The sequence below is a fragment of the Triticum dicoccoides genome, chromosome 2A (assembly GCF_002162155.2).
Source record: "Triticum dicoccoides isolate Atlit2015 ecotype Zavitan chromosome 2A, WEW_v2.0, whole genome shotgun sequence".
In the NCBI taxonomy this organism is placed as follows: domain Eukaryota; kingdom Viridiplantae; phylum Streptophyta; class Magnoliopsida; order Poales; family Poaceae; genus Triticum; species Triticum dicoccoides.
In genome coordinates, this window is record NC_041382.1 from 707,954,580 (window position 1) to 708,023,783 (window position 69,204).

Here is a 69,204-nt window from a genome sequence, read left to right on the forward strand (position 1 = left end):
AAGCAATCCCTACATTTAGTATGAGCTGTTTCAAGTTGACCAAAAAGGTTTGCAAGAGTTTACTTCTTGTATGGCCAAGTATTGGTGGGGTAGCTCACTGGGCAAAAGGTCCCTACATTGGATCTCATGGAAGAAATTGGCTACACCTAAACATGTTGGCGGCATGGTTTTCGAGATTTTGAACTTTTCAATCTTTCAATGCTTGGAAAACCCGGACACATTCAGATTTCCTGCAAGCCACTGCTTCCGCTAGCTCTTCGACGACATGGAAGGCTATCATAGCAGGACGCGCTGCACTGGACGTTGGGCTCATTAAGCGTGTGGGGGATGGTTCATCAATATCTATTTGGACTGACAAATGGATCCCAAACACTGCTACTTTTATGCCAATGTGCAGATTGGATAATGACCCATTGGAGAAGGTTTCAGACCTCATTAACCCATACAACGGTGGCTGGAACATTGATCTAGTTCGGAATAATTTCCTCTCTCCCGACACTGATGCTATATTGAATATACCCTTGAGGTCAACATGGGGGAGGACACTCTTGCTTGGGCCTTGGAAACATCGGGAAACTACTCTGTAAAATCATCATATCGCTCTCTAATGACTCGCAACGAGCATCTTGCTCCAGAGGAAGGGACGGTATTGGGAGCTCCATCTTCGCAAACACAGTTGCGGAATGCCCTTTGAAAACTGAAAGTTGTACCCAAAGTTCGGGTATATTGGTGGTGTGTTTTGAGAGGGATTCTACCGGACTCAGTGACCTTAAAAAAGCGCCATATCAAGGAGATTGGAAAATGTGAGGTGTGCCATGCAATGGACGAGGACATGATGCACGCTCTCATAAAATGTAATCATGCTAAGGCATTCTGGACTGCAGCAAAGGCCAGTTTTTCAGTCAAACTACCAGACTTGCATCCGGATACATGGTCAAAAGATATTCTTTTGGACAATTTTTTTGATGATTCAGATAGGTGCAAGATCATTTCTATCGTGCACGCTATATGGAATTCTAGAAATTGCTGGACTCGTGACAAAGAAGGCTATAATCATGCCCACACTTTGCGTGCGATTCAGGAGACTCTTTCCTTACTTGACTTTCCGCTGGACAATCGGAAGGGACTAGTGGGGCAGTGCTGGTGACCTCCAGATCCAGGCTGGATCAAGATCAACGTCGATGGTGCACTAGAACTTCAAGGAAGACAGGGGGTGCTGGCGGGGTTGCCCATTCACATCTTGTTTTCCTAGCTGCATGGAGCAAGCCTCTTGATGGAATTACAGACCCGATGATTGCTGAATTGTTGGCACTCCGAGAAGGCACTATCTTTGCACAACTCCGAGGCTACTCACATGTCGTATTGGAAATGGATAATTTCGAGATTGTGGATCTCTGGTCGTCGCGTGACAATTCTCGTTCAATTGCCATGCCTATCATTAGGGAACTAGGGGAGATTGCTCTTAGTTTTTCTTCTTTTTCGGTTATACATGTCAATTGGACTGCTAATGGCTCTGCTCATCTATGCGTGAGACGTGCTCGAGTGTTAGATGTTTTGGAGAGCTAGCTCGATGTGAGCCCAGATTTTCTTGTAAGCAGCCTGCGGGCTGAGTGTAACCTGTTGATTCTTTCGTAATAGAACTCCCATATTCTATGCAAAAAAGAGGTACACGGATCGAATCTCACGGAAAAAAGCAAATGGGCCGAATAGGGTTTGTCGTGTTAACCTACACGCTGAATAGGAAGGAAACACACATAATCTAATCCACGCACGTGTTTTTGGGCCAGCCAATGTGCGGGACAGGACGCCCTGATTATTTTAATTTCTAATTTTGTTGCCTTTTGTTTTTCCTTCTTTAAAATAATCTGGGAATTCAAAAAAGTTGCAATTTTTTATTAAAAAAATAAAATTTTGAAAAAAGATCAGGTGTTGAAAAAAATCGTGATTTTTCTAACAAAAATCACAAAGTCAATCAAATGTTCTAGATTAAAACAAATGTTCAGGAACTCATAAAATGTTCGCATATGTTTACAAAAAGTTTGCAAATCCAAGAAATGTTAATGATTTCAAAAAACCACGAATATAAACAAGTTTGTGAATTCCCAAAATGTACAAGACTCCTAAACATGTTCATGATTTTATTATTATTTTTGCAAATTAAAAAATGTTCACAAAATTAATTTATTCTTTAAAATTGTTTGCAAATTTTGAAATATATTACAAGGTTCTTTTTTTGAAAAAATGAACAAGAATGTTTTTCAAAAAAATTCTTTTTTGAAATTCAAAAAAAAAAACTTTTTTTGAAATGTTTGTGAATCACAAAAAAATGAACAAGAATGTTTTTCAAAATGTTCGCAAATAAAAAAATATTTATGAATTACGGGTCATTAAGGACTCGTGGTGTATTTAGGTCCATTTACAACCCGATGTGTCTTTTGGCGTCTTAACTTCCCATGGTATCTTTGGGCCATTTGCAGCCTGATGTGTCTGTCGGTTTATTAACAACATGTGGTTTCCTATGGCCCATTTATGGCCTGAGGTGTCTTTCGACCTGCTAATAGCCTGTGATGTCCTTGGTCTCATTTACGGCCCGATGTGTCTCTACCGTCTTGTTAACGACATGTGGTGTCCTTGGGCAATTTATAGCCCGATGTGTCTTTTGGCATGTTAACGACCCTTGCACGACTCGGCCTCGCCATGGCTAGCGCTCCTCATGACGTCCACACCTTTTGCCTGCCGTGAAGCGGAAGCGACTGGCGCAAAGAAAATTTACAGGCACATGATGTTTACTGTTTTATAACACGGAACTATATCTTGTATGATAAAAGAAAGGGACAAGCTATTTTAAGTTGTTTGGGAAAAATGTTTTATTCAAATTCAAAAAGGCCATAGGTATTTACATTATAAATAAAGTAATTCAGCTCGTTGATTCCCACCACTTAACCTTAGTTTATTCTATCTTCCCAGAGTTCCAGTTGTTGTTGTGTTCCTATTTCTCTATCAGCGATCCGCGTGCCACCACTAGCCTAACCGTCGACATGTCATCGCCCCGATCTTCCTTCTAAGCCCTCCTTCTTCGGCACCAACGAACCTTCCCTCTCCCCCGCACCCGCTACTATCAAGCTTTAGAGTTCCCTTCGCCAATGACGCCGCGGCTAGTGGTGTTGTCCCCTTCTGGGGTCATTCCCTACTCGCCTCGCCTTGTCTAAGACACCGCGGCCGGTCGCATCAGCTTCGTCTCCGGCTCGGTGCTCGGGATATTGAGTCACGCAGAAATCATTTTCAGCCAACCGAAATTTAGCATTTGCTTTAAAGAAACCAGCAAGGCAGGAACAATAAAGACTACAACGCAGAACATGAACGTTTGGTCTATGGGTGTATATATACAACCTATACGAAAAAATAGTAATTAAATAAAAATTCTGAAAATATTTTTGAATAAACTTCTTTTATAAAAGCAAAATTTTGGGTCAAGATAGTGTGAACAAAATAGTGTAAATAGTAACCTTTATTCTTGAAAAATTATATACTAGTGCAAAAGAAAGTCAGGTTGATTCTAATAAAAAAAATCTAAACTTTTCACATTTTTTTAATTATTACTTTCCCCCATATCAAGTGTATACACCCAGGAATCAAAAGGCATTTCCCCTACAACGCAATACTTCCTCCGTCTCAAAATGTCCATCTCTTTTAAGAAATAAAGAAATGAGAATTTAATAGTACTAGATTCATCTCAAAATATAAGACATTTTTTTAGCTAAACTAGAAAGAATCATCTATCAATGTACATTTGATTCTGGTCATCTAAGATAACAACAGGAAAGACATCAATCCTGCAACGGTATTTCCATGCCCCAAATTTGTCACGTCCCTGAGATGGAACAGCTCATGGAGCAGAAGCTACTGTGCTGCCCGGCGTCTCCCGTGAACAGCAACCCGACGTCCGGCAGCTCCATCTCCTGCCGATTGCCACCCGGAGGCCAAACAAACGCAGGCTTGTTCAACGGGGGCTCCGGCGCGGGCGCTCCGTCGATCAGCACCTGCACGGCCGCCCTCATGGACGGCCTCTCCCTCGGGTTCGGGTGGCAGCACGCCAGCGCCAGTCTCACCGCGCAGTCCACCTGCGCCTGCTCGAACTCGCCGCCGAGCAACCGGGCGGCGGCGTGCAGCGCCTTCCCCTCGCCGTACAGCCTCCACATCCAGTCCACGATGTGCATCGGCGTGGCGTGTCGCCCTCGCCCGCCTCTCCAGTACTCCTCCTCGCCACCGCCACGGTGGTCGCTGTCGTGGACGTACTGGTACTGCACGGCGTTGCTGGGGCTCCTCCCGCTGACCACCTCCATGACGAAGACCCCGAACGCGTACACGTCGGTGTCGAGGCTGGCGCGGCCGGTGAAGAAGCTCTCGTACGCCATGTAGCCGCGGGTGCCGGCCACCACCTGCGTGGAGTGGTGCGTGGCGCCGTCGTGCTGGATGACGCGTGCGAGGCCGAAGTCCCCCAGCCGCGCGTTGTACTCCTCGTCCAGCATCACGTTGCTGGCCTTGACGTCCCGGTGCAGGATCCGCCTGCTGCTCCCGTGGTGCAGGTAGTCCAGCGCCGATGCCACGCCGCGGATGATCTTGTACCGCCGCTCCCATGTGAGCTCCGGGGTGTCCGTGGACGCCGACATCGACGACGTCGACGACGCGGTCCTCTCTCTGGCGTAGAGGAGCTTGTCGAGGCTGCCCATGGGGAAGTACTCGTAGACGAGGAGCAGCTCGCTCTTCTTGTGGCACCAGCCGATGAGCTTCACGAGGTTCCGGTGCGACAGCTTGCTGATGGTGTTCACCTCCGCCACGAACTCCTTCTCGCCGCGGTTGGAGTTGACGTTCGTGGACACCCGCTTCACGGCCACCTCCATGCTCATCCTCCTCAGATACCCGAGGTAAACGGTGCCGGAGCCGCCTCGGCCGAGCTTACGGCCGTCGCTGAAGTCGCCGGTGGCGTTCCTGAGCTCCCTGAGCTTAAACCTGACGGGGCCATGGGCGTCGATCATCTTCTCGAGGTTGCGGTACGCCAGCCTCGTCTGCCGCGTCAGCCTTCTCCACACGAGCAACGCCATGAGCAGCACGCCGACGGTGAGCGGGACCAGCACGGCGAGAAATACCTTCTGGCGCCTCAACCGATACCCACCGTCACCTCCGGCGACCGCGTCGTCGACCGTGGTGAAGTTCCAGGACTTGACCTGGTTCAGCTGTGCGAACTCGCCGGTGGAAGCCGCGAAACCCACGGAGATGTTGTCCAGGAGATACCGCGACAGGTCGGTGTACCAGGCGTAGGTGAAGGCGAGCCCCCCTTGCACCACGAGGACGCTCATCATTTTGCCGTCGTACTCGAACGTGACATCGACGTCGGCCCCCCTGGAGAGGACGATGGAGAAGTTGCTGAGCGGCATCTGCCCGAGGGACCGCACGCTGTTGAGGTCGAGTCCGACGTGGTTACCGTCCAAGTCGGCGTCGAAGCTCCTCCGCGTGTCGAACTCGAGCGCGACGATCCGGTTCGCCGGCGCGCCGTCGGTCCGGTTGTTGGTCAGGCCGAGCCACCGCCCGCTGCTGTCGCTGGGCAGGGCCGGGTTGTTGGTGAGGATGAAGGCCATGCCTTCCCCGGTGCCGTTCCTGGGGACGATGTTGAGCACGAACTCCGTCTTGAACGAGGTGAGCGCCGTGCGGTCGCTGTTTTTCCAGAGCTTGAGGGTGTCTCTGGCGTACATGACCCTCCCCGACCGGTGGGTCATGTCGCCGGCGTTGGGCGTGATCTGCAGGGAGCGGTTGGAGACGGTGGCGCCCGGGGTGAAGCTGAAGTCGGCCTCGCTGGCCGCGTCGAAGCTCTGGTACGCGAACCGCAAGGCGCTGCAGGTGCTGCCGCCGCCGCCGCACAGGATGAAGAGGAGGATGGCCGCAAAGGCTAGCTGCAGGGTCATGCTGCGATCGGCCATGGCAAGTCGTCTCTGCAACATGGGATGGGATGGAAGACGAGGTGTGGTGGTGGCATATGTTGGGGTTGAGGAATTGCTTGCAGGGGAAATGTGGTAGCGTTGTCAGCCATGGCTGTCCATGAGGGAGGGAGGATGTATGCCGTACACAAGGACAGTGACAATGCTGCCCAGCCCAACGGTGTGAACCAGAGAAGTCCGGGGATTCGACGACGGGCGCCAAATGAGACTTTGACTTGCGAATTGCGATGATGGAGCGGAGCGGAGCTGCACGCATGCTCGATTATGGAGCATCATCTTGTTAAGCAAGCAAGTACAGTGGAAGCTTGACGGAAATTTAAGAGTAGTAGGCGTCATCTTGTTAAGCAAGTAGTAGAAGCAGAAGAACCTTGACGGAAATTAACAACGTCGACGTTCCAAGTTTCGACAGAAAAATGGTCTAGCCGATTCAGGCATCACTGCATTCTCGTCAGAGAAATATAGTAATAGTAATAGGGTTGTTATGAATGTGGCATGACTTCAGCCTGGCAAGGAAGGAACTCCTGTCACTCTCCGTGAAGTGATCAAGTCAAACATTTGCTAGCTGCCCCATCAGTCATCACCCACGAGCGCTTGGCCGCGTCCGTTTCCTCGTCGTCCCGATGAGTGATTTCAACGGTGTAACGTAAACGGAATTCAGAGGTAAATTGGGGGATCGGCAAGCTGCAACATAACTACAAGCTGGCCTCCAGTGCAGTACGAGCGGTACTAAGTACTAACCGCGAAGCTTCGTAAGTCGATCGTAACCAACCACGCGTGCGTGTATGCACGTATTCCCTCTGTAAACTAATATAAGAGCGTTTAGATCACTAAAATAGTAATCTAAGCACTCTTACATTAGTTTACGGAGGGAGTATCAATTATACTGGCAGGTACCCTGGTATTTTCCCAGGTACTCTATTGTTGAATAAATTTGCATGTTTTTCTCAACAAAAAATATAAAAATTATAAGACATCACCAGCTGCATCTGAAAGCTGGCAAATACAGTACCAGCACCAGATATCATCTGCTGACAACTGATTATTAGTATTTGGTTGCTGTTGGAGATTTGGTCAGTGATCTTATCTACAAGTAGTGGTGTCAAAAACGCTCTTATATTATGGGATGGAGGGAGTAGTTGTTTAGTGCCTACAAGGTCGAACTCTCCTTGCTTAAAATATGTGTATCTGTACTGTATCGAATTCTGAGTGCAAAACTGGTGTACGAAATTGCATTACATCATCACATGCCACTCATCAGTCGTCACTAGTAGCATACCAGCAAGCGTCCCAACAACAGTATGGCAACAATGACCAAGTGAGCTGAGAACAGCATCAGTTGAAACATCAAACATAAAGAGGCTGTTTGGTTCCCGGCCATCGGTTGCCACGCCAAACGTGTGGCGAGTCCCAACCTCCTGGGCGTGTGTTTGGTTTTGTACTGACGTTTGGCTTGCCACAATCTATACGGGCTTCTGCAGCAGATTTTTTTGCCTAAGGTGCGGCGCTCGTTTTGTTCGCCACAGTTTCTGCGGCGCGCCACGGGTGTGGCCAACGCCTAACCTTAGTCATGGCAAATTAAGTCCCAAACCAAACAGGCCCAAAATTGCTTTGCCTTCCTGGTTCATCCTGCCATGCCTGCCTGATCTAACAGTTTAACAAGGCATTCAGCATGTGACATCCTCCAACTCCAATTATCATATACCAAACCATGGCATCTTCTAGCATGTACAGGATCGCGCATATAAAGATCAGCCGCATTCCTATGTTATGGTTCATACAAAAAACTACGAGAGAAGTATTACCATAGCCCAACCCTACCATCGTAGGTACCAACTAGACCGATAGGTGGTTCTTGATGTACCTATTAACCCAGATCGTTTTGTGAGGCACACTAAGCTTGTCGAATGCCCTGGCAACGTGAGCATTCTCGCACAAATAAGCATAGTAGTGGGCAAGATGCTCCTGTTCAAACCCCGGGAGGCCCTTCATGTTAGCCCAAAGGTCGTCGGGGACATCAGTGTCTCTCCTACTGCACTTCTCTATTGCTTCTGCTAGGCGATCGAGAACACGGGTCATCGTACATAGCAGCCTGTCATCGTTTTTTACCTTGGCTTTCTTTGGTGGGGGTGGGGGAGGTAAGCTGTCAGACGAATCACCACTGTTCCCTTCATCGGTGCTTGTAAAAGACATTGCGGCCTCTTCAACACCCTTAGGAATAAGGGCATTCACCCCATTCAAGTTTTCATTTTCCATTCCATTCTCAGGCACGCCCCTAGCAAGAGACTCGTTGCTACTCCTAGCTGGCCTGGATGATGCCATGCCTTTGACAAAGATTGTCGCCATCTCACGATAGTTCTTAATTGGAGTGTTCAAGAAATCAGCATCATGATGGTGGTCCTGCCAAGTAATACACAGGAAATTGTTTAAAAAGTATATGCAGCAATGTCGTCACAGCCGGTAAACAACATAAGCTTCAGTCTTACCTTAACGTGAGCCGTGTAATGCTCATGATTAAGCACAATGGTGCAAGTATTTGCATCCCAAAGAGCGCCACTTAAACTCTTGAGTATGTTAACCTTTTTCCATATTTTCTTCCATTTCCTAAGATGGTTAGAAATCTGTGCAGCATTTACTTGAACCCTGAAATGCTCACTCAAAGCTTGAGCACAACTTTTAAGATGAACTTGCTTGAAAACATGAGAGGGTCTAGTTCCACCAGCCACTAGGTTAGTCAAGAACTGAAGCACAAAGGATGACATGGCATTTGTCCAAACAAGTTGCCCACCACCACCATTAGTACCCCCCATGTTATCCGCATGCTGTTCCGAGTTCATTCCCTACAAATTAACAACACGATCTGATTAAGAAAACAAGAATTTAGTAATAAACAATAATTTGCCAACCATATCATACAAATTATACAAAAGCAAAATTATACTATATGATAAAACAACATTTTACATATAGGCATTACAAACTAATGGTCATAGTGGTTTTGAGAGTCAACCGATATTTTGGCAAGGGATTGTTGAAATTTGAGCATGTCTCTATGATCATGTACTTCCTCCCTAATCCCTATGCAACCTATAGGAAAAATGTCCAGTGGAAAAGGAAACAGTATGTTGGGGAGGTGATGTTCTGCAAACATGTAAAATTTCAAGTCAAGTTCACTTGAAAGGTATGAGCAAATTCAGCAATGAATGGTTGCAAACTGTAAACATCACTATTCATGCTGAATCTGTTTTTACATGCCTCCCAAATGATTGTGAGTTCGAACTTGACATTTTACATGTGTAGAACATCATGCTCCCAACATTTTACATGTGTACAGAACTATTATATTTATACATGGTTTCTATGGAGTTTTCATCATGACTTGGTTTCCACTTTCCCCGCTACCTACACATGTGAGGTGCCCAGGTACTTCCCAGTAGAATAAAAACAGTGGCTCTTTCCTTCCTTTGTGAAAGAACACAATTGTGATGCAACTATGGCATTGTCCACTTGAGTAGTGAAGGGGAAGAATGGGATTGCATCATCAAGAATTCAAATTGACACTCAACATTTGATATCGGCGGCTATAGGAGGTTAATATCCTTTTTACAAAGCTACCCCAAACAGTCAATGCCAAGGACCTCTGGCTCTAGCTAGGTAAGTGGTGTCCCTTATAAGGGATCTACCAAATAAAAATGAGAAGCCGACTGAAGCAATTGCTAGCATGCATTCTATTTATTTTGTTGTGACAGTGGGATGCAACTCCTTGTGTGGTGAAAGCACTTTGAAGAAAACTTACATGTGATATACCCACGTCTGGTTGCATAGCTGGAGCATCGCGTTGTTGTGATAAATCCAAGTGAGACATCTGGGATAAATAAGGAGATGCTATTTTGTTGAGAAAGTATAATCATAATACAGGTTTAATTTAGTAGCAAACTGCAGCATTCAAATTTCACATAGAAAAATCAATACATCAAGGCAAGCATTATCTTCAGAGAATAAGAGTAGGTCTATGCTGTATGTATCATGATGAAGTAAGCATGACAAAGAACTCTTGTCACTGTCCATCAGGTGATCAAGTTGAATATTTGCAAGTTCCCCAATCATCAACATTTTTTCACATCATCTGTGTTTTTTGTATTTCTCTAAATGATTGACTTCTACATATAATTTGGAGATAAATTGGTGATCAGGGTCCAGATGCTAACTGCGAGACCATAGGTATCCAGCTGTAACAATTGATACTAGCTGCGAAAGTTTGTAACTACCACATTTCAGTTAGGACTACTCCATTTGTTGAATAACCTTTTAGAATTTAACCAAATATAGCTGAAACTATACAAGTACAATCAATATTATTTGGGCATGTCATCACCTTGGCCTTCTTTGGTGGTGGTAAACTGCCAGAGGGATCACCAAAGTTTCCTTCATCAGTGTTAGTAAAAGATTGTGTGGCCTCTTCACAGGTTTTGACATTCTCGATCACAACTATAGCAAGAGGGTCACTCGCTTCATTAGTTTTTCTGTTTTCCATTTCATTCTCAGTCACATTTGTAGCAAGAGGGTCACTCTCCCCATTGGTATCTTCATTTTCAAATTCATCATCAGCCACGTCTGTGGAAAGAAGCTCATTGCTACTCCTGCTAGCATATACACCTGAAACCATACCGTTACCACAGATTGTAGCCATCTCATGATAGTACTCGATCGGAGTGTTCAACAAGTCGGCATCACTATGGTGGTCCTGCCAAGTAATACACAAAATATTAGACAAACAGAAGCAACAATGACACCACCATGTGGGAACAACATACGGTGCAATCCTACCTTAACGTGACTGGCGTAATGCTCCTGATCAAGCACAATGGTGCATGTATGCTCATCCCAAAGAGCACCACTTAAGCTCTTGAGCTTGTTAACCCTTCCCCATATTCTTTTCCACTTCCGAAGGTGGTTAGAAATCTGAGCGGCAGTTACTTGAAGCTTGAAACGCTCGTTCAAAGCCTTTGCACAGCTTTTATGATGAACTTGCCTGAAACTGTTGGAGGCTCTAGTTCCACTAGTCACCAGGTTAGCCATGAACTTAAGCACAAAGGACGACATGGCAGTTGTCCAAACAGCCTGCTTGCCACTACCGTTGTTACGCGGCATGTCATCGGCATGTTGTCCCAAGTTCATTCCCTACCATAACAATTACAGATCTGATTAATAAAGCAAGAATCTGCAACAAATTAAATCCATGCATAGCACGAATGTGAGAAATGTACGGCAAAAGGCAAGACATGCAATACATCAAGCACTTGAAATTCCTGGCTGCAAAACTGCAATTTCCATCAATGAGACCTTGCACAGATTGTTCACATAAGACTACCATTGCAGCAATTTCTAAATGACATAAAAAAGACTGCAAGACTAACTGCACATTAACTGAATAATGAAACTAAGGAATAGCAATTTCCAAAATTATGCAGAAAAAATCAGTAAACAATGGCTTTGGTTGCTCAACCGTCAGGAACGTCACGGCGAAATCGATTGGATTCGATTGCAATCGGATCAAATCGAATCCAATCCTAGTACTCACTAAGCACAAACCCTGAACTACATCTACGAGCAAAGGGGAAACAATGAAACATACCGGAGCGGTGGCCGTTGGAGTGTAGGCCGGCTGAAGAGCGAACCCTGGCGGGAACGCAGGGGCGCCCGAAGAGGATGACTCGGCTACCACCAGGGGCATCCCCGATGCGCCGGCGCTCCTACTGAAAAGGGGACCGTCGTTCATATAAGACTACCATTGCAGCAATTTCTAAATGACATTAAAAAAGAAGACTGCAAGACTAACCACACATTCACTGAATAATGAAACTTCGGAACAGCAATTTCCAAAATTACGCAGAAAAAAAATCAGTAAACAATGGTTTTGATTGTTCAGGCGTCAGGAACGTCACGGCGAAATTAACTGTCTGCCTGCACCTGTTGCAGCAACATGTCTAAACCGCCTGCGTACACAACGCAGTATTTGTCTTTTGCCGTATTTGGGAGCGAATGAAAATGTGTGGATGGGGAACCCTGAAGCTACAACGAAGAAATATTGACTAAATACCGTTTGCACCCACAAATATGCATATAAGCGCCCATGTAATGTACTGTATATACATCAACAAATAGAGATACAATCGCGTGATTTGGTGTCCCATACCTAGGGCTGCCGGACCCCGGTCGCCGCCGGGCACCTCGCCGCGCTGATAAGGGGATACGGGGCGGGGAAGCTTGGAGGGGGGCGAGCAGCTCCGGGGCGCGTCGCCTACCGGCCGGCGGAGGGAGGTGGGTGGGGGAACGACGGGACGGGATGGGACGGGTCGCGCTCGATCCAATCCCGAATCGTTTGGTTCATCTCTCTCCAGCCGTATGCATTGCTCGGTCCAGCATCAGCATATTCCTCCGACGGATAGGACAAGACAACCCTGGGCCTCTGGGTGATCTCGGCTGTCCATTCTTTTATGGACGGTCACGATGCGTCTTCTCCGATGCTTCGGCTCCATACAGGGCCGGCCCAGGCCCGCTGCGAGTGACCTTCTGCGATTTCCATTTGCTTCCTCCGTCTTCTCCATCCCCCCTCCCCTGCTGCCGACCATCCCTGAGCACTCCCAGGCCATTAGCCAGCTAGCTACCCCCTCCATGCGAGGGCGGCAATGGCGCCCGCCTCCGCCTCCTTCGCCGTCTCCCTCTCCGCCCCCGTCCGCTTAATTCCGCCCAGATGCTTCCGCGGTAGGCCGAGGTGGTCCCGCCCAATCAGGGCTTCGAGCGACACGAAGGGCGCCCCGAACGGGGAGCGGAGGATCGGGGCTCTGGAGAGGAGGGTGGGGGATTTGAGGGCGCTTGTCGCCTCGGTGCCTCCTGCTGTTGTCTCGGTAACACGGCCCGTCTCTTTATTTCTGCACATTTGGACTGTGAGGGTTGGCCACTGTCAGTTCTGAACCGTGGTTGCTTGTTAGATTTAGCACTTGTTGTGCATAAAATGTAGTTAGCCTAGTAAGCAAAATGTGGCAGATGTAAAGAAGATAGGTTTGCGTAGGTGACATTTAGTTCACTGCTCATGAGCAATCCCCAATGCGTCAGGGATTCAGGGGAACTGGTTAAGCTTTGACCCCCAGGAGTCACATGGCTTTTGACATTTTATGCATTTTGGGCAGCTTGAGATATTCTATATGGCCTTTTTCTTTTTCTTTACAGCATAATAAGACCTAAATTATCTCTTCGCCAGTACCCAATACTTTACCATGTTATAGTCATGTGATCATGTCGTATGCTGTTCCATCTTTACATAACAAATACTCTCTTGTTTATCTTTTCATGCAGATCAGGAAAAACATTGGACTAAATTCCATTGCCGGTTTCGGTTTCGGCATTGCATTTTTGGCTGCTCTCGCAAGACAGGTCATCATAAGAACTCAACAGCAAGATAGTAGTGGTTCTGTTTCTGATCTAGTAAGGCGCGGGCATCTAAAATCTGGGCAACGTGGGATGTATGTCTTGCTATCTTGTCAAACTTCAGTTTGGATTCCCTTCTGCACTATCCGCCATAGTTTTTCATATGACGATTTGGGCTTTAGAGGTTTACTCATATGTGTATTTAGGAAGACAGTACAGAAACCTATTTTCCTTGGAATATGTGGTTTGACTACATCTTTTATTGCTCTAAATTATAATGAATTCATACTCAAATCCACTTTTGATGTTATGCTTTGGAATTGGTTGTTTTTCTAAGAACATTTTATTGTATTCTGAATCATGTTTACAAAACATTCAGAACTAATATAACTTGTTCATGTGAAACTATAGGGGGTGAATTCTTCTCTGAGGAAGAACTGTCATCTTTTTCATGTGTCTAGTAACTAGCTTTATGCCATTGTAAATCCATGTCTCACTCTTGTTGGCTGCTATGGAAATTGTAGTATTACTTTATGTGACTAGTGGTAGTGATCATGGTCAATAAAACTTTAGGGATAGACAAAAATTGTTATGCTGGTTTCCAAGCCTACTTTTAAGTTTTAACCCATCTTTTTCTTTTCTTTTTTTGTGAAAACTCTTCTACTGTAATTGTCTAGTATTCTCTTGAAATCGTGCAATAATTTTGACTAAGGCAACTCCTGCAGTGCAAAGCCACGTGTGTACAATGATCCTTTCAATAATTCATTAGTCAAGATCGATGAAGATACTTCTACTGCTCAGATGTTTGGCAAGGAGTACCGCATGGCTCCTGTCCGGCTTACAAATGAACAACAGGCAATGCATCAGAAAAGGAGATCACATGCATATCAGTGGAAAAGGCCCACTGTGTTTCTTAAAGAAGGTGATCCCCTGCCACCAGATGTCGATCCAGAGACAGTTAGATGGATTCCAGTAAACCACCCATTTGCTGCTGGTTCGGTTGAAGTAGATGAGGAGACTGCCAAAAGGAATGTTTACCAAAAGGATGGCGTCCCGTCCCGTGTAAAAGCCGAACATGAAGCTTTGCGGGCAAGGCTAGAGGCTTCAAATGATGTGAGTGTTTGCAATTAACTTGGTATCTTAACTTGCCCGATGCCACAATCCAGAAAAAAGTATGCTACTATTTCAAATTAATATATTGTTTGCAGATCTCTCTGCAGGCAGGATAAATGAGTTGTTTTAGAAGTTTGAAGCTCAATCTGATAACTGAACTAGCAATAGTTTGATTTGTTTTACCATGCTGTCTGGAAAAACTCTCCCTGATCTCTACCATGTTTCGCAGGTAACACCATTCTCTAACGGTCCAAGGGGTATGCAACATAGTGCAAGATCATCGAAGTTATCAGACGAGCCATCTGGGAATCTGCAACAGTCTAAACCTGACATGGTGAATGACCAAAATGGCCAACCAATGTTAGAGCCTGAGCCTGAGCCCAAGAGCTCTGACAACGGTTCACTATCAAAAAGCTTGGAAGGACAGTAACGGTGTGAATTGTATAAACCCTTCGGCACTTCGTTTTGTTATGTAGTGTTGTCAGGTTTTAGCTGTAGATAGAGGAGTTTTGGAACAACAGATTTACGTACTGAACACATGATATGGAGCAGTGTTATTGTTATGTGCTGTTGTATATCTGATATTTTTTTTGCCCGAAGATCTCCAGATGCACGATCTCATTTTCAGCCTCTTAGAACCATGTGATAATTTGGTAGGATGCTCTCATTTATCACTCATATTTTTGCGCAATTCAACAGTAACGTAACATTCGATAAGCTACATATACAACAGCTAGTTGATTCAAGAATCAAGAGAGATAAAATTCTTAATGATACAGCACAAACCCTATAACGGTAGAAAGTATGAATAACTCTACAGAAGGTAAATGACTAAATATCTGGAAGGACTATGAGTACAAAATTTGTGTTGGTGGGAAATGGCATCAGGATTTTATTAAAAAAATGCCTAGGTGGCATGATGCCGATCTCCCTATACAAATAGGCTTGCCATAACCTGTAATCCTGTGTGAAGATAAGAAATTTGGCTTAGACAGCATGGAAGCCCTCGTCGTCACTATCACCAAACATGGTTGCCATTTTCATGGCTATCTTGGCAGCCATCTCCCTCCTTTGGAAGTCAGGAACGAGCCTTAGGTTGGAGCGCATGTTGCCAATCTCTGACATTAGTCGCTCCAGATCATCTACGCCATAATGATCATCCTCAAACAGTGCATTGACCTCTGGGGTGTCAGTTCGCTGGTCCTCAGAAGTATCTGCTCCAGTGTTATCCACATGATTACTACTATCTTCAGTTGCGTGACTCTGAGTTACAGGATTTGCTTCAGCAGGTTCTGTAGATCTGTCATTTGGAAGAGGGTTGGGCGCCGAAGAACTAGCATTGCCGTTCACAACTTGCTGTGTGTTGTCCTGCATAGATTTAGCTTCATCCAATCCTTCCAAGCTTCTTGATGTACTCGATTCACCGATGAATTCCCATTGCTCATCAGATGCATGGGATAGGACCTCGTAGTCAAATTCATAAGTCAATTCATCATCTGTAGATTCTGTCAGTAGAAAACAGAATACTTAAGGCCAAATACAGGGTTCTAAATTCAATAATGGAACTGTGGAGGGCAAGATATTCTAATTATCAAAATCGCTCCAGCTTTGCACATCATATGGTTGTTTGTTAGAGCAAGCATGACTCATCACAAAACCATGGCGCTAATTTAACAATTTATAGTTAAACGTGTAATTATATTGTTTTCTTATATAACTCACCATCTTTTTCGACCAAGGATGGAGTAGTAATTTTATTTCCAGATTTCAGAATCATTCCAGGCCACATGTGTGCAGAAAGGGCTCCAAAGAGTCGCTCTAGGCCTTGGCTATCACCATCCACTGATAGGCCTGTTGGTAATTATAAACAGACGACAGTTCAGAATTGAAAGAGCATCCAAAAGATCTATTTAAATACAAGCAATATTCAACTTTGGATAGAAATTAGGTTCCTTTTATTAGACTCCATCAAACAATTATAATAAAATTTCATAATTCACACACAATAAAAACAGCCACCGATGCCATGCATGTGGATCAACCATTTAACTTGTTAGCCTTTTGGTGTATGGCATTTAATACTAAGCGGTAATACGGTATAAAACAATGTGTACTTGAATTGCCTTCTCAATTTTGCAGGTTCAGACATAAATTACCATGAAAAATACCAAATGCAATTTGATCAACAGACCAATACCAACATAAAATGTGACTTTTAATTAATTGGGTGCTACTGATCTCCAAGATACTACAGCGCTGAAAAATAAATGGGAATCTGCATAGGCCAAATTTGGTCTGGCTTGAGTTTAAGCTTACAAAGGCTTAAATCTTCCCAAATCACGGTTCTGCTACATGCATTTTTCAGAGAAGTTTAAGCTTCATGACCTTTTCTACTAAGAAGCTCAATGTCCAGAGCTTCACTAAGAAGGCAAGCTTATGATGCCACTAACAAAACTTAGGCCCTCCAAGAAGGATCATAATCACCACAGAAAATTGTCAACAAAAGCACAGTGCTAAGTGAATCATACACAATAGAGATGGTAAATAAATGTACGATGGTGAAAAGCAGGTTGATGGCACCCCAAAGTGTGATCCAAAATAGTATGTAGAAGTATGTTAAGTATCAGAAAAAACACACATGAGTAAGAAGTCATAAGAGAGCCAATTGACTTGAAGATGAGCACTATCATTATATACTAAGTGCGCACCTAATTAGCTGATCTTCAGTTTAAAACACATGGTAGGGTGAGATGATGGTAAAAGGTAAAAATACTGTGGTTTTGTCGAACAATTGCAGCCCACAGGACAACTTAGTTACTTACATTTGTCAAAGTCAGCATTGGAAGCACAAGCTTCAATATACTCAATATTCTGCTCAATGCACCACTGCAAAGTGGAGTCTCTGATCTCTATTTGTGGTTCTTCCTCTGATAACAAACCACAACCTTCATTTTCATTTATCCCAAAATCCAAATATTCAGGGTGTGGATCACTACTTGACTCGCCAATCTTTTGCATGCGCCTCCTGTATTCCACATGCGCACCATGGCCAGGCACAAGATCTGCTTTATTTCCTATGCACAGCAGAACTTCAAACCTCTGAACATCAATATTGCCAACCCAGTTTCGGAGGGTAAGTACGGACGATTCCTGCATAATTGCTGAGACGATTAGCCTACTGCAGAATTGAGGATCAAACAATTGAACACCAGTAGTTACAAGGTTCAAAAGAGCTAAATAAAGGAATTTGGAGTGAGAACGGAACTAGAAATAACAGCAGGAATCAAAAAATGTGTGACGGGTTCACTGTTCTGACATCATTCATATCGAAGACCATAACAAGAGCAGCCAATTGGTCCAGATGAGGTAGTGAGCCGACAGAAAACCCTTCCTCAAGATGTGCAGTCCAAATGGAAAGATCAGCAGAGTAGTACTTCGTGTCAATTTTCCACCTGGATACCAATCAATAGCAACAGAGGTTCTGTCAGATACCAGCTTAACTGAAAACTAGGTCCACTAATTCTGCAAGTACACTCCATCACTCATACACAACAGAGTGATTCAACGTGTAGGCATTCAAACACATACCCCTGACAGAGCACACCTGACGACAAATCGGATGTGTCCGGCACTTCCGTCCCAATCAACCCTGCAGTTCATGATGATATGGAAATGATAAGAGCATAAGTGGTGGATGTGCCAAAGCATATAAACCTAAATCTCCACAAAGGAATTTTGTCAAGCCAGTGATGAAACTGAAAATGGAACTAAATTATCAGCTAGAACACACTTGATTCTCGGATCCTCCCCTTCCCCGTCAACTCCACATTAACTATTTCTCGCACTGGAATCGGTAATCACCAACAGACCACGAAATCTTCTCACTAGCAGCAGGATGTAATCAGGAAACGGCGGATTCGAACCCTAAACGCGTATCCCAATCAGGACATGTACAGATGTGAGATGGGGGGAGTGCGAGAGGGGGCGGGATCTCACAGGAGAGGATGGTTCGCTTGCCCACGCCGGGGGCGCCGACGAGCAGGACGCCGGGCCGCGCCTCCAGGGATCCGTCTCCCCCCTCCTCCATGGCCTCGCCCCCAAACCCTGTACCCTAGCGCTGCTCCTCCTCGCCGGGCGTGGGATCGAGCTGGGGCGCGCCTCGCGAGCAAGGACAGAGTCAGAGAGACGCAGACGACGGAGCAGAGCTACAGAAGGCGGGTGTGCAGGCAATGCGAGGAACACTTTACGCTTTCACATTTGGAAAACGGTATCTGCGCCAGTACCTTTTTGGTCCACACTCAGGAAAGGTCCACACATCTCGGTCCCACTTGTCATACTCCGCTTCACGTCCACCTCACCTCCGCCGCGGCCTGTGTTTGAATGGTGGCGACGCCATGGGCGCCACCGCCGTCTCCTCCTCCTCCACTCCCCGCTCCAGCCGCCGCCTCCCACATGGCCGTCACGCAGGCGTTCGCGGACGCGCTGCGCTCGTGCGGGGCCCGCGGCGCGCTCTCCGGCGCGCGCGCTCTGCACGGCCGCCTCGTCAGCGTGGGCCTCGCGTCCGCCGTCTTCCTCCAGAACACGCTCCTCCACGCCTACCTCTCCTGCGGAGCCCTCCCGGACGCCCGAAGCCTGCTGCGCGGCGAGATCACGGAGCCCAACGTCATCACCCACAACATAATGATGAATGGGTACGCGAAGCTGGGCAGCCTGAGCGACGCGGTGGAGCTGTTCGGCAGAATGCCCAGGAGGGATGTCACCTCGTGGAACACCCTCATGTCTGGCTACTTCCAGGGAGAACAGTTCTTGGATGCTCTGGAGACCTTCATGTCCATGCGCCGAATCGCGGACTCCTTGCCGAACGCCTTCACTTTCGGGTGCACCATGAAGTCCTGCGGCGCTCTCGGGTGGCATGAAGTGGCGCCGCAGCTGCTTGGGTTGTTAACCAAGTTTGGTTTCGAGGATGACCCTGACGTTGCGACTGCCATTGTTGACATGTTCGTGAGATGCGGGGCTGTGGATTTTGCTTCGAAGCAGTTCAGTCAGATTGAAAGGCCAACTGTTTTTTGCCGGAACAGTATGCTAGCGGGTTATGCCAAGTCATACGGTGTTGATCACGCTCTTGAGCTTTTCGAGAGCATGCCTGAACGAGATGTTGTTTCATGGAACATGATGGTGTCCGCATTGTCTCAGAGTGGGCGAGCCAGAGAAGCCCTCTGTATGGCTGTAGACATGCACAATAGAGGTGTGCGTCTTGACTCAACAACATACACTAGTTCTCTGACTGCATGTGCTAAATTGTCTTCATTGGGATGGGGTAAGCAACTCCATGCTCAGGTGATTCGGAGCCTACCACACATTGACCCATATGTTGCCAGTGCTATGGTTGAACTATATGCAAAATGTGGCTGTTTTGAGGAAGCAAAGAGAGTGTTCAGTTCCTTACGTGATCGGAACACTGTGGCATGGACAGTTCTTATTGGGGGATTCTTGCAGTATGGTTGCTTCAGTGAATCTCTTGAACTGTTCAATCAGATGAGAGCTGAGCTGATGACAGTTGATCAGTTTGCACTGGCAACTATAATAAGTGGCTGCTCCAACAGGATGGATATGTGTCTTGCGAGGCAGCTGCATTCTCTTTCTCTGAAAAGTGGGCACACTCGAGCTGTTGTCATCTCTAATTCCCTTATCTCTATGTATGCAAAGTGTGGCAATCTCCAGAATGCTGAATCTATATTCACTTCGATGGCCGAAAGGGACATTGTATCATGGACTGGCATGCTTACTGCATATTCTCAAGTGGGGAACATAGGGAAAGCTCGTGAGTTCTTTGATGGCATGTCCACAAGGAATGTAATTACATGGAATGCAATGTTGGGGGCATACATACAACATGGAGCTGAGGAAGATGGCCTCAAGATGTATAGTGCTATGCTAACTGAGAAGGATGTCATACCTGACTGGGTTACTTATGTTACATTGTTCAGAGGATGTGCGGATATGGGTGCAAATAAACTTGGAGATCAAATCATTGGTCATACTGTAAAGGTTGGTCTCATCTTAGACACCTCAGTCGTGAATGCGGTTATCACGATGTACTCCAAATGCGGAAGGATAACAGAAGCTCGAAAAATATTTGAGTTTCTAAGTCGGAAGGATTTGGTTTCCTGGAATGCCATGATCACCGGTTATTCACAGCACGGCATGGGGAAGCAAGCTATAGAGATATTTGATGATATGCTGAAGAAAGGGGCAAAACCTGACTACATAAGCTATGTTGCAGTTCTGTCAAGCTGCAGCCATTCTGGACTCGTGCAGGAGGGAAAGTTTTATTTCGATATGTTGAAGAGAGACCACAACGTATCTCCAGGGTTGGAGCATTTCTCGTGCATGGTGGACCTTCTAGCCCGTGCAGGGAATTTGATCGAAGCCAAGAATCTCATTGACGAGATGCCCATGAAACCAACCGCTGAGGTTTGGGGGGCTCTTCTTAGCGCCTGCAAGACACATGGCAACAATGACCTCGCAGAATTGGCAGCTAAGCACTTGTTCGACCTGGACTCGCCTGATTCTGGAGGCTACATGCTTCTGGCAAAGATCTATGCTGATGCTGGCAAATCAGATGATTCCGCACAAGTCAGGAAGCTAATGCGAGACAAAGGGATAAAGAAAAATCCCGGCTACAGCTGGATGGAAGTTAAGAACAAAGTTCACGTCTTCAAAGCAGAAGACGTGAGCCACCCTCAGGTGATCGCGATTCGGGAGAAGCTGGATGAACTCATGGAGAAGATCGCGCACCTCGGATACGTGAGGACCGAGTCCCTGCGGTCTGAGATTCATCACAGCGAGAAGCTGGCCGTGGCTTTTGGGATCATGAACCTGCCTGATTGGATGCCCATCCACATCATGAAGAACCTACGCATTTGCGGTGACTGCCACACGGTGATCAAGTTGATATCGATGGTGACCGGTCGGGAGTTTGTGATTCGAGACGCCGTTCGATTTCACCACTTCAAAGGTGGTTCCTGCTCTTGCGGGGATTACTGGTGACCACAGAAACCCCCTGTAGTTCTTTTGCTCTGTAGCCCGTCAGATTCATTGAGACAACAGAGGAGTAAAATGTCTACTCTTTGATTATTATGCGTGTTATATCTGCCCACTATTTGTCTGAGGTTTAGGTTCGCCAGTTGGTTTCCTTGAACCTTGAAAGCGCCGATGAAAAACCCATGTGATAGCTATATGCAAAGAATGCAGTGGGGATGCCAGGGACAGCGAGCATACACTAGAAAACAGAGGCTTGGTCATGTCATATTGACAATAAGCATGTCTAGTTCACACGGTAGCATGGCGAGTGATATGTAGAGAGAAAAGGAAATAACATCACATCCAGGACTGTTCATCAAACTGGACATGCTTCATTGGGACAAGCCATTTTAAGAGTTAACAATTCCAGGCAGATATAGTAGGAGGTAATTCACTGAACATTTTGCAGGGATTAAGCGGCAGCAACGTGTGAGATCATTTCAACCCAGCTTAGCATGCGTTCCGTCGAATCAATTGACGAGCTAAATCAGAATCCCCAGAAACACACATCCACACAGGCATTTTACAAGATTCGAAAATTGCAGGAAGTCTTTGTAGAGCATGAAGACAGGAAGAAGCTAAAGCCACAAGCTGTATGTACATCGTGGAAGTCTAGATTGCACCAGGTGCGTCTCTCATGCTGATATTCAGGCTGTTTCTCATTGTTCTTCGCCCCACCCCCATGTTGCCCTTGGTCATCATGGCAACAAATTCTCCATAGTCGATGCGCCCATCCTGACAAAAGAGAGCAAAATCAGGACAATACTAACTTATTTTTGTTACTAACAGAACCATAAGCATTAATTAATTAATAAAGCAGCAAATGAGCTATGTTGGTTGATGAAGACAGCCTCTCTGAACCAAACTATCTTTTCGAGCAGCACTATATAGGGCACAAATCTATGTCCACTGGAATTTCAAAAATTTAATCCGTAAGCCTTGCTTGAACTTGAATAGTGCATAGCTTCAAGTGGAATTTATTGGACAAGTATTTGGCCTAATATGTTTCCCACACCCAAAAAGTATTTGATCCTAATTGCAAGTATCTAGTGGTTAAGACCTAAGTGGTTGAGAGACCATGTTCCTCTTCGAAAGACTGGAAACCTCGGTATAAATTATTTTGTTGTCTTGGCTAGACTACTGAACAAGCTCTATTGCATCCCATTACTAGCATTGATTGTACATACATATCCAAGCTAGGAAGACAGTAATGGACCAAGATATACCATATCTAGAGAATAATAAATATATAGAATTAAGACCACACTTACATTGTCCTGGTCAGCTTCTTTAATGACATCATCAAGAAAAGCATCTGGCATGTTGTGCTCTTGGCAAGCTTGCTGCAGTTCATCCACTGTGATGTAACCACTTCCATCTTTGTCAAAATATGAAAAGGCTGCCACCAGATGCTCCTCACGCTCCAGTTTATTCAGATGCAATGTTGCAGCGATGAACTCTATATAGTCAATGGTCCCACTGTTGTCCACGTCCGCCTAATGAATCAATGGTACAAAAGAGACATGTAAGTTCCTTTGTTTACCATGATATAACTTGTCTTTGAAATGATTTCAAATCCTGGGGCATAAAGCCAAGCTGAACTTATCAGCCATCAGAGTAAATTTCTGTGGACTTGCTACACTAGTTGATTAAGAAATAGCTTCCACAGATACGCATCTGCTGCCTGCTGGTGCTTAAGCACAAATTCTCAGAGACATGAAATGCCAGGTGCTTTAAAAAATAATTAAAATTTGATATAGCATTTACTCTCAGAAATCCAGTTTTGCATATCAGAAGTACAGTTATGTGCCCCTGTTTGGAACATAACAGACAAAAGGACTAATATATAGGTAAAATGATGTCTACTGCATGCTTCCTAATTATATATGCCCTAAAGAAAGCCACCAAGAAAAAGATGCAACTGTAAGAATAACAGCTTGTGCATTAAGCAGCCTAGTTCCAAATTTCCTCATAATCATGTAATATATGAACTGGCCGGAGGCAGCACAAGTTTCCAAGAGACTTTAAAAGCTTCTACTTCACAAGGATTTAAGCTTAGGGGACTTAAGGTACTAGGTCATTTAAGACTAAGAAATCCAAGCCAGTATTATGTTTTGGCTAACTCACCGCATCCATAAGATCACGAATCTCCGTATCCTTCAATGTGGAGCCATATTTTCTCAAGCCTTCTTTGAGCTCATCATATGTAATTGCACCACTGTTATCAGCGTCCATAGTCTGGAACATCTCCTTCAAGCCTGCAATTTCCTCCTCTGAGAGGCTCTCAGCTATTACCTGGTAGAATGATCACGAGATGTCAGTTAATGCACAATTCACTAAGTGTGCTTCATCACACGAAGACATTTTTCAGAACTCAATACAGTTTGTTTTGATAGCTCCCTCGTGTCATACAAAGGAAGAATGGAACATATCATCAAGCATATTGCTCATATTAGTACTCCCTCCATAAAGAAATATAAGAGCGTTTATAGTGATCTAAACGCTCTTATATTTCTTTACAGAGGGAGTACAAGATAATGTGAATCCAGTCAAGTAAGCACTTTGATCAGTAGGTGACAGGCTGACAGCCCAATAAAAATCATAGATAGCCCAAACAGAACCAATGGAACAGCCAAAGTACTATTTCGCGTAGAAGATCGTTCAACAACTGGCAAAGAATGAATGTGTAAAGCAATTTTGACAGAGCGAACAAGAATCTTTTGAAGAGACGAACCCCCAAAATTGCCTCCTTGCAAGCTCATAGATCCGAACAGGCAATTAAGAACTTGAGCTTAAAAAGAATTGAACTCACCCGCAAAGCCATCTTCTTCAACTTATTCATCGCAGAGAATTGCTTAATGCGAGATAAGACAGCTGTGTCAAGAGGACGATCAGGAGCAACTCCCTGATCACGAATCCATGGATGGCCTGAATGCAACGGTTGCAAGTATGTCAAATGAAAACGTATTGAGGAGTATAGAAGGAGAGAAACCAGGAGTATAAGGTAGTGAAAGAAACTAACATAGAACTTCGTGTGCTGTCAAGCGTTCAGCTGGGCGAGGATTGAGCATTCTTGTTATCAGATCTTTTGCACTGTCAGATATCACAGGCCAGGGTTCAGAATCAAAATCGATGACACCTTTCAGTACAGCATCAAATATTCCTTGCTGTGTCTCTGCATTATATACGTTCATAAAACAGGTAAGCCTACAATCGTCAGACGGCAAGCTTCCAAGTTAATTGAAGGGTTAAACATATCGCACCTGCCCAAAATGGGGGTACACCACTCAGCAGAATGTAGAGAATTACACCAGCGGTCCATACATCAGCTTCTGGTCCATATTTTTTGCACAGCACTTCTGGGGCTACATAATATGGGCTTCCAACAACATCGGTGAAAATTTGGCCTGGAAAGAACAGAGAAAGAATGAGAAAGGGAGGCATGAGTGTTGAGTGCATCACAAAGTTTACAATATGCCATTTAGATTCTAGAATAGTCTGCTACAGAATATTCTTTCCCCAAATATACCATTTCCCATCAGTTTCAGACTTCCACTGCCATTCAACTATGATGTGAGGGCCTCTTTGATTTACAGGATTTTGAAAATGTATGAATAGGAAAAGTATAGGATTGCAGTGGCATGTCAACTTGAATCCTATAGGATTAGCAAAGAGTGTTTGATGCCACATGAAAAACAAAGGAATTGTAAAAAGAGGTTGGAGTGGATGTTAGATTTCCTATGAAATGTAGTACAAAAGATTCCATAGGATAAATTCCTATGGGATCCAATCCTATGAATCAAAGGGCCGACATAGGAAAAATTCCTAAGGATTTCAATCCTCCAAAAATCCTAAATAATTCCTTTGAATCAAAGGAGCCTCCCAGTGAACTTGTATTTTATAGAAAGACTAATGTGAAATCACATCAAGGGAATGTTGTCCAGTGTCATCACGTAAAGGGTCTCATGACTAATCACCATTAATACTTCATTAATCCTTCATATTTCAGTGACATGATTCCAGATAAGGTTCTGCCCTGTAAGCATCTAGTAGGAGTACTATCCAAATCCAATCGCAAGCCAAGCCACAGTTAATTATGCGGGCATTAGTTTCGTTCCTACTGTAGTAGGAGTACCAAACTAATTAATTAAAGCACATCGTAGTCGTTGACCGACTAGAGCAGAAAGGGATTAATGTAGCTCACCAGGCTTGAAGAAGACGGAGAGGCCGAAATCGATGGCCTTAAGCGAGAGGTCGTCGTCCTTGTTGGCGAGCAGGAAGTTCTCGGGCTTTAGGTCCCGGTGCATGACCCCGAGCGAGTGGCAGGCCTCGACGACCCCGACGATGATCCTGGTGAGCTCGGCGGCCTTGCGCTCGCTGTAGTGGCCGCGCTGTATGATGCGGTCGAAGAGCTCGCCCCCGGCGCAGAGCTCCATGACGATGTGCACGTAGAGCTGGTCCTCGTAGGCGCCCTTGATGGCGACGACGTTGCGGTGGCCGGAGAGGTGGTGCATGATCTGGATCTCGCGGCGCACGTCGTCGATGTCCTCCTTGGTGATGAGCTTGCGCTTGGAGATGGACTTGCAGGCGTAGTCGGCCCCCGTGGCCAGCTCGGTGCAGAGGTAGGTGGTGCCGAACTGGCCCTGCCCGAGCTTCCGGCCCAGCGCGTAGAGGTCGCGCAGGTTGGGCGTGGGGTGGCCGAGGACCGAGCCGAGGTCGGCCGGCGCGCCCGCCCCGCCGCGCCTCATGGCCGCGGCGGGCTGCGCGGGGGCCGCGTGGCCGTCCGTCTTGGCGGCGGCTGTGGCGGTCGGCTGGGAGCCTGGCTGCTTCTTGGGCGAGTCGGCGGCGGCGGTGTGGTCGTAGTCGCGGTCGGGGTCGTGGCGCTGGGAGGCGGGGTGCTTGAAGCTGTGCAGGTACTTGGATCTAAGGGAACCGCCGCATGCGTTGCCCATCAAAGGACGGGGAGAGGCCGCGCCTGGCGCATCAAAGGCAGCTCCGGCCCACGCCTCGGTTGGTTGGTGGTTGCCGCCTCGCCCCGCCTCGCTCTCACGGAGCCGTCAGCGGAAGCAAAGCAGCGGCGAAACCGACCTGCTCTGATCTGGCTGGCTGGGTGGAGGAGGAAGGCGAGAGGAGAGGAGAGGGGAGGGAGCTGGGTGGGGTTCGTTGGGGAGGATGGATTTATCGAGGAGGTGGGAAAGGCAGAGGCTGCTTCATGGCGGCTTCTTCTCCTCTCGTCTCCACCCGGCGGTCACGTTTGGTCCGGGGAAAGCTAGCGGGCGGGTGCCAACAGCTAGTACCGCGCACTGTTTGGATTGCCTGCCCGGAGCGTGTGGATTGATTGGCCTGCGTATTGGACGGACGTACGCACGCTGGCGCCGCGACCTGCACCGCGGGTCAGCCTCACCGCCGCCCGTGCGATCGCGGGGAATGTTCGTAAAAGAAGATCACCGTCTCGGAAAAACTAGTGCTGTTTTTTCAGCTTTTTTGTTGGAAGAATGGCGTTTATTTTTACTACTAGCTGTTCTTTGAAAAAGGAGAGCCGTTGGTTTCGAGGATACGCCGGTTTATTTAGTTGGCACAGTGTGCTTGCGTTGGCGTGCGTGGTCTTGGATTTTTGCGGCTGGTGGTGGGGAGGGATTGGGGAAGGTGACGCGAAGGAGGAGGTCGGCACCCCGCCCCCGCCTCGGTTCTTGCGAAGAGGACAGGTGCGCTGAACTACACTCATGGCAGCTGCGGGTGGTCAGGTGATGGTGGGGGCGGTTGGGATGGTGACCCGCCGCGCGTAGCCGTAGACCGCGCGGAAAGGGCCGAGCCGCCCCGACCCCGAGGCAACGTGCGCGCGCGCCGGCGGGTAGGTGCCGTGCGGCCGTCCGTGGGCCGTGGCCGCGGGCTGCGCCGATGCTTCTCTCCCCCCGCCGGCCACGTCAACTGGCCTAATCATTCTGCGTATCGCTTACGTGCGGGCCCGAGGGTGGCGCGGCCCCACGTGTCCGTGACGGTGGCTTGGCGTGCGCCTCCTGACGTCAGAGCTGCTTGCCCAACAGCTAGATAAAGTTGCTTGCCTCACTGTCCGTCCTGTCCTTCGGGGAAAGCAACTTGAGCACAGAAAGAAGAAAGACGGATGCAGGCATATACTCCCTTCATTCCACGATGTAGTGTTTCCTCTATCCTCGTGCTTCAACTTTGACCGTAAATTTAACTACAAAGACCGATTGCAGCGGAAGCAAAAATTATATCAGTGAATTCGTATTCAAAAGAAGTTTTCAATTATATAATTTTTTCTCCCGCCACAGTTGGTCTCGTTGGCTAAATTTATGGTCAAAGTTGGACCTCGGGAAGCGCGGGTGCACTATATTTTGGAATGGAGGGAGTACTGATGACACTATCGCATAGAGATGTTCAATTTTCTTTAACATATAAGTATATACTCCTACTAGATATAGAGATGTTCATTTTACATACGTAGATAAACAAAAAAAGAAGAGGCATGGAGGCACGCAAGGAAGAAACGGATGAAACACGAGGGGATTTCTGTTCCGTGTGCACGGATGTGACCTCCAGCTCCAGGCGAGTCTGAGAGGAAGCGCCTGAGTGTTCGTGCAAGACACGGGAGAGTGTGGTGTGCAGATAACCCGTGCATGGTTTATCCGCTCAAGGGATCAGATCTAGCATCAAAGCAAAGAGTTCAACTTATAAAATGGGCGCATGAACATGTGAATTTGCTGGCTTTGACTTGTGGAATCTTTGACTGGCAGCACTAGGTACGCGTACACATTTCACGGGCTGAATGTAGCGAGTGTATTTTCAGTGTTTCATCCGTGTGTGCGCGTAGCCGGTCTATGTTTTTCTCTCTCTCTCCGAGAAAACCAACGGTAGCTCTACCTATTTTCTTTTTAAAAGAAAAAACTTGGGCGGCCTTTATTTAAAAATAATCATATCTGTTACAAGGAAGGGGATTAAGAAATCAGGGGATGTTCGCACAACACCCCGTTTCCTTCTGTAACCCGCTCGGGCAAGATAATGCTCGGTAGCATTACTTTCTCGAGCACAATGCATAATCGTCGTCATGTCCAAAGAACTCATCAACTTACGGCAATTATTTGTTACCACCGCCCCGGATGCATGGTATTCCAAAGGATCTAGAATACTTTGGACAATCTTCAAGGGATCACTCTCTGAAAATATGCCCAACTCATCGGCGAGCCGCAAACCTTCCAATAGTGTGTACGCCCCCATAGAAGCAACATCCATGCCGTGTTGTTTATATGAACAAGGTGTTATTTCTACTGGATCAACTAGGAGTAGATTAGTGGGATATTGACTCTATTCGGGTTTGTACCTTTTCCTTACGGCCATCGCTGGTTCATCGGTGAAGGTCTGCACACGGGCAGCGACGGTCGGTGTAGAGGGCGACTCCGAGGTAGTCGTGGCATCGGTGGGCTTCCCACCGCTTCAGTGCCTCCCTCTCAATCGGACTAGGGTTAGAAGTGGGAACAGTGGCGGCGGCGAACCTCGTACCTTGTGCCGTAGTCCCCACCTCCTCTATATGGCACTGCGCGACAAGGGCCCACCAGCCTTACTTGGGCTGGACGCCCCCGATCAAGACATGGGTAAGGGTCCAATGGGCCGTCCAATGGGACGTTGGGCCCATTTGGGAAGAGATCAATCTAACACAAGGTGCTGCAATGAAAGCCCATGTACTATTCCGTAGCTCCGGCACCATCATCAACATGATAGCTAGAATCTACATTCACTTTTTGACCCACCTTGATTTTCTCATTGGTGCTTTCACCTTAGTAGCAAGTGCATTCGCTACGATACCTCGTATGTTCATAGGTGACCACACTAAGGAACCACAGTTTTCTTCATGAGTGATTTTCCAGCGATCCCACCATAAGTACCATGTGACCATATCTGTCTCAATTCCATTTGCAATTGGGATTTTGACCTTGCCCGAAAGATCTACTAACCGCTCATGTGTCGTAGCCGCGTCGATGGTGGCTCTCAAACCTAGCTCATCCCATGCTGCTTTTGCTCTATCACAAGAGAACAACATATGTCGAAGATCCTCAAGATCAACACGACACACTAGACCTCAAAGTTAACAAGTTTGACGAGTAGCTCTTTAAACTCGGTTGTACAACACAACATGTCTTTTTATCTTAAGTGGCAATATTTGGTGGCACGTCAACCCCTCTATTTAATCTAATCAACCCAACCCAGTTCATAGGAGGCATCAACTAATGCATCTCCTCATGTGGTCATCATCTCCTTTCATAAAATTCACACCAGTTATTGGCCACAAACCTTGTAGCTAATACAAAAGTGGGTAGTTCCTACTAACGAGCACCTCGCGAGCTTAACAAGCATGAGCTTAACGAGCACGAACTGAACAAAGCCAAACAACGCCTTAGGCATGGTTTACAATCGCATGTCACCTGCCCACTATGTGACCAGGACAATGAGACAGTTGATCACCTTGCGTCGGGGTGCGTGTTCTCTATAGAGGTGTGGCACTATGGCCTCGCTCGCTGCGTATTGATCAACACATGCCAGAAGCCGACGACGCCAATGTGGAGTGGTGGCCGGCTACTCGTGCGATCGTCCCCAAGGCCAAGAGGAAGGGATTCGACTCCATGGTCCTTCTCACCGTGTGGGTGCTCTGGAAGGAGCGCAATGGTTGCGTTTTTCAGCAATCAGCGGTGGTTTTTCGTGAGCTTTGCAGGCGGATAGGGGCCGGGGTTGAGCTTTGGAAGCTCTCTGGTGCAAAAGGGTTGTCGGACATTTGGAGATAGGACCTATCTATGTGCAGGGCGTTGCATGTTTCACCGGTGTGTTTGGGTTGCTCACCTTTGTGCTTCCGTGGAAGCTCTATAACCGCGGAAAGCCGTCAGAACCTTTGTTATTTTCTTCGCTCTTCTAATATACATCGACCCGCAAAGCTTTTGCATGTTCGGAAAAAAGAACAAAAAAAACAAGCCAAACAACTCGTTAAGAGCTTAACAAGGCTTTTGCTTGTTAAGCTTAACAAACTTAACGGGCACGAGCTTAACGTGCCAAACAACTCGTTAATTCACCCCTGGTTACCGAGCATCCCATCATCTATGGCTATGTTTGGTAGCAAAGTACTAGAAAAACCGAAGTATTAAAAACCAAAGTATTTTAGTCAGTAGGTACAAGATACTACAGTTTTCACATAGCAAAGTATCTTGAAGTATTGAGAATAATGTGACCCGTTTGGCAAATGCTTATATGCACCAACGTCAATTAGCTAGCTAGCATATGAAGCAGTTGCAATGCGCGCCTTGCTAGCTAGCTGGACGCACTGAACGGGCATGCATGACAACCAGCCGCATGCACTGAACTACCATGCACAAAACTAGCTTACAGGAAAAGAAGACACTTGAACACGACACAGAGCTGCCGGCGGCTAAACGTGGGCTCGCTCTCCAAGTTCAAGGGTGCCTCATTCCTCTCAACTGGCACTGTGCAGTAGGAGGGGTACGAAGCGGCCACAGAGGCAAGTGCCAGCGGTCAGCGAGAAGAGACGAAGGACAAAGATCAGCATACTCACGCTCTTCTCTCATTTGGGCCTCCTTTGGTTTGCAGAAATTTATAGGAATTTCAGAGGATAGGATTTTTATAGGATTTTTTCCTTTAGAGCCCTTTGGTTCATATGAATGAATTCCTATTTCTACATAGGATTGATTCCTATCATTCATATTTCATAGGAAAATAAAAATGAGCCTTTGACGTCTCTTGGTTTGTCCTCGGCGGAGACAATATCCACAGGCGACATGGCGGCTGCAGCTTAGAGGGAGGAAGAAGATAACTACGCGGCTTTTCCTACTTTCTTGCGCATGCTCTGTTTTTAAAAAAGAGGTCAAGGGTTCTTTTTTTTTAAACAGAGAAAATACTGCTGTTTTAATACCACAGTTTTTAGTCATAGCCAAACAGCTCATAGTAATTAATACTGTGGTATTTTGAAAAACTGCAGTATTCTTTAAATACTTCAAAAATACTTTGTTATCAAACAGGGCCTACATCTTCGCGGTCGACATTAATATCCTCCACGGTCCTATTCACGGGACCAACAAAAGCAACAACAGTAGTGTCGATGACAAAAGCACATCCTTTATCATCCACGTCATCACTAAGATAATCGGTGAACCACTAGCCGGCCAGCAAGCCGTCGGCAAACGATCGTGCCGTCACCACCAAGGTTTGTATCATTTGCGGACACGAATCAAACCAAATCTGAATCCTGCCAGCACCTCCACCGGTCACACCACGCCTGTCCGCCCCCTTTCCTTTTCCCAGACGTAAAACTTTTTATCCACGGAAATAGAACTGTTCCCCGCTCGTGCAAGTTGCAGGATATTCATTCATTCATTCACTTTCTGCAAAGCAGATGCAGGACCAATAGACAGCGCCTTTGCCTTTTTCTCTGTGCGAACCTATATATGTAGGCCCGGCGCCCCCTTTTCCATTTTTTCCCGTCCCCTATTGCTTTCGGTAACTTTTCTCCTTCCATGATGGAGTATCCTCCTCCTCGACAACGAAAGGCGCCTCTCTAGATCGATCGACTTAGGCCAACTTCACCGCGCAACTCTATCTTATTCGGTTCCGTCTGTTTGGGGTAAAACAGACAAATGAGGCGGCCCAGCGCGCGGGAGCAAACGGATTTTTGTTCGTTTTGTGTCCACTTTTGACCCATCCGTGGCCCAAGTTTGCGTCGCTTTTGGGGTGAAATGGACACCACACGGACGCGCGGGTCGTCTGCGCGTGTTCTCTCCTGGCCCGCCCGTCGCTGGCACAGGGTGGGTCTTTTTCTATCCGCCCCCTCCCTCCCTTCGGCCGCACCCCCTCCACTCTTCCCACTCTTTCCCTCGCTGCCGCCGTCGTCGCTGCCATTGCAGCCGTGCAGTTGGGACGCGAGCTCGCCCAACCCCTTCCCCTCGGCGCCGCCGAGCTACCCAACCACGGCCACCTGGTTTGCGCACTCGCCGGCCGGATTTGGGGCGGATCCGGTCGGTCTTGAGCTCGGTCGGCTGTGGGAGGCCGGGCCGCGCCATGGACTGGCTGGGCACCTCGCCGGAAGGCCCTGGCAGGGCTGCAAGGCCACATGCAGGCAGTGGCTCCTCCTCTAGCCGATCGGATCTGTACCGTCGGTGGTCCGCCGACAAATACACGAATGGCGGTTGGCCGGGCTCGGTGCTTGCCCAAAAGCTCGTCGGCGCACTGTTGCCACTCATTAAGTGCGACCACTGCCCAAGGATGGTCGTGCACCGTGTGTCTACAACGCCGGAACATCCTGGATGGGTGTTCATCAAGTGCTTAAACGATGGGGTATGCACTTTTTTTAGCTTCGGTTTGTGCTCTAGATTTGACTAGTTGCGCTAACTTCAATTTTTGTTGTGTAGAATGGATGCAAGTTTGGTTATTGGGAAGAAGAGTACATCGATATATTGATAGAGCGAAATTTAGTACATGTTTGTGCACTTTCAGATAGCATAGAGGCTGTAAATGAGACAAGGGCACTTGTTGCTAGATTAGAGACTAGACACGAGACTACGTGTGAGGAAGCAACATCTACTTCTGGCTTGAAGAAGAAAGGAGGATGGCAGATCGAGCCTCCTCCACCGATCAACAATGAGTGCATCGAGAAAGCCCTAACCCAACTCAAGGAGGCAGTTATGGAAGTTGGCTATCTTCTAAAATGTATTTTTGTTGTTCTTATTTTTTTTGGCCTTACTTTACTAGTCAAAATGTGATGATGTATTGTCTTGTACCAAAAATGAATGATAAAAAAAGTTAAGGACTTGCAAAGAAAAATGCACGCGGAAAGGATGCGGCCGGGATGCGGCCGCGTGCTAGGCGCACAGCCACCGTATTCCAGGACACGTCCGAACACGACCCGAATTCCTACCTAAACGGATAGAATCCGAACAAAACAGACGTCTATTTGGGGTCGCGCGGTGGAGTTGGCCTTAAGCAGAAGATGCTTGGCAGATCCCCCGGATACCTTGTTTGCGTGCGAAGGCCCCGGCATGGATGGACATGCTTAATGGGCAAGATATTCCAGTGCCGGAAGGTAGGGGTCGATATAAAATTTCTTTGAGAGGGTGGATATAATTGGGGGTACTGGCATGATCTGCGGCTGCGGGATGATGCTCGATCTCACTGTTGCCGATCGCCGTGACGGACAACGACGGCGCGCCGAACCGCTCGAATGATGATAGCACATCACCGGTCGGTCGCTCGTTAATAAACCCTGCTGATGCCGGGGCGGCCGGCCTTACGCGGGCGTTCGTTACAACGTACGATGATGCTCGCCGCAATCATGGTCGGGGGCGACGCGCACATGGAACGGGTAGATACGCGCCGCGGCAGCTAACCGCCGGAACGAACGAGCGAATGATGGATGGATATGGTGTTTGGGAACCGCGTGCGGGGAAAGATATGCATCTTCTTGCGTTGCCCTGTCCTGCACGCTGCTCCTGCTATGTGTGCCACTGCTAGCTACACTGCCACGCTGCGTGACTGACGCGCTCTGGTCACATGCGCCCCGGCTTTGGAGAGATGGCGAGATGTTCGTTCCGATGGGTGAATCTGAATAGACCGTTGCTGTAGCAGCCAGCGAGGGCTCGTGTGGTTTCTACAGTGCAAGGAGTCTCCAGGCAAAGATTCCAATCGGTCAGCCGCTGGCGAGCGAAGCAGACGCACCTTCATGTGAACGGCCGAGTCATTCGTGAAAGACTAGATCTTGTAGAAAAGAAAAGTGAGCCAAGGACAATAGGCCAAGATTGCGATTGCAGACTTTAATATTTGTGATAAGCCTCACTCAGGATTGTCTTTGCGATGCCTGCAAGTCTGCTCTTCAAGGAGAAGCAGTTCAACGACTAGTTCTAACGCCATGTGAGTCGCCGCGATAAGGCCAAAACCCTACTATTACCTGTTAAGTGCACGGGAAAGTTGAAGACCAAAGTCGATTACGCTGGCGTACACGCGAAGGGCAGACAGTGACGATAAGCATCTATCTAAACCCATCTTAGCCCCGCAGGTGACAGGTCTGTGACTCCCTCCCACCAGAGCAAAACTCTTTTTTATCGACCGAATGTTGCTGTGTGTTCCAATTCGTAGATCCAAAAATGGCCAACCCTAATCCACCGCCCAAATTTTCCAAGTGGAAATAACCAATTCAAAGACCGATGACATCTCATTTTATATACAAGCAGCACATGTGGCGACCTGGAAAAAGCACAAATGTGTCCCTGTCCAAAGCATCAACTTGCGTATTATTTACAGCCGGCCCATTTCTGCGACGAGTAATTCGAAACGGTGGGAGACGGAGAGACAAGAAATCACCCTGTACAGTTGGATCTTATCTTTAAGCCCTCGTCGCTGTCGACGACAAAACTGCTACTAAAAGAGTTGAGAACAATTTCATTTCCAGCAGGCATGCGTGCAGATCCGTGTGCGCCCTGGCCTGAAACAGTCAAAGAACAGCAGCGCCTCCCGCGCATACTTTTCTCCGCTGAATCTTCCGCGCGGAGAGCACGAGAGGCCCCGCCGGCCGGCGACTCGCGTGCGGGCCCGAGGTCGTCGTCGTCACTCGTGGAGCTCGGCGTACAGCTGACCGGCCGTCCGGGTCAGCTCCGCGAGGTCGGCCAGGTGACCGCGCAGCCCGTCCGCCAGCAGCATCAGCAGCACCCTGCAGTCTGCACGTAGCTCAGTCAATGGAGGAGCTCAGCTCCAACGTCGTGTCGTCGGCGACGTGAACGGGGGCTTAAATGCTTAATGATTTGATAGCTTCGTGCGGTTTTCGTGCTCAATGATTTGATAGTTCCGTCTGGTTTTCGTGGTGGATATGAGGCGCTGATAATAAGTGATAAGTAATTAGTTACCTGGGATTTTGCTGAAGTTGTGCAGCGTGACGGCGGCGAGGACCCTGTGCCGGGGTTGCAGGTGGGTGGCGCCGCCGGCCAGGCACCGCTTCAGCCGTGGGACCAGAGCCGAGAACGCGGCGAGCTGCATGTCCGTGTGCGTGTCCCGGAGCGGCGTGGACGCCAGGGAGCGGCTCAGCCACCCCGCCGTGGTCAGGCACGCGGCCACCAGGCCGGCGTCGGGAGAGCTCATGCACCCGGAGAGCGCCGCCAGGAACGGCCGCCTCCCGCTGCCGAGGAGCGCCGTCGTCACGTGCTCCAGCCACGCCTCATTTTCTGCCGCTTCCGTCTCCTGTTCACGGCAAGAGAACACCAGTGTGTTCAGTCGAGTGAGTTCATACTTGAGAAACCGTTGAACCATGCATCGTCACGTCACGTTACCTGCACTGTGGCATCGGAAGTGACGGCTGTGGCGGCAGGCGTGTCGTCGGCGAAGCCGGCCTGCTCCAGCATCCGGTCCTCGGCGAGGAGGTCGCCTGAGAAGGAGAAATTCCCTCCCAGCATCAGCAGAGCTTTACGGGTGTTGGGCACCACGTTTTCGTCGATCAGGCAGCGTCTCAGAGACTCCGTGAGGATCCGGGCAGCCTCTTCTCTGTATACGCTGCTGTTTCTTCTGTCGGGCTCGTCCTGACACATAATTTACAGACTGAGTTTCAGAATACTACGTATATGTTTTTTGTCATACTTCTTGACTAGAGTTCTTGAGCAGACTGAAAACATGCTTTTGCAGATATTCAAACTATCTCGTTGATCCACGACAATGACAAGAAAAGTGTGCAGCAACAAAATGTGTAGGGCTGATGGAGCATACCACTGACAGTGTGCGATCGAAGTATAGCAGCAGAACAGCAACGAGAGCTCGCTCTTCGACCGGCGAGCTTCGAAGATGCTGGAGTAGCACGTCCATCGTCTCGGTGACCGACCCCGTGCACAATCCGCGTATGAACAATTCCACCATTTCCCTTGTGCAACAATTACTGACTCGTTTCATCAGACAAAATGTTGGAAACATACAGAACCATGTACGTATGTATTTTCATGTCGGTCACAACGAACTATACCTTCTCAGCCGGAGCAGCTCAACCATCAGCCGCACGGCAGCGCTCCTGGCAGAGACCACCTCGCTCCGCAGAAGCCGAACAACGCTCTCCCCATGAACCCGCACAGCCACGTAGCTCCTGACGCTGCCCTCCGCCCGGACGCACAGCAGCAGGTGCTCGGCGGCGCGCGCCCTCTGCTCCTCCTCCTTCCCGTCGCGAAGCCTGTGGAGGTGGAAGTCGACGCCGCCGATCGCCATGAGGTGCCTGGCCCTCTCCGTCTGCTCCGACACGCTGAGCCCCGCGTCGAGCACCCGGTCGACGACGGCCACGTTCAGCTTCTCCTCCGGCGCCCCGCCGTCGGCGACCCGCAGGCTCCGGCAGTGCTCCGCCTTCCAGGCGTCGATCAGGCGCGTGAGCACGCGGTTCGTGTCCGGGACCGACAGGGCCTCCAGCTCCTGCCCCGTGACGGGGCACGTCCGCAGGCCTCGGTCGAACCAGTGCACTATGGCGTGCCGCTCGAACGTCTGGCCCGTCTCGATTGTTACGGGCCGGTTGAAGATCTGCCGCGTCAGTGGGCAGAGGAAGTCGCTCGGGGCGGTGGAGAAAATGGAGGCCTGGACTTGGCCGCCGTCCGCGCCACTGATCTCAAGCGGCCCTTCGCTGGGGAATTCACAAACATGGATCAGTACGTGTTCTTCTACTGGTAAGGATTGGAAGATTGGGGAGAGATGGGTTCGGAGTACCAGAACTCGAGTGTGAGGAGGTCAATGGCTGACATGTCGCGAGCCGGCAGGTAGCTCGTCGACTCCTCTACTCCTTTGCCCCGTTCATCTTCGATCTGAAAGATAGTCGAGTGTGAATTCTGTCACGAATCTTGGTATGTATACGTAATTTGCAGTGATAAAATTGCTTCTTACCCGTGGTTCAAATGCCTCGTTGGCGAGCATATTAGGAGGCACGGGCTCGCTTGATTCTCCCCGTGGCGTCGGACTGCAGCTCCTTACCTCGCCGTCGTCACACTCGTGGAACACGCTCCCTGAGCTGTCGGCGTCCGCGGCCTTGCCTTCCTCCTGCACCACCCGCTCAGGTTGCCGCGGCGTCTCCTCGATCACAAACATGGCAGGACTCGGGGTGCCGGAGCTGTACGCGACGTCCGAGCCGATGTCGTACGTCGTCGACGTCGAGAACCTCGTCGCGCTGGCAGGGGCAGTGCTCGGCGCGGTGGCGGGAGGAGCCGTGCTCGGAGGCGCGGGAACGGACGGGAGCGCCATCGCCTCGGTGCGCCCCAGCAGCCAGTCCCTGTAGTAGCACGCGAGCGCGCGCGTGCCCTCGTCCAGCGCTTCGACGAAGAGCTTCTCCACGACGTCCTTCACCCTCGCGTCCGGCTTCGATCTCGCCGCCGCAGACTCCCGGTCGCGCCATGCCTTGAGGTGCGAGAGGCCCGGGCGGAAGAGCCTGTCCCACAGCGCGGGGAGGAGGACCGTCCGTGCCTCGCGCGGCGCCAGGCAGAAGGCCTCCAGGGCGTGCACGGCGGAGGAGTGGTCCTTCTTCTGCAGCTTGGAGACGACGCACATGTAGAGGTGCGCGCACGCGGCGAGGCGCTCGTGGGGCACCCCCGACGCGGTCACCGAGAGCGCCTCGTCCGCGTCGAGGGACGCCAGGGAGTGCAGCCTGAGGGAGGCGCGCTTCAGCTCGCGCGGGTCGAGCAGGGCCTCCCCCACCGCGGCGGCCCTCTCCACGGTCTGCACGGTCACGCGGAGGTCCAGCACGGCGCGGTGGTCGGACTCGCCGACGCACGACGTGCAGCCGCTCCGCAGAAACGCGCGGAAGGCCTCGTCCTTGGCGAACTGCTTCACCGTGCCCGCGGCCAGGGAGATGAGCGCGCTGAGGGCGGACTCGTCGAGGGCCGGTATCGCGCCGGGGCCGCTGCCGCCGTCCTTGACTTTGTAGCTCGTCGCGGTCCTCAGCGACGCCGACGACTTCCGTCGCGGGGTCTGCTCCTCGCCGGCGCCGTCGCCGTTGGCGTCGAGGTTGAGGCGGCCGCGGGCCTGCTGGACGTCGGACTGGGACCGCGCGGGCTTGGTGGGGCGCCGGTGCTGGAGGGGCATGCTCGTGGTCCGCGGCGCGGCCGAGGGGTTGTTGTCCGGCTGCTTGCGGTTTTTCTTGAAGCCATCGACGCTGAGCAGGTCGCGCAGCAAGGACGACGGCGGCGCCATCGGTGCCCCGGTGGCGCAGGCAGTGAACGGCGATTACGGAAGAGGGGCCGGGTCTCTGCTAGCAGTGCAGCTGCACCGGTGGTTGTTGCTCAGTTGTTGGCATGGGCCACGGCGATTGCCCGCCGTTGGTACGTGGACGAATTCGCCGAGGTGACAACAACGGGAACAGGTCGCGCCGCACGGCGTGCGTCCAAATGGTTGGTTTTGGCCGGCAGCGCCTCGCTCCGGCTCTCAGGCCGGCCGGGTTTCGCATTGTTCTCAGTCTCAGGGCCATACCCTTATTAGCTAGGCGCTTTTGTATGCACCTTGACCCTATCAACGGTTGCAACCAAGACGAGGTCTGATTGATTCTTGGATGAGTTTGCTGGTTTGGACGATCGATCTTGAGAGCTCAGATGAAGCCAGGACCGGGCCGACCTTCTTTAATTGCAAGTGGTTTGTTAGTTTTATCTGCCTGCTATCACATGAGTGTCACTCTCGTGACTGGCACCAAGCAACCGATGAGCTATCCCCGACCTTTCAATTACCGAATATTGCAATTGCAATGCATCGCATTATCACATCTTGCTTATTGCGATGCTATGTTTGTTGCAAACTTAATTCCTCAAAATGCATATCGGATAGCGGTTTCGGTGTGGAGTATTAGTACTAGACGCAGTTGGATTAACGGTCTTACTTATCACACACGTAATGCTTATATTATACCATAAACAATCATAGTTATAAATATAATTATTGCAAATTTAATCGCTGCCCAACTATAATTTGTTTATCATGTCACTTGCTTGTTTTGAGAGAGTGTCACTAGTGAACCTATATGGCCCCCTCGGTGCACCCTTCATTACCGAATTCTTCTACAGAATTGCTCTTGTTATCTTTTTACATTGCTATCAATTATCTTTATCACTTGCGTTTAATCTTGTGACTAGCAACACGAGGGCTTGACAACCCTCCGTGTTGGGGACAACTTGTTTTTGTGCCTTGTGTGCAGGTGGTGCTTACTTTGTTCATCATGTTTTTTCGAATCTTAGGATATCGTTAAGTGTAACGATAGTCCTAAAACAACTTTGTGAATATGACGTTGGTAGAACGATCATATTGAATGGACCCAAACTTATTTGTTAGACTTTAAGATACAATCGTCATAAGTTAATTGTTATAACATGGAAAGTTAACATGTGATTTAGTTTCTTAGACCAAGAGACTATCATAGTCACTTTTTACCGTATGATGAACTTTGGGGTTGCTCAAACGTCATCTGTAACACCATGATTATAACGACAACTTACATGTTCATTGAAAAGTTTGACAAGGGGCTAGATAGCTCAAGAGTGGGTTTTGCTCCTCCGACGATGGAGAGATATTCTTAGGGCCCTCTCGGTGTGACGGCATCCATCATTGTCTGGCCAGATACAGGTGACTAGGTCACGAGGATGCCGGAACATGTCAACGAGAAAGAAGAACAAAACCGGCAACGAGGAGACCGGTATAGTGAGTATGCGTATGACTCAAGAGGATACCGATATATCTCACCTTGGATTTTGTAAAGTGTCACGAAGCTAAGGGAATAGCACATGATAACCAAATGTTCACTCTAATGTCATTCATGTACTCATAGGGACCGATATGGATGCCCACGGTTCCGCTATCGATTATTGAACGAAAGGGGTTTTGTTCGTGTCTATGTTTTACCGAACCTATATGGTCACAAGCTTAAGGAAATCCTGATTTGCTGAGTACTAGTAGGACATGAGTAATGAGGAAAATTTATGAAATTATTTCATTAATGTTCGAAATAGTTTCGAGAGGAACCGGAAGCGTTTCGGGGTTACTAGAAGGGTTTCGGGGTTTACCAGGTAATACCGATAAATAATATATAGGTGAAAATGTTTCCGAAGATGTTAAATTCATAATAGTTAGGAGACTTTTATATTTAATGAAATATCAACGGGTCTAAAAAGGCCAAGTGATGGAAATAATATTGGGCCACTTGGGCCCCATAGGGGAGGCGCCCCCTTGCTTCTTGGAGAAACCAATGGGAGGCCGAATTGGAGGGGAACTTCCCCTCCTTGGCCGACCAAAGGGGGAAGGATTCTTTACCCCCCTGTGGTGCCCCTCCCCTCTCCTCCAACCTATATATACTTGAGGAGTTGGCCCTTTGGATACACAAGTTTTTGGAGGCTCCTCTAGTTCTCTAGTTCTAGTTCTAGTTGATCTAATTAGAGGTAGATCTAGATCCTCTAATCCTCATAATTAGAAGCCCAATGTGGTTCTAATCTTATCCCTCTAATTCCCTGGCGACGATTAGCTCTGGACGACAAAGCATTGCCGGATCGCGAAGACCGTACACTTGCAAATTGTGCAGAGGTTGTGCTTTTGGTCTTCTGTTCGAGGGATTGTTCATCGACGGTTCGAGGGACTTCAAGTACGACCTACTCCGACTCGTCTTCTTCCCCTGCAACTCAGAGTTGGTAACGATCTGATCCAAACCGTTATTGCATCTTCATAGTGTACGTGGTTGATCGTAGGGCGATTTTTTTGTTTTCTACTATGTTTCCCAACAGGAAGCCCTAGCAGCATTCCGCCTAAACGTTTACAATTAAGGGGTTAGTAGGGAAGTCTACAGTCAACGTCTGAGGATGTTCGCCAAACTCTCTGACCTAATGAAAAACTATTGCACCACGGAGGACGCTTGCTTAGCCAAACAATGGCACTGAGACCCTAGCTCGGAATTATCTGAAGTTGAAGGGGAGGTCACGCGCCCCCATTGCAACCGGTGGCCCAAGCACAACGGCATCGATATTCAAGGTGAGCAACTTTGATACGTCCATTTTGCATTATTTTTTCCTATTGTTATTTATATTGTTTTGAAGAGATATTCCATATTATGATGCAATTCTAATGTCTTTTCTCTCTTAAAATGCAAGATGTATTAAAAGAGGGAGATTACCGGCAGCTGGAATTCTGACCTGAAAAAGCTACTCCACATATAGCAATTCTCCAGAGCTGAAAATAATGTGCAAATTTAGGGAGATTTATTTTGAAATATATAAAAAAAATACTAAAAATAAAGAAGTACCGGAGAAGACCCTCGCTGGGTCCACAAGCCAGGGGCGCGCACTACCTCCAGTATGTTGCTTTCACCTGGCTAAGAAAAAAACAAAAAAAATGAAAATACTCTCGTTCTCTCACCCACATGTTGTCGTTTTTTAGATGGAACACTGCTATTCCATACACTATACTGGTCTAGTCTAAATGCTGGCCTCGCAAACACTTACATCATTTGGGATGTCGTGAGTCCATAACACCCGGTCAACAGCATGGCGAGCGCCAAAAGCAGCTAAAGCATGTGCTAGCTTATTACACGCCCTTGGGGCGAAAGAAAAGAGTACATGATTAAAATTGAATCGGGCGAAGTCACGGATTTCTCTAAAGAGGACTAGAGGAGACCTTCAACTGCCAAGTCTGAGTCCTTGCCCCGAAGCGCTCTGACCAACTCCTGGCAATCCAGCTCAACCTGGATGTTTGTCATGCCACAATTTGCTGCCGCCAGAGCAGCCGCGCAAGCTTCAGCTTCCGCCTAAATTATTGTCGCAATATTGTGGAGACGGCCGGCTCTAGAACCTCGTACATCGTCCGAGTGGTCCGGGATAACGAAGCCCGATCCACCAGTCCTAGTAGACGCAAAGAACGCCCCATCACAATGAATCTTCCGCCAATCTGCCTCAGGACTCCTCCATTGCTGCTCCCGTTGCGCTGGTGGTTCAGGGCAAGGTTGTTTGCAGAGTAGTGAAGCTTCCATGGCCCAATAATTTATCTCAGCTGGCAGGCCATCCACTGATCATTTGCGCTAACTGGCGTTTATTTTATTTCTCCAGGTCCACCATCTCCGCAAGAGGCATGCAACAAGTACTTTTTTATTCTCTGGTAGCCGGAGGGTTACTAGCATCACCTCCATTGCATTACTGCACGCACACATCTGCTCTCGGATGTCCTCCAGTTGCAGTGATCGCCAAATGGGGTTGACAAGCTTACAACGAAGAAATAGGTGCCCACCGTCCTCATCCAATCTCTTGTAGCACACACAGCAGGTGTCACAGTCAACACCCCCGCGTTTCAAATTCAGCTTCAGGGGTAGACTATTATGTGCAAACTGCCATATAAATTGTTGAATTTTTGGCTGGCAAGGCAGGGCCCAAATCTCCTTCCAGTCCCAGCCATACTAGTGCGGGCTGGGTGATTCTGGCTAGTCTTTGTCTTTCTTCTGTACATATAGCTTATAGGCTGACCTAACAGCTGGCCCTTACTGTCATACTCATAATCATCCTGGACTTGGGTTGCCAAGTTAATCCTTGCTTCCTCCGCAATGAATATGTCCCTTACAAGGGTCTCATCCCACTCATGGGTATCCGGGTCCACAAGCTCACAAACTCTGGTTAGCAAGCATCTTCCACGAGGGGTCTTTGGAGTTCGTACACCATCCCTGTTCAGCCATGGGTCGGACCAGATATTAATCGAAGCTCCATCTCCCACACGGAATATGAGGCCTTCTTTCAACAGTTTCACACCCGTAAGATGCTACGCCATGTATAAGTGAGTTCGTACACCATCCTTGTTCATCCATGGGCCGGACCAGATATTGATCGAAGCTCCATCACCCACACGGAATATGATGCCTTCTTTCAACGGTTTCACACCCCGCAAGATGCTACGCCATGTATAAGAGATGCCTGGGTGTGGCACTGCATTAAGAATGGTGGTGTTTTGGAAGTATCTCGCCTTCAGCATTTTGGCACACACAGAGTCCGGATTGGACAGCATGCGCCAAGCCTGCTGGGCCAGCATAGCGAGATTAAAACCATATATATATATATATATATATATATATATATATATATATATATATATATATATATATATATATATATATATATATATATCTCTCCCGGAAGCCCATCCCGCCATCCTTCTTCGGCTTAGTCAGCGGTTCCCAACTCAACCAGTGCATCGTATTATTTTTCTCTTGCTTAGCCCACCAGAACCCACATATCATCATCCCAATCTCTTCGCACAAAGGCTTGGTAAGGTCAAAGCATGGCATTGCAAAGGTCGGAATCGCTTGTGCACATGCTTTTATAAGGAAATCCTTTCCCATCTTTGATAGTAATCTCTCTTGCCATCCCTGTATTTTATGCCATATCATGTCCTTTAAATATTAAAATTTGCTTTCTAGGTTGACCAACATATACTGGGAGTCCCAAATACCTCTCAGTCCAAGCTTTAACCCTAATAAGTAGAGCGTCCAACACCTCTCTCCTTTTGCTTCTCTTGTGTTCTTGCTAAACATTACCGACGACTTCTTATAATTCACAACCTGTCCTGAGCAAACCTCATACAATTTTAGTACATGTTGCAGAGACATAACACTCTCACGGTTAGCTTTCATGAGTACTAGGGAGTCATCCACAAACAAAAGATGGTTAGATCTTGGAGCAACGTTGCAAATCCGAATTCCAGTCAAATCTCCATCCACTTCCGTCTTATTCAACAGTGATGAAAATCCTTACGCACATATGAGGAACAAATAGGGGGATAGTGGGTCCCGTTGTCTCAACCCTTGCTGTGGTACAATCACTTCTATGCACTCCCCATTGACCTTGACTCTATATGACACCGAAGATACACATAACATGATACAGTTTATCCATTGCTCATTGAACCCCAACTTGTACATCATCTTCTAAAAAAATGGCACTCAACACGGTCATAAGCTTTGCTCATATCCAACTTCATAGCTGCATACCCTTTTTGGCCCCTCGTCTTCCTCTTCATATAGTGTGTGCACTCGTGGGCTGGGAGTATATTGTGTGTAATGAGTCGCCGGGCACAAATGCACTTTGATTTGGGGAGATGATGTCTGGTAGAATTTGTTTCAAGCGATTGGCCAGGACTTTGGAGATTAACTTATAAACCACGTTGCACAGGCTGATCGGCCTTAGATCCTTCATGCTTTCGGGATTATTTACTTTTGGGATGAGTACTACGCAAGTCTCATTCCATCACTCTAGCATAGGGCCGCCGTTCAGCACATTCAACACTTCTGCCACAATGTTGTCTCGCGCCACATCCCAGCACTGCTTATAAAAAACTGAGGGCATACCATCAGGGCCATGAGTTTCAAGTCACCAATGCTCTGTAGGGCTTCGAAAATTTCCTCCCAGGTATATTCTCTCTGGAGGAGCTCATTCATACTCGGGGTAACACGTGGCTCAATACAAGCCAGCAACTCATCCTGCCTAGCACCTGTAGGTGAAATGAAGAGGTTCAGAAAATAATTAGTAACAACTTCTTTCAAATCCTCCTCCTTGTCAATAATAGTACCATCCTCCCTCCGCAACGTCCTGATTTTATTTCTTCTTCTTCTTCTTCTTCTTCTTCTTCTTCTTCTTCTTCTTCTTCTTCTTCTTCTTTCCAAGGCTACATCATGGAAAAACTTTGTATTTCTGTCTCCTCTCATTAACCAATTGATATGAGATTGTTGCTTCCAGTATGTTTCCAGCTGCTCTTCTAGTTGGTTCAGCTTGAAGCGAAGTACGCCCTCCCGCCTAACCTGCGCCTCGCTGATTTCTTTCCTCCTCACCACTTCCAGTTCCTTCTTGACCCGATGTATGCGTTTCTCCAGATCACCCAATACATTCCTGCTCCAGTCTATTAGCTCCCGCATTACGCCTCTCATCGCCCGCGCCACCTCCTTTCCTTCCAACATAGTCTCCCTTTCCCATGCATTCTTCACTATCTCCTTGCATCCTTCCTCCTCTAGCTAGCCACCCTCAAACCTTGGGTAGTTTGCTTGTTCTACCCACGTCTAACAGCTGCTGCACCTGCTGTATCAATTATGATCGGCCCGTGGTATGAATGGCGGGGGTCGCCATTTATGACACGGTGAACCGGTCGCACCAAGCCTGAGAAGCAACAACTCTATCAATCCTTTCTTTTATATACTTATTAGCTGTATGACTATTGTTCCTCCAGGTGAACATATCTCCCACAAAGCCAAGGTCTCCCAACTCGCAAAATTCCAATGCCTCCTTAAATCTTTCCATGTACACTTGACTCCTTGGCACACTGCCTTCTTTTCCCCATTCATGCAACACTTCATTGAAATCACCAGCACAAAGCCATGGTATATGGTTCAGATGTTTCAGAGTTCTTAGGAGCCTCCATGTCTTATGTTTCTCCTGCATCTTTGGTTCACCATAGATGCCCGTAAACCTCCACCTTGAAACCATCCTCTTCGGTTATCTCATAATCAATATGGTATTTGGACATAAAACCCACAACTCTCAAGTTAACATCCTTCTTCCAGAACATCGCTAATCCACCGCTTTGGCCCTCACAATTTTTCGCTATCATGCATGTCATATTCATCTTCCACCTCAACCACTTCAACCTTCTTTGCTCCATATTTGTCTCCGACAAGAACAGAACATCGGGGTCCTCCTTCTTCTGGAGTTCCAGAAGACTGCGAATCGCTGGGCCATTACTCAAACCCCGACAATTCCAGGCGATTAGCCTCATTTGTCCCCACAGGGCTGTCCAGGCAGCCCCATGACATCGGTTGTAGCATGATGCGGCTTGAACTACATCGGTATTTCCCCAAAGAGGAAGGGATGATGCAGCACAACTACGGTCAGTATTTCCCCCCAGTGATGAGACCAAGGTTATCGAACCAGTAGGAGAACCACACAACACCATGTAAATAGCTCCCGCACACAAAGAACAAATACTTGCAACCCGACGTAAGAAAGGGGTTGTCAATCTCTCATGGGTAAAAAGATAGGTAAAATTGTAGTAGATTGGATAAATAGATCTTGCGGGAACGCGTGATAGAATAAATAAATAAAAATTGCAGCATGGTATTTTTGGATTAATAAATCTAAAAATAAAAGCAAATACAAATAGATCGTGAAGGCAAATATAATAAAGAAGAGACCCCGGGGCCGTAGATTTCACTAGTGGCTTCTCTCGAGAAAATAGCATACGGTGGGTAAACAAATTACTATTGGGAAATTGATAGAACTTCAAATAATTATGACGATATCCAGGCAATGATCATTATATAGGCATCATATCCAAGATTAGTAGACCGACTCCTGTCTGCATCTACTACTATTACTCCACACATCGACCACTATCCAGCATGCATCTAGTGTATTAAGTTCATGGAGAAATGGAGTAGTGCAATAAGAACGATGACATGATGTAGACAAGATCTATTTATGTAGAAACAGACCCCATCTTGTTATCCTTAATAGCAACGATACATATGTGTTGTTTCCCCTTATGTCACTAGGATCAAGCACCGTAAGATCGAACCCATCACAAAGCACCTCTTCCCATGGCAAGAAAAATCGATCTAGTTGGCCTAACTAAACCAAAGTTTCGAAGAAGAAATACGAGGCTATAAGTAATCATGCATATAAGAGATCAAAGAAACTCAAATAACTTTCATGGATAAAAACATAGATCTGGTCATAAACTCAAAGTTCATCGGATCAACACACCACAAAAAGAGTTACATCAAATAGATCTCCAAGAGACCATTGTATTGAGAATCAAGAGAGAGAGAGAGAGACAGGAAGCCATCTAGCTACTAACTACGGACCCGAAGGTCTACAAAGGACTATTCACGCATCATCGGAGAGGCACCAATGAGGATGATGAACCCCTCCGTGATGGTGTCTAGATTGGATCTGGTGGTTCTGGAACTTGCGGCGGCTGGAATTGATTTTCGTCAACTCCCCTAGGGTTTCTGGAATATTGGGGTATTTGTAGAGCAAAGAGGCGATGCGGGAGGCCACCGAGGTGGGCACAACCCACCTGGGCGCGCCCAGGCGTGCCTTGGTGGGTTGTGCCCCCTCGGGGCACCACAGGTGCTTCTCCGGCCCATTGGGTGTCTTATGGTCCATAAAAATTCCACAAAAAGTTTTGCTGCATTTGGACTCCATTTGATATTGATTTCCTGCGATGTAAAACACAAGCAAAAAAACAGCAACTGGCACTGGGAACTATGTCAATAGGTTAGTACCAAAAATAATGTAAATGATTACAAAATGATTGTAAAACATCCAAGAATGATAATATAATAGCATGGAACAATAACAAATTATAGATACGTTGGAGACGTATCAACATCCCCAAGCTAAATTCCTGCTCGTCCTCAAGTAGGTAAATGATAAAAACATAATTTTTGATGTGGAATGCCGCCTAACATGTTCATCACATATTCTTTCTTTTATAGCATGGACAATTGGACTTTTATATGGTTCAAAGCAATTGGACTTTAATACTCAAGCATATCAACAAACAACCATGTCTTTCAAAATATCCCTGGCCTATTATGCTGAATCATTGATCCATTCATGAAACACACTTGCATATTAGCTACACCCAATGCTCAAGTACGATCATAGTGCCCCTTAGTTGGTGCTTTATAAGAGAAGATGGAGACTCAAGTAAAAATAAAAATTGCATAAAGTAAATAAAAAGGCCCTTCGCAGAGGGAAGTAGGGATTTGTAGAGGTGCCAGAGCTCAAAGCGAAAAAGATAGAGATAAAACATTTTGGGTGGCATGCTTTTCCTGTCAATGAAAACGATCGAGTAGTTGCCAATACTTTCCATGCTAGATATATCATAGGCGGTTCCCAAACAGAAAATAAAGTTTATTCCTTTTTCTACCATACTTTCACTTTCCATGGCTAAACGTATCCACGGGTGCCTTCCATACCAACACTTTCCAAGGAATTTATTATTTGATACATAAAGTAAATTCATTTTTCATTTCGGGACTGGGCATCCCTAATACCTTTGTCGTACTCTCATGTAATGAGAAGTGAATAAACACTCATCTTGAGAATAACACATCTGAAAGGATCGATATAGTTGACTAGAGGAGGGGGGGTGAATAGGCAACTAACAATTTTTAGCTTTTCTTTACCAATTTAAACTTTGCATCAAAGTAGGTTGTCTAGATATGCAACTAGGTGAGCAACCTATATGATGCACAAAGAACAAGTACACAAGCAAGCAAGGGACACACCACGAATAAGCTTGCACAAGTAAAGGCACGAGATAACCAAGAGTGGAGCCGGTGAAGATGAGGATGTGTTATCGAAGTTCCTTCCTTTTGCGGGGATGTACGTCTCTGTTGGAGCGGTGTGGAGGCACAATGCTCCCCAAGAAGCCACTATGGCCACCGTATTCTCCTCACGCCCTCACACAATGCGAGATGCCGTGATTCCACTATTGGTTCCCTTGGAGGCGGCGACCGGAACTTTACAAACAAGGTTGGGGCTATCTCCACAACTTAATTGGAGGGTCCCAACGATACCACAAAGCTTCACCACAATGAAATATGGCTTCGCGGTGACCTCAACCGTCTAGGGTGCTCAAACACCCAAGAGTAACAAGACCCGCAAGGGATGAGTGGGGGAATTAAATTTCTCTTGGTGGAAGTGTAGATCTAGTCCTTCTCAACCAATCCCTAGATAATCAACAAGTTTGATTGGCTAGGGAGAGAGATCGGGGGAAAATGGAGCTTGGAGCAATAATGGGGCTTGGGGATGGAAGAGATAGTCAACTCGGAGAAGAAGACACCCCTTGTATAGTGGAAGAACAAATCCAACCGTTATCCACCAACTCAGCCTGCGTGGCACGGTACTACCCCGCCGGGGACGCAGTACTACCACAAGGGCACACGGTACTACCGCTGTGCCCCGCGGTACTACCGCCCGGGCAGCAGAAACCAGAACAACCCTGAAGCTATGAGGTAGAGGGCGGTAGAATCGCTGGCATGGTACTACCGCTCCCTCTTGCGGTACTACCGCAAGGCTGGGATGGTCCAGATATTGGGAAGGCACGGACATATAAAAATACATATGTGGCAACTTCCGCTGAGATGGGATCTATGCAAAAATCCGACACGGTAGTACTGCAAGCCAGGAGCGGTACTACCGCGCGGGGTGCGGATGTAAAAAATTGCATCCGCTCCTACTGCCACGCCAGCTGCTGAGCTTGGTCAAAGCGCACGGTACTACCGCGTAGGGCGCGGATGTAAAAAATTACATCCACCCCTACTACCTCAATAGCAGCAGCTCGCGTGGTACTACCGCTCGAAGGAAGCGGTACTACCATGGGCACTTGCGGTACTACCGCACCAGAGGCTGGTACTACCGCAAGGGCCTGCGGTACTACTGCTCCTAGGAGCAGTACTACCGCATGCCCCAGATCAGCAAACACGACATTTTTGCATAGACAAGAAAGGACGGAGGATGCTCCTGTTGGGGAACGTAGTAATTTCAAAAAATTTCCTACGCACACGCAAGATCATGGTGATGCATAGCAACGAGAGGGGAGAGTGTTGTCCATGTACCCTCGTAGACCGAAAGCGGAAGCGTTAGCACAACGTGGTTGATGTAGTCGAACGTCTTCACGATCCGACCGATCCAAGTACCGAACGCATGGTGCCTCCGAGTTCAGCACACGTTCAGCTCGATGACGTCCCGCGAACTCCGATCCAGCAGAGCTTCACGGGAGAGTTCCGCCAGCACGACGGCGTGGTGACAATGATGATGTTGCTACCGACGCAGGGCTTCACCTAAGCACCGCTACGATATGACCGAGGTGGAATATGGTGGAGGGGGGCACCGCACACGGCTGGGAGAGATCAACTTGTGTGTATAGAGGTGCCCCATGCCCCTGTATATAAATGAGCAAGGGGGAAGGCCGGCCGACCCTCTATGGGCGCGCCAGGAGGATGAGTCCTCCTCCTAGTAGGAGTAGGACTCCCCTTTCCTACTCCTACTAGGAGGAGGAAAGGAAGGAGGAGAAGGAGAAGGAAGGATGAAAGTGCAACTATCCCTAGGTGGTTTTGGTAATTCATAACAACATATAGCTCATTGAGCTAATGCTATTCCAAGATGATTATTTCAGGAAAGCTCAATGATTGGCATGGCATGGATGTGAAAGTGGAACCCTAAAAATGCTAACGACAATGGATTGGCTCAAGCTCAAAAGCTCAAGACTCTTCATTTTATATTTTAGTGATCCAAGATCACATTGAGTCCATAGGAAAAGCCAATACTATTAAGGAGGGATGAGGTGTTGCTTAATGAGCCTCTTGCTTCATGTGCTTAGTGATATGCTCCAAAAACCCTCAACAACTTTCCCATATCCACATATGACCTAAACTCTAAGCCAAACTCGGTTCTACCGATTCTTCCTATCCGGCGCCACCGAGTTTCACTTGTCATTAGCCACTGCCAAACCCTAGCAATTCGGTTCTACCGATAAGGATCTCGGTCCCACCGAGATGGGGTTGCAAACTCTCTGTTTCCCTTTCGTAACTTTTCGGTCCCACCGAAAGAGCGAATCGGTCCCACCAAGATTGCAATGTAAACTCAGTGTTTCCCCTTTGTAACTTTTCGGTCTCACCGAGTTCCACTCGGTCTCACCGAAAGAGCAAATCGGTCCCACCGAGTTTGCCTGACCAACTCTCTGGTTAGCTATTTACCAAATCGGTCTCACCGAGTTTGTGTAATCGGTCTCACTGAGATTACGTTATTCCCAAACCCTAACCGAATTGGTCCTACCGAGTTGCATGTCAGTCCCACCGAAAATCTCTAATGGTCACTAGGTTTACATTTTCGGTCCGACTGAGTTTATTGATTCGGTCCCACCGAGATTGGAAAACTGTGTAACGGTTGGATTTTGTGTGGAGGCTATATATACCCCTCCACCTCCTTCCTCATTCGAGGAGAGAGCCATCAGAATACACACACCATTCCAACTCATATGTTCTGAGAGAGAACCACCTACTCATGTGTTGAGATCAAGACATTCCATTCCTACCATATGAATCTTGATCTCTAGCCTTCCCAAGTTGCTTTCCACTCAAATCTTCTTTCCACCAAATCCAAATCCTATGAGAGAGAGTTGAGTGTTGGGGAGACTATCATTTGAAGCACAAGAGCAAGGAGTTCATTACCTACACACCATTTGTTACTTCTTGGAGAGTGGTGTCTCCTAGATTGGCTAGGTGTCACTTGGGAGCCTCCGACAAGATTGTGGAGTTGAACCAAGGAGTTTGTAAGGGCAAGGAGATCGCCTACTTCATGAAGATCTACCGCTAGTGAGACAAGTCCTTCGTGGGCGATGGCCATGGTGGGATAGACAAGGTTGCTTCTTCGTGGACCCTTTGTGGGTGGTTGCTTCTTCATGGACCCTTCGTGGGTGGAGCCCTGTGTGGACTCGCGCAACCGTTGCCCTTGGGTGGAGCCCTGTGTGGACTCGCGCAACCGTTACCCTTCGTGGGTTGAAGTCTCCATCAACGTGGATGTAGGATAGCACCACCTATCCGAACCACGGGAAAAACATCCGTGTCTTCAACAACGTTTGAATTCTCCAAACCCTTCCCTTTACATTCTCGCAAGTTGCATGCTTTACTTTCCGCTGCCCATAAACTCTTTGCATGCTTGCTTGAATTGTGTGATGATTGCTTGACTTGTCCTAAAATCTGCCAAGAACTAAAATTGGGAAAAGGTTAAGTTTTTATTTGGTCAAGTAGTCTAATCACCCCCCTCTAGACATACTTCGATCCTACAAGTGGTATCAGAGCTTTGGTATCCATTTTCTTGATCTCCATAGCTTTTGGTGGTCATAGCCTTGGTTTCACAACCTAGGAGAGTATGGCGTCTAGCGAGGGAAATTATCACCGTAGAGGTCCTTACTTTGATGGTACTAATTTTGCTAGTTGGAAGCATAAAATGAAAATGCATATTCTTGGACATAACCCCGCTGTTTGGGCTATTGTGTGTGTGTTGGTTTTCAAGGTGACTTCTTTGATGGGAGAGAACCAAACCGTGAAGCTACCGCGGATGAGTTGAAGATGTTGCAATACAATGCTCAAGCTTGTGATATTCTCTTCAACGGATTATGCCCAGAAGAATTTAACAAAATCAGCCGCCTTGAGAATGCAAAGGAAATTTGGGACACTTTGATTGATATGCACGAAGGTACCGACTCCGTCAAGGAATCCAAGTTGGATGTGCTTCAAAGCCAACTTGACAAGTTCAAGATGAAGGATGGTGAAGGTGTCGCTGAAATGTACTCTAGGCTTGCTCTCATCACAAATGAGATTGCCGGCTTAGGAAGTGAAGAGATGACCGATAGATTCATCATCAAGAAGATCCTAAGAGCCTTGGATGGAAAATATGATACCGTGTGCACATTGATCCAAATGATGCCCAATTACAAAGATCTCAAGCCAACGGAAGTGATTGGAAGAATTGTTGCTCATGAGATGTCACTTAAGGATAAAGAGGAACTTCACAACAAGTCAAGTGGTGCCTATAAAGCCTCATGTAAAGCCCCTACATCATCAAGTGAGAAACAAGACTTCAATGAAGAATTGAGCTTAATGGTGAAGAACTTCAACAAGTTCTACAAGAGTAGAAGCAAAGATAGAAGCTCCAAGTCAAGGTCCTACAATGACAAAAGATCTTCTAGTCGAGAGAGAAACTATTACAATTGTGGAAGACCCGGACACTATTCCAATGAGTGTGCGGCTCCCTACAAGAGAAGAGAAGATTCTCCAAAAAGAAGAAGCAAAGGATCACCACCAAGAGAGAGAAGGAGTAGAGATGATCGTTATGAACGAAGATACTCACGGAGAAGCAAGGATTCGGAAAGGAAGGAAAAATCATCAAGGAGCTACACAAGACGAAGACATCAAGCTCATGTTGGTGAATGGGTATCCGGCTCCGACTCCGACAGCCACTCCGAGAGAAGTTATCACTCCGACTCCGAAGATACTCAAGATGAAGGTGTTGCCGGTCTAGCACTTGTGTCAACCAACTCCTACGACATATTTGACTCACCAAATGAAGGAATTGGAAGATGCTTCATGGCCAAAGGTCCTAAGGTAACACACCCTGAGTATGTTGATTTCAATAGTGATGAAGATGACTTGTTAGGTGATGATTTGCTTGGTGACAACTCTAGTGATGAATACTATGATGAAAGACCAATTAATCATGCTAATCAAGATAAAACGAATGACAATGATAAGGAGAAGATTGAGGCTCTAACTAAAGAACTAAAAACTCTTAAGTTAGCTCATGACACTATCTTCGAAGATCATCGAGAACTTTTAAGAGCTCATGAGAAGCTATGCTTTGAAAAGCTCAATCTTGAGCAAGAGCATGAGTTCTTAAGGGCAATCAATGATGATCTCCGCAAGAAAAGTTCTTCTTACATTGCCAAGCATTTACTCTTATCCACTTACATGCCTCAAGTCAAATCTAACAAGAAAGATTATTCCGCTAGTAGTAACAATGATCATGCTAAATCAAATATTGTTGCTTCTAGTAGTTCTCTTGATTCCACTAATGATTCTCTTAGCCAAGTTACACTTGAGCAAGAAAATAGCTTATTGAAGGGAATTATAGAGAAAGGAGTGTACAAAAGCCTTGCCGGGAGTAAGCAATTCGAGGAAATTGTGCGCAAGCAAGGAATGCACCGGAAGAATCAAGGTATTGGTTTTGAACGAAAGTTCAATGCCAATGGAGTTGAATGGGAAGAAGATCAATACCCCAAGACAAAGTTTATCCCTCAACAAGAGAAGTTTTTCAAGGGGACACAAGCTCAAGATGATCTTCCACCACAAGACTACAAGCAAAAAGGCAAGAACAAGCTTCAAGAGGAAATTGATGCATTTGAAGAAGCTCCTAAGACCTTAGTCAAGTGGATTCCCAAGACTACTTCAAGGTCCACTTCATCAAGTACGACTACAACTCCAAGGATTCCCATCAAGATGATGTGGATCCAAAAGAAGAAGAACTAGAAAGTTCTTGAGGGTGACTCCGCCAACATACTTCACTCTTATCATTTTGGCAAGAACAAGTGCAATCAACCTCCACATCTTGCACTAGTTCAAGGAGGCACAAACCCTCTTGTTGGTAAGACAAGGGACAAGGTAACCTAAAAGTTTTCATGGACATCATCTTTTGTGTGCATCACTCTATGTCTATGGATATCCTTGTTTGTTCCTTGTGGGACTAACCCATGTAGGTATTGAAAGTGCAATTCACTCAAATGGATAGCTCCAAGAGATCTACATCAACATTGAGCATCCACATCTTCAATGTCTACATGAAGTCATCATCGACAAAACCCAAGGTTAGTTCATCCCTCTTAGGGGGGATATCACATCTAGGGGGAGCTTTACTCTAAGACTGAGCTAAAGCAACTCTAAAGATGTGAACAAAACAATGCTTTATGTAAAAGTGGTAAACCCACTTGAGCTTAAACGATGAGTATAACCTACGATCAAGTGTTCTCACTTGACTCCTAAGTCAATATACTCATATATAGATGACCTAGTCATCGCAAATTGCTTGATAGATGCTAGAATTGGTTGTGCATGCTTTGCCACATATTTCATTTGCTATCTTATTGTGTGAGCATGCTGATTGCATATTTTACTCATTCGAGGACATCCACTTGTTGCTTTGATTGTTCAGCTTTATCTTCTTTTGCCAAGTGGATGGACAAGAATGCCTAAGAACCTCCTCTAGCTATCTATGCTTTTCTCGTCTCAAACTCTATTCATGCTGCATCACAAAATTTGATCAAGTCAGATTCGAACCACTCTGTGTGAGGAGCGCTCGGAGTCCCCGATTCGTCATAGACTTAAACTTCCAAAACCTCTTTATGATTCTCGGTCTGACCGATACTCCACTTTCGGTCCTACCGAGATCATTAAGTTGATCTAAGTTTTCAATCTCGGTGCAACCGATTTGAACCTTTCGGTCTCACCGAGTTTCAGTAACTGCACGCAGTTATGAATCTCGGTGCCACCGAGTTGTTCAACTCGGTCACACCGAAAGGGTCGGGCTATATATAGTCACGGGCAAAATTTGGAAATTTCTCCGAACCCCTTCGCCCGCGCGATAGCCTGCTCTGCCCCCGAGGTCTCCGGATCGTCTTCTCGCCGCCAGCAGCCTCCAGTCGCTGGTCTCCGTCGCCATCAACGGGATTTCTGCCCAGCCGTTGCCGCCGTAGCAAGTCCCCGCCGAACTAGGGTATGGACTTGATCTTTGTGCTATTCCTCAATCTGATTCCTAGCACATTGTGATCACATTGTTTCTGGCCACGTTTGATAAACTTCTATCCAGTCAAAACGCTCATAGATTAGGTTTGATTTGAAAATTCTAGGTTTAGGTTTCCGCCGAAACCATCTCGGACCCACCGAGTTGAAAAACTCAGTCCCACCGATTTGGCTTATGCCATTGCACAAGTAAAACTTGGTATGACCGAGAATTACTATCGGTGTGACCGATTTTTGAACTCAGTGAAACCCTAGCAGTCTCAGTGCCACCGAACTGTGACTCGGTCTGACCGAGTTTACTAGTTTAGGTTCCAGAACTGCTTTGGTATCACCGAGTTTGAAAATCGGTAGATCCGAGATGATTTCAGTGGGAAACTAAAACTAAGTTTTTGGATCATTCTTTTTGCAAAAATCTCTGCATTTTGTGATGCTCATCCACTCTATCTCCTCTATAATCTATTCACAGGGTCAGCAGTCAGTTTGCAACATGTCAGACTAGAGTGACAGCCAAAACTTGTCAGAGCAGCAAGTGCAGTTGAGTGAGGGCACTAGCCCCTCAAGTTCCTCAGATGATGGCAGCAGGAGCACACCTAGCAACCTGCCTAAAGCTGCCACGAGACAAAGGAAGAAGAAAACCTCAGATTCTGAAGATGAGGACTATGTGGCAGAGGAAGAGGCCACCTCCAAGAGAGTTGAGCCAGCTCAAGGCTCAAAGCCAGGCCTGAAAATCAAGAGGCCAGCAGGCAGGCAACCCATGTCAAAGGCTAGAGCCTCAACTGAGAAGCCTGCTCCCATTGAGCCTGTTGCAGCTGAGGGCAAGAAGAGGAAAGAAAGAGTGAAGAAGACTGTAGCCAGAGTGCTTGGGAAAGCCTCCATCATGGTAGAAGAGGAGGAGGAAGAAGAGGCAGCTGCACCAGCGCCCAAGGCAGCCAAACTCATGGGAGATGCCATAAGGTCAGGGGGAGCTGCATCCAAGCCCAAGGAAGCACCTAAGGCTGCATCTAAGCCTAAGAGTGCACCAAAGAGAAACACAAGAAGCATCCCAGCCACTGAGAAGAACAAGGCCCCAGTACCCGAGACTGTTGCAGAGGAAGAGGAAGAGAGTGTCCTTCGGAAGCTCAAGCCCAAGATCCCAGACCACAACGATGCTCATCCTGTGGCTGAGGATATGAAGCTCAGGAGAGACTCAGGGCTCAGGAAGTGGAGAGAAGCAGATCCATATGCTTCTAGGAGAAGGACTGCAGTGGACTACAGATTTCATACCAAGGAGCAGCAAGATTTCTATGAGACAGTGCTACTTGACAAGAAGCCAATCGTATGTGACATGAGATGGGTCGACTGGACCTATATCAAGGACAATGAAGAGTACTACCCAGGAGTTCAGGACAGCTTCAAGGCATGTGGAGTAGAGGACTTTGTTGGGCAGAAGCTCACAAAGTGGAACGAGAAACTCATCATGCAGTTCTACTCCACACCTCACTTTTATCCAGATGGGAGGATTACATGGATGTCTGAGGGTACGAGGTACCACTCTACTGTTGAGGAATGGGCGAAGCTGATCAATGCCCCAGAGGAGCAAGCAGATGACTTGGACATTTATGCCAAGAAAAATATGGACCACAACTCCATGTCCAACATGTACAAGGAGATTCCGAATGAAGCACTTGACACGTTCAAGTTTGGCTTAGTGCATTATCTGCTCTCAGGATTGCCTACGATCAACTGGATCCTTAGGCACACCCTTCTGCCCAAGTCTGGAGATCACAAGATGATCAGAGGTCACGCGATCAATTTGCTTCATGTTTTTGACGTGCCTCAAAAATTCAAAGTTATGAGCCTCATATTGGAAACGATCAAAAGGACTGCGGCAGATCAGAAGAGGAGCTGTGGATATGCCCCTCAGATTCAGGACCTCATCAACTCCAAGAATGGCACGGGCGTATATTTGTTGGATAAGGAACACCTGCCCATCTGTCCAGATTTCGAGAACAATGAAGTTGTGATGACAGAGAATGAACCATCATCTACCCATGCACAAGCTCAGAAGGAGAAGGCGAAGAAGGAGAAAGCTGCCAGGATGCCTACTCAAGCGGAGGCATCTGCTTACTTCCTGAAAACCAAACAAGAGCAGCTTAGTTACTTGATTGCGTCCACCCTGCGGATTGAGCAGAGTATAGCCACCCTGACTCAGAACCAGGCGAGCTTAGAGAGGATCATGGAACAAAGATTCTATGACTTGGACATCAAGGTGACAGAGATACAGACTGCCGTGGAGCAGCTCCAGGACGACATGAATGAGAGGAGAGGCAGGACCATGACTCATGCTTTTGCGAGGGTGCCACGAGGTCCGAGGTCGTCTGCACTGCCAGTTGCTGACACCAGAGCTACAACGTCTGCACCAGCCACAACCTCTGTTCCACCAGCTCCAGCATCCACTTCAGCCTCGACTCCGACCATATCTACCAAAGGCTTTGTCCTTGGAGTGCTCCGGACTCCACCACCACCAGAAGATCAAGCCTGAGCGTCGATCTAGTGCTATGCATTTTCTAGGAACTTTTTGGTAACTTGTTGCCAAAGGGGGAGAAGATGTATAGATCATAGGCTTCGAGAGAGAGAGTGTTGCTTTTTTCTCTCTTGCTTTATTTGGTGGTTTTTCGAACTTGTTTGCTTTTGAGTGCTTGAGATACTATGCTTATGAGACATTGATGATCATGTGTTTGATCATAAGCTACACTTAATGCTTGCTTAATGCTATTATCCTATCTATCTTGTGTGATCATTTATTATTCTTGGTGATGAGTGCATGTATTTCATCCTTATCATTTTGAGCGCTCCACCAAGATGTATGTGACATGGAAGAGTAACCCATGACTCTAACTCTTTGTGCATTTGCAGTCCAAAGCAAATTTTAAATATGCACAAATTTAGGGGGAGCTCTTACTTATCACATACTTCTCAAAGCGACGATATATTTCATGCTTATTATCTTTTGTCGAAGCTTTGATCTATATGTTGTCATCAATTACCAAAAAGGGGGAGATTGAAAGTGCAACTATCCCTAGGTGGTTTTGGTAATTCATAACAACATATAGCTCATTGAGCTAATGCTATTCCAAGATGATTATTTCAGGAAAGCTCAATGATTGGCATGGCATGGATGTGAAAGTGGAACCCTCAAAATGCTAACGACAATGGATTGGCTCAAGCTCAAAAGCTCAAGACTCTTCATTTTATATTTTAGTGATCCAAGATCACATTGAGTCCATAGGAAAAGCCAATACTATTAAGGAGGGATGAGGTGTTGCTTAATGAGCCTCTTGCTTCATGTGCTTAGTGATATGCTCCAAAAACCCTCAACTACTTTCCCATATCCACATATGACCTAAACTCTAAGCCAAACTCGGTTCTACCGATTCTTCCTATCCGGCGCCACCGAGTTTCACTTGTCATTAGCCACTGCCAAACCCTAGCAATTCGGTTCTACCGATAAGGATCTTGGTCCCACCGAGATGGGGTTGCAAACTCTCTGTTTCCCTTTCGTAACTTTTCGGTCCCACCGAAAGAGTGAATCGGTCCCACCGAGATTGCAATGTAAACTCAGTGTTTCCCCTTTGTAACTTTTCGGTCTCACCGAGTTCCACTCGGTCTCACCGAAAGAGCAAATCGGTCCCACCGAGTTTGCCTGACCAACTCTCTGGTTAGCTAATTACCAAATTCGGTCTCATCGAGTTTGTGTAGTCGGTCTCACCGAGATTACGTTATGCCCAAACCCTAACCGAATCGGTCCTACCGAGTTGCATGTCAGTCCCACCGAAAATCTCTAACGGTCACTAGGTTTACATTTTCGGTCCGACCGAGTTTATTGATTCGGTCCCACCGAGATTGGAAAACTGTGTAACGGTTGGATTTTGTGTGGAGGCTATATATACCCCTCCACCTCCTTCCTCATTCAAGGAGAGAGCCATTAGAACACACACACCATTCCAACTCATATGTTCTGAGAGAGAACCACCTACTCATGTGTTGAGATCAAGACATTCCATTCCTACCATATGAATCTTGATCTCTAGCCTTCCCAAGTTGCTTTCCACTCAAATCTTCTTTCCACCAAATCCAAATCCTATGAGAGAGAGTTGAGTGTTGGGGAGACTATCATTTGAAGCACAAGAGCAAGGAGTTCATTACCTACACACCATTTGTTACTTCTTGGAGAGTGGTGTCTCCTAGATTGGCTAGGTGTCACTTGGGAGCCTCCGACAAGATTGTGGAGTTGAACCAAGGAGTTCGTAAGGGCAAGGAGATCGCCTACTTCGTGAAGATCTACCGCTAGTGAGGCAAGTCCTTCGTGGGCGATAGCCATGGTGGGATAGACAAGGTTGCTTCTTCGTGGACCCTTTGTGAGTGGTTGCTTCTTCGTGGACCCTTCGTGGGTGGAGCCCTGTGTGGACTCGCGTAACCGTTGCCCTTGGGTGGAGCCCTGTGTGGAATCGCGCAACCGTTACCCTTTGTGGGTTGAAGTCTCCATCAACGTGGATGTAGGATAGCACCACCTATCCGAACCACGGGAAAAACATCCGTGTCTTCAACATCGTTTGAATTCTCCAAACCCTTCCCTTTACATTCTCGCAAGTTGCATGCTTTACTTTCCGCTGCCCATAAACTCTTTGCATGCTTGCTTGAATTGTGTGATGATTGCTTGACTTGTCCTAAAATCTGCCAAGAACTAAAATTGGGAAAAGGTTAAGTTTTTATTTGGTCAAGTAGTCTAATCACCCCCCTCTAGACATACTTCGATCCTACAAAGGAGAAGGAGGAAAAAGAGGAAAGGGGGGCCGGCCCCTAGTCCAATTCGGTTTGGGCTAGGGGGCCCGCGCGCCCTGCCTCCTCTCTTCCACCACTTGGCCCATGAGGCCCATTACTTCTTCCTCGTATTCCCGTAACTCCCCGGTACCCCCGAAAATACCCGAATCACTCGGAACCTTTCCGATGTCCGAATATAGTCGTCCGATATATCGATCTTTACGCCTCGACCATTTCGAGACTCCTCGTCATGTCCCCGATCTCATCCGGGACTCCGAACTCCTTCGGTACATCAAAACTCATAAACTCATAATATAACTGTCATCGAAACCTTAAGCGTGCGGACCCTACGGGTTCGAGAACAATGTAGACATGACCGAGACACGTCTCCGGTCAATAACCAATAGCGGAACCTGGATGCTCATATTGGCTCCCACATATTCTACGAAGATCTTTATCGGTCAAACCGCATAACAACATACATTGTTCCCTTTGTCATCGGTATGTTACTTGCCCGAGATTCGATCGTCGGTATCTCAATACCTAGTTCAATCTCATTACCGACAAGTCTCTTTACTTGTTTCGTAATACATCATCTCGCAACTAACTCATTAGTTGCAATGCTTGCAAGGCTTAGGTGATGTGCATTACTGAGAGGGCCCAGAGATACCTCTCCGACAATCGGAGTGACAAATCCTAATCTCGAAATACGCCAGCCCAACAAGTACCTTCGGAGACACCTGTAGAGCACCTTTATAATCACCCAGTTACGTTGTGACGTTTGGTAGCACACAAAGTGTTCCTCCGATAAACGGGAGTTGCATAATCTCATAGTCATAGGAACGTGTATAAGTCATGAAGAAAGCAATAGCAACAAACTAAACGATCAAGTGCTATGCTAACGGAATGGGTCAAGTCAATCACATCATTCTCTAATGATGTGACCTCGTTAATCAAATGACAACTCATGTCTATGGCTAGTGAGGGAGTCCTGGATTAGGGGGTGTTCGGATAGCTGGACTATACCTTCGGCCAGACTCCTGGACTATGAAGATACAAGATTGAAGACTTCGTCCCATGTCCAGAAGGGACTTTCCTTGGCATGGAAGGCAAGCTTGGCGATACGGATATTTAGATTTCCTACCATTGTAACCGACTCTGTGTAACCCCAGCCCTCTCCGGTGTCTATATAAACCGGAGGGTTTTAGTCCGTAGGACGAACAACAATCATACTATAGGCTAGCTTCTAGGGTTTAGCCTCCTCGATCTCGTGGTAGATCTACTCTTGTACTACCCATATCATCAATATTAATCAAGCAGGAGGTAGGGTTTTACCTCCATCAAGAGGGCCCGAACATGGGAAAAACATAGTGTCCCCTGCCTCCTGTTACCATCCGCCTAGACGCATAGTTCGGGACCCCCTACCCGAGATCCGCCGGTTTTGACACCGACATTGGTGCTTTCATTGAGAGTTCCTCTATGTCGCCACTTTTAGGCCTGATGGCTCCTCCGATCATCAACGATGATGCGATCCATGGTGAGACTTTTCTCCCCGGATAGATCTTCGTATTTGGCGGCTTTGCACTGCGGGCCAATTCGCTTGGTCATCTGGAGCAGATCGAAAGCTACACCCTTGGCCATCAGGTCAGATTTGGAAGTTTGAACTACGCGGCCGACCTCCGCGGAGATTTGATCTTCGACGGATTCGAGCCGCAGCCGAGCGCGCCACACTATCACGATGGGCACGATCTAGCTCTGCCTCCGAACAGTGCCCTGGAGGCCGCACCCGCATCAGCTCCGACCCTTAATTCGGAGCCAACTGCGCCAATCGAGGATGGGTGGTTGGACACCGCCTCGGGGGCTGCAATCTCTACGGCGATCGAGCCGAACACCAGCCCTATTCTCTGTGAAGCCCGTGACTCCAAGGAGCCAGACTCCTCTCCAGACTCCAAGCTCTCCACGCCCCTACCGATCGAACCCGATTGGGCGCCGATCATGGAGTTCACCACCGCGGACATCTTTCAGGACTCGCCCTTCGGCGATATTCTGAATTCACTAAAGTCTCTCTCTTTATCAGGAGAGCCCTGGCCGGACTATGGTCAGCAAGGTTGGGATGCGGATGATGAAGAAATTCAAAGCCCACCCACCACCCACTTCGTAGCCACTGTCGATGATTTAACTGACATGCTCGACTTCGACTCCGAAGACATCGACGGTATGGACGCCGATGCAGGAGAAGATCAAGAACCAGCGCCTATAGGGCACTGGAAAGCCACCTCGTCGTATGACAAATACATGGTGGACACTCCAAAAGAAGGCAATGGCGATGGAATAGCGGAGGATGACCCCTCAAAGAAGCAGCCTAAGCGCCAGCGTCAGCGGCGTCGCTCTAAATCCCGCCAAAGCAAAAACGGTGATTCCGACACGGGAGATAATAACACCCCGGACAGTGCCGAAGACAACCACCTCCAGCAGGATTCAGCACAGGAGGATGGAGAAGCCAGCCCTCATGAGAGAGCGGCAGACAGAGAGGTCAAGGACGATAATTATATGCCTCCCTCCGAAGACGAGGCAAGCCTCGACGATGATGAATTTGTCGTGCCGGAGGATCCCGTCGAATAAGAGCGTTTCAAACGCAGGCATATGGCCACGGCGAGCAGCCTCAAGAAAAAACAGCAACAGCTTAGAGCTGATCAAGATTTGCTAGCCGACAGATGGACTGAAGTCCTTGCGGCTGAAGAGTATGAACTCGAACACCCCTCCAAGAGCTACCCAAAGTGCAGGTTGCTACCCCGATTAGAGGAGGAAGCACCTAAACCTACATCACCAGTGCATGATGCGGCCGACCGACCGCCCCGTGGCCGCGACAGAGAGGCCTCTTGGCCCTCCACTCAAGCCGCACCCCGGCGCCGCTCAAAAAATACCAAGGCACGGGAAAATGCGCCAGACCTGCGAGATATATTGGAGGACAAGGCAAGGCAAACAAGATCGATCTACGGACCGCATGGGCGCCCCACGGCACGAGACGGTAATCGTCACTCCGGATATAGTAAATCTGGCCGGGCCGAACACAGTAGACAAAGCTCGTTTGAGCTGCGTCGTGATATAGCCCAATACAGAGGCGCCACACACCCACTATGCTTCACAGATGAAGTAATGGACCATCAAATCCCCGAGGGTTTCAAACCCATGAACATCGAATCATATGATGGCACAATAGATCCTGCGGTATGGATCGAGGACTATCTCCTTCATATCCACATGGCCCGCGGTGATGACCTACACGCCATCAAATACCTCCCACTCAAGCTTAAAGGACCAGCTCGGCATTGGCTTAACAGCTTGCGGGCAGAATCAATTGGTTGCTGGGAGGACCTGGAAGCCGCATTCCTCGACAATTTCCAGGGCACTTATGTGCGACCACCAGACGCCGGTGACCTTAGCCACATAATTCAGCAGCCAGAGGAATCGGCCAGACAATTCTGGACATGGTTCCTAACCAAGAAAAATCAAATCGTCGGCTGTCTGGACGCAAAGGCCCTAGCAGCCTTCAAGCATAACATCCGCAACGAGTGGCTTGCACGGCACCTAGGACCGGAAAAGCCGAAATCTATGGCAGCCCTCACGACACTTATGACCCGCTTTTGCGCGGGAGAGGACAGCTGGCTAGCTGGCAGCAATAACATGACCAAGAGCCCTGGTAATTCGGATACCAAGGACAGCAGTGGCAGGTCGCGTCGCAACAAGCAAAAGTGCCGCATTAATGGCGACAATGCTGAGGATACGACAGTTAATGCCGGATTCAGAGGCTCTAAACCCGGTCAGCGGAAAAAGCCATTCAAAAGAAATACTCCGGGCCCGTCCAGTTTGGACCGAATACTCGACCGCTCATGCCAGATACATGGCACCCCCAAAAAACCATCCAATCACACCAACAAGGATTGTTGGGTGTTCAAGCAGGTAGGCAAGTTAAATGCCGAAAGCAGAGACAAGGGGCTGCATAGCGATGACGAGGAGGAGCCCTGGCCGCCGAACAACAGTGGACAGAAAGGTTTTCCCCCACAAGTGCGGACGGTGAACATGATATACGCAACCCATGTCCCCAAGAGGGAGCGGAAGCGTGCGCTAAGGGACATATACGCGATGGAGCCAGTCGCCCCAAAGTTCAACCCATGGTCTTCCTACCCGATCACTTTTGATCGAAGGGACCACCCCACTAGCATCCGTCATGGCGGATTCGCCGCATTGGTTCTAGACCCAATTATTGACGGATTTCACCTCACTAGAGTCCTTATGGACGGCGGCAGCAGCGTGAACCTGCTTTACCAGGATACAGTGCGGAAAATGGGCATCGATCCCTCGAGGATTAAACCCACTAAAACGACCTTTAAAGGCGTCATACCAGGTGTAGAGGCCAACTGTACAGGCTCAGTTACACTTGAAGTGGTCTTCGGATCTCCGAATAATTTCCGAAGCGAGGAGTTAATCTTCGACATAGTCCCGTTCCGCAGTGGCTATCACGCACTACTCAGGCGAACCGCATTTGCCAAGTTCAATGCGGTGCCGCACTACGCATACCTCAAGCTCAAGATGCCAGGCCCTCGAGGAGTCATCACGGTCAATGGAAACACCGAACGCTCTCTCCGAACGGAGGAGCATACGGCGGCTATCGCAGCGGAAGTACAAAGCAGCCTCTCAAGGCAATTCTCCAGTCCGGCCATTAAACGTCTGGACACCGTCAAGCGCGCCCGGAGTAACCTACAACAAGACCGCCTGGCATGTTCCGAGCAAGCGTAGCAATGCGGCCACAACCCCAGCCCTCGCGAACTTGCGAAACTAGTGTTGCACGTACATAACTACGCTCTGGGAATTCCATGGGCACAGGGGGAGGGGCACCATCACGGCACCCCCGAAACGCGGCTTAAACCGCACTAGGGGCTGCCGATTTCTTAATTTTCTCTTATTTTCAGGACTCCATTCTTCGGAAGGCTTGTCCGGCAGTACAATTGTCGCACAAACGATACAACCAGGGAAGCAGAAAGCTACGCCGCACTATGGAACTCTAAGGTGGTCTCTATAACGAGCAGTATACCTGTTTCACTTAACATTCCGCAGCTCGCCCCTGGAAAGGACATGTTAAATAGTCCCATCTTTTGCTTATTGCACTATTTGTATCGTTCTGCTTTGATCGCAGCCTTTTTTTAAATAAACAATGCATAGCTTCCGTCTATTATTGCATTACTCTTTTTTACAAATATATGTTCATTAATGACATGTTGCACCCGTACACTTTGGTACGGCCAATACGCCAGGGGCTTAAGTACCCTACAATACAGTGTGAGAAGTCCGAACACTTTCACAAGTGCGGCACCCCGAACTTATAGCATTATATGCATCGGCTCCGAATCATGTCTTGGGTCAATAGTTGGGTTTGCCCGGCTCCTATGTTTTGGTACCTTACGTTCCGTTATATCGGCTAAGGTAGCACTAGGAGAACTACAACGATTGTGCCCCAGTTGAGCTGGGCTAAGCACCTCAGTAGAGAAAGCTAAAACTGATCATCATGATGAGGCGAGAGCTGGTCGCTGTTCGAGAGGTTTTCGAGTCCCTAAAGACTTATGCCGCTTAGAGCGAGGAGTCGGCTTTGTCCGGCCTAGGCGTGGATAGCGCCCCGAACTCGGTCTTCCAAACACTAGGGGCTTCGACGAAATTTAAAATTATAGAATTCTATGGCTAAGTGAGAGTGTTCAAGCATTATAGTCCGATTGCCTTGTTCGTTGTGTTGAGCGCCTCCCTTGAAGGACCCAAGAATGGGAAAAAGAGCGCTCATGTTTATCTCAAACACCACAGCACTCGTGGCATGGGGGCAGAAGCCGACGACTCGCCATCTCTCAAATTTGATAAACGGCCGCACAGAAGGTAATATTTTAAATTCAAAAGTGTTGCTTAGCACATATGTACAAGTTTTCAGCGCACAGGATCACAAATGCGAGTTTACTCAAAAATTACATCTTTGGAGCATTCATCTGCTATAAGATGGTCACCCTTCAGGACGCCCTCATAATACGCTTCCGGGACGCGATGCTCCTTGCTCGGCGGCGGCTCGTCCTTCACCAGCTTCTCTGCATCCATCTTGCCCCAGTGCACTTTAGCACGGGCAAGCGCCCTACGGGCACCTTCGACGTAGACGGAGTGCTTGATTACTTCAAGCCACGGACAGGCATCCACCAGCCACCTCACCAGCCCGAAGTAGCTCCCAGGCAGAGCCTCTCCAGGCCAAAGCCGAACTATGAGGCCCTTTATGGCCTGTTCGGCCACCTTGTGGAGCTCAACCATTTGCTTCAGCTGGTCGCTCAAAGGCACCAGGTGTCCGGCCTCAGCATACTGAGACCAGAACACCTTCTCCGTCGAGCTCCCCTCCTCGGCTCGGTAATAGGCGGCGGCATCAGACACACTGTGGGGCAAATCTGCGAATGCTCCTGGAGAGCTCCGAACTCGGGTAAGTAACAAGTAATTCACTTTCACGTGCTTGCTTTGCATAATGAATGCCTTACCCGCCGCTATATTCTTCATTGCTGCAATTTCTTGGAGGGCTTTCTGGGCTTCGGCCTTGGCAGATTTCGCACTTTCGAGGGCTGCCGCAAGCTCGGACGCTTGCGTCTTTGAGTCAAGCTCCAAACTCTCATGTTTTTTCACGAGAGCCTGGAGCTCTTTCTGCACCTCCTTCCCCCGCGCCTCCTGCTTCCCTCTCTCTGTGCGCTCCATGGCCGCTCTGTTTTCGGCCTCGGATAGCGCTTCCTTAAGGGTTGCCACCTCGGTCATGGCCCCTATAATAGCACGTTGATCCTGTCATTTTTTGCAACCACATCTTCTCTATATACTTGCGCAAGGTATTACTTACCTTCCTTCTCCTCGAGTTGCCTCTTAGCATGGCCGAGCTCGTTCTCGGACCGCGCGAGGTTTTGCTTCAGCGTATCCACCTCCGCAGTCAGTGCAGCGGAGGCCAGCAGCGAGGCCTGCATACGCATATTGACTTGATTATGTTAGACTCCTGCGAATGTTGTTAGATCCTCTATTCGGCTTTTCTTTCCGAACACCGAACAGAGCATCAGGGGCTACTGTCTATGCGATAATATTTTTACATATTCTTTACTTACCTCAAAGCCTGTTAGAAGGCTGGCACAGGCTTTAGTCAGTCCGCTCTTGGCGGACTGAACCTTCTGGATCACCGCACTCATAATAGTGCGGTGCTCCTCGTCGATGGAGGCGCCGTTAAGCACCTCCAGCAAATTGTCCGGTGCCTCTGGTTGGATGGAGGTCACTGTCTCGACAGGCTTGCTCCTCTTGGAAGGAGGCTGCCTGCCGGAGTCCGGAACTGTTGACCGTTCCGGCGCGGTGTCCGGCTCAAGGCCGGACTCGGAGCCCTTGGGGGTTTTATCCCCTTTACGCCTGGAGTCCGGGAGGTCGCCTTGCGGCGCCTCCAGGACCACCTCCTCCTGGCTTGGAACTTGTTGGGACACCACCTCGGTGTCGTCCGTAGGATGGGGGGAGGTAGCCGTTGGAAGCGAATTCACATCCGATGAATCCAGGGAGCCGCTCGACGACTCGTCGAGCCCGTCCTTGGGTGGACTACATAGTCATATTCGGCGTAAGGAGGAGCTGTGCAAGAAAGGAACACTATGAATTGCTCTGGTGTCCGAATACTTACGATCTCGCCAGGGGCTTGGCCCTGTGCGGCCACTCCTCTTCGCCGTCGTCGGCGTTGGTGGAGTAGTCCGAAGGAAGGGTCTTCCCCTTCTTGGACCCTTCGGCCTCCCCAGTTGGGGCGGCCTTGCTTTTCTTCCCTTCCCCCGCTGGAGGGGGAGAGGTCTCTTCTTCCTCCTCCTCGTCTTCACGGGAGGAGTGCGCCTTGGAGTCGTCGGATGATGAATCCGACACCTCCCGGCGCCGGGCACTCTTTCGAGTCCCCGTGGTCTTCTTCTTGGCCTTATTCTCCGGCACCACATAGGGTGCCGGAACCAGCAACTTCGCCAAGCGAGCGTCCGCTAGGCCTTCGGGCAAAGGAGCCGGACAGTTGATCTGCCCAGACGTCTCCTGCCAATCCTGTCAAAGGTAAGGGAGCTTAGATCCCACATGGAGAAAAACTATGAAAAACTAATGCCCTGTAAAAGGTAAAAACAGCTTACCGCCCTAGCGTGATGCTGCATGCTGAATCCGCGATCCTCGGTAGCGGATGCGGGGGCCTCGGCGCCCTTGAAAAGCACCTTCCAGGCATCTTCGTACGTCGTGTCGAAGAGCCTGCTCAGAGTTTGGTGCTGCGTCGGGTCAAACTCCCACAGGTTGAAAGTCCGTTGTTGACACGGGAGGATCCGGCGGATGAGCATAACCTGGACTACATTGAAAAGTTTGAGCTTCTTGTCC

The 69,204-nt window shown here is 48.0% G+C and overlaps 7 protein-coding genes across 9 annotated transcripts; 2 read left to right on the forward strand and 5 right to left on the reverse strand.

Annotated features, from left to right (window-relative positions):
• Positions 1–3,634: 3,634 nt before the first annotated feature.
• LOC119356441 (probable L-type lectin-domain containing receptor kinase S.5) lies at positions 3,635–6,345 on the reverse strand. The gene has a single exon (XM_037623395.1). It carries the CDS (start codon positions 5,994–5,996, stop codon positions 3,864–3,866), a length of 2,133 nt encoding a protein of 710 aa, XP_037479292.1. The 5' UTR covers positions 5,997–6,345; the 3' UTR covers positions 3,635–3,863.
• A 1,318-nt stretch (positions 6,346–7,663) lies between these two features.
• Positions 7,664–12,398, reverse strand: LOC119356442. The gene is made up of 7 exons (XM_037623396.1): positions 12,187–12,398; positions 11,626–11,746; positions 10,818–11,171; positions 10,366–10,734; positions 9,787–9,855; positions 8,477–8,830; positions 7,664–8,390 (listed from the first exon to the last, which is right to left on the reverse strand). The coding sequence occupies exons 2-7, from the start codon at positions 11,722–11,724 to the stop codon at positions 7,827–7,829; spliced, it is 1,809 nt and encodes a 602-aa protein (XP_037479293.1). The 5' UTR covers positions 11,725–11,746; positions 12,187–12,398; the 3' UTR covers positions 7,664–7,826.
• A 172-nt stretch (positions 12,399–12,570) lies between these two features.
• LOC119356444 (protein MULTIPLE CHLOROPLAST DIVISION SITE 1-like) lies at positions 12,571–15,130 on the forward strand. Its single transcript, XM_037623398.1, has 4 exons — positions 12,571–12,898; positions 13,347–13,513; positions 14,144–14,531; positions 14,761–15,130. Exons 1-4 carry the CDS (start codon positions 12,680–12,682, stop codon positions 14,959–14,961), a joined length of 975 nt encoding a protein of 324 aa, XP_037479295.1. The 5' UTR covers positions 12,571–12,679; the 3' UTR covers positions 14,962–15,130.
• A 124-nt stretch (positions 15,131–15,254) lies between these two features.
• LOC119356443 lies at positions 15,255–18,749 on the reverse strand. The gene is made up of 6 exons (XM_037623397.1): positions 18,528–18,749; positions 18,120–18,180; positions 17,848–17,983; positions 17,354–17,681; positions 16,254–16,382; positions 15,255–16,036 (listed from the first exon to the last, which is right to left on the reverse strand). The coding sequence occupies exons 1-6, from the start codon at positions 18,616–18,618 to the stop codon at positions 15,519–15,521; spliced, it is 1,263 nt and encodes a 420-aa protein (XP_037479294.1). The 5' UTR covers positions 18,619–18,749; the 3' UTR covers positions 15,255–15,518.
• Positions 18,750–18,859: 110 nt separating this feature from the next.
• Positions 18,860–21,668, forward strand: LOC119356447 (pentatricopeptide repeat-containing protein At3g26782, mitochondrial-like). The gene has a single exon (XM_037623399.1). It carries the CDS (start codon positions 18,912–18,914, stop codon positions 21,579–21,581), a length of 2,670 nt encoding a protein of 889 aa, XP_037479296.1. The 5' UTR covers positions 18,860–18,911; the 3' UTR covers positions 21,582–21,668.
• A 256-nt stretch (positions 21,669–21,924) lies between these two features.
• LOC119356448 (calcium-dependent protein kinase 13-like) lies at positions 21,925–26,874 on the reverse strand. Its single transcript, XM_037623400.1, has 7 exons — positions 25,819–26,874; positions 24,878–25,021; positions 24,637–24,789; positions 24,427–24,542; positions 23,742–23,909; positions 22,886–23,110; positions 21,925–22,349 (listed from the first exon to the last, which is right to left on the reverse strand). The coding sequence occupies exons 1-7, from the start codon at positions 26,564–26,566 to the stop codon at positions 22,227–22,229; spliced, it is 1,677 nt and encodes a 558-aa protein (XP_037479297.1). The 5' UTR covers positions 26,567–26,874; the 3' UTR covers positions 21,925–22,226.
• A 7,933-nt stretch (positions 26,875–34,807) lies between these two features.
• LOC119356449 lies at positions 34,808–39,059 on the reverse strand. 3 transcript variants are annotated; one of them, XM_037623404.1, is made up of 7 exons: positions 37,518–39,059; positions 37,344–37,438; positions 36,622–37,260; positions 36,372–36,522; positions 35,942–36,187; positions 35,522–35,852; positions 34,808–35,335 (listed from the first exon to the last, which is right to left on the reverse strand). In XM_037623404.1, the coding sequence occupies exons 1-7, from the start codon at positions 38,814–38,816 to the stop codon at positions 35,226–35,228; spliced, it is 2,871 nt and encodes a 956-aa protein (XP_037479301.1). In that variant the 5' UTR covers positions 38,817–39,059; the 3' UTR covers positions 34,808–35,225. The 3 variants fall into 3 exon arrangements, with proteins under 3 accessions (XP_037479301.1, XP_037479300.1, XP_037479299.1); XM_037623403.1 differs by having other exon boundaries at positions 36,372–36,525; XM_037623402.1 differs by having other exon boundaries at positions 36,372–36,537.
• Positions 39,060–69,204: the final 30,145 nt, after the last annotated feature.

What these genes read in the sequence shown, in the direction of transcription:
- LOC119356443 (XM_037623397.1), bottom strand. Translation starts at nt 18,618, where the DNA reads ATGGAGGAGGGGGGAGACGGATCCCTGGAGGCGCGGCCCGGCGTCCTG. An exon ending in TGGTCTTCGATATGAATGAT is followed by an intron (nt 17,682 to 17,847) that starts GTCAGAACAGTG and finishes GCAATTATGCAG; the next exon opens with GAATCGTCCGTACTTACCCT. An exon ending in CAATGCTGACTTTGACAAAT is followed by an intron (nt 16,383 to 17,353) that starts GTAAGTAACTAA and finishes AATTACCAACAG; the next exon opens with GCCTATCAGTGGATGGTGAT.
- LOC119356441 (XM_037623395.1), bottom strand. Translation starts at nt 5,996, where the DNA reads ATGTTGCAGAGACGACTTGCCATGGCCGATCGCAGCATGACCCTGCAG.
- LOC119356447 (XM_037623399.1), top strand. Translation starts at nt 18,912, where the DNA reads ATGGTGGCGACGCCATGGGCGCCACCGCCGTCTCCTCCTCCTCCACTC.
- LOC119356444 (XM_037623398.1), top strand. Translation starts at nt 12,680, where the DNA reads ATGGCGCCCGCCTCCGCCTCCTTCGCCGTCTCCCTCTCCGCCCCCGTC. An exon ending in TGCCTCCTGCTGTTGTCTCG is followed by an intron (nt 12,899 to 13,346) that starts GTAACACGGCCC and finishes CTTTTCATGCAG; the next exon opens with ATCAGGAAAAACATTGGACT. An exon ending in AAATCTGGGCAACGTGGGAT is followed by an intron (nt 13,514 to 14,143) that starts GTATGTCTTGCT and finishes CAACTCCTGCAG; the next exon opens with TGCAAAGCCACGTGTGTACA.
- LOC119356448 (XM_037623400.1), bottom strand. Translation starts at nt 26,566, where the DNA reads ATGGGCAACGCATGCGGCGGTTCCCTTAGATCCAAGTACCTGCACAGC. An exon ending in TGTACCCCCATTTTGGGCAG is followed by an intron (nt 24,790 to 24,877) that starts GTGCGATATGTT and finishes TATATAATGCAG; the next exon opens with AGACACAGCAAGGAATATTT. An exon ending in TTCGTGATCTTATGGATGCG is followed by an intron (nt 23,111 to 23,741) that starts GTGAGTTAGCCA and finishes TTGATTCATTAG; the next exon opens with GCGGACGTGGACAACAGTGG.
- LOC119356449 (XM_037623402.1), bottom strand. Translation starts at nt 38,816, where the DNA reads ATGGCGCCGCCGTCGTCCTTGCTGCGCGACCTGCTCAGCGTCGATGGC. An exon ending in TCGATCGCACACTGTCAGTG is followed by an intron (nt 36,188 to 36,371) that starts GTATGCTCCATC and finishes ATTATGTGTCAG; the next exon opens with GACGAGCCCGACAGAAGAAA. An exon ending in CAACTTCAGCAAAATCCCAG is followed by an intron (nt 35,336 to 35,521) that starts GTAACTAATTAC and finishes AGCTACGTGCAG; the next exon opens with ACTGCAGGGTGCTGCTGATG.
- LOC119356442 (XM_037623396.1), bottom strand. Translation starts at nt 11,724, where the DNA reads ATGCCCCTGGTGGTAGCCGAGTCATCCTCTTCGGGCGCCCCTGCGTTC. An exon ending in ATTACGCCAGTCACGTTAAG is followed by an intron (nt 10,735 to 10,817) that starts GTAGGATTGCAC and finishes ATTACTTGGCAG; the next exon opens with GACCACCATAGTGATGCCGA. An exon ending in ATTACACGGCTCACGTTAAG is followed by an intron (nt 8,391 to 8,476) that starts GTAAGACTGAAG and finishes ATTACTTGGCAG; the next exon opens with GACCACCATCATGATGCTGA.